The sequence below is a fragment of the Humulus lupulus genome, chromosome 8 (genome assembly GCF_963169125.1).
Source record: "Humulus lupulus chromosome 8, drHumLupu1.1, whole genome shotgun sequence".
NCBI lineage: Eukaryota > Viridiplantae > Streptophyta > Magnoliopsida > Rosales > Cannabaceae > Humulus > Humulus lupulus.
In genome coordinates, this window is record NC_084800.1 from 65,369,388 (window position 1) to 65,439,894 (window position 70,507).

General features: G+C 37.9%; 3 protein-coding genes, 1 long non-coding RNA gene and 1 other non-coding gene across 5 annotated transcripts; 2 read left to right on the top strand and 3 right to left on the bottom strand.

Annotated features, from left to right (window-relative positions):
• Positions 1-4,274: 4,274 nt before the first annotated feature.
• Positions 4,275-6,103, bottom strand: LOC133797581 (magnesium protoporphyrin IX methyltransferase, chloroplastic). Its single transcript, XM_062235529.1, has 2 exons — positions 5,478-6,103; positions 4,275-4,932 (listed from the first exon to the last, which is right to left on the bottom strand). The coding sequence occupies exons 1-2, from the start codon at positions 6,036-6,038 to the stop codon at positions 4,549-4,551; spliced, it is 945 nt and encodes a 314-aa protein (XP_062091513.1). The 5' UTR covers positions 6,039-6,103; the 3' UTR covers positions 4,275-4,548.
• A 12,349-nt stretch (positions 6,104-18,452) lies between these two features.
• On the bottom strand, positions 18,453-18,559 carry LOC133798968 (small nucleolar RNA R71). The gene has a single exon (XR_009876181.1). It is a non-coding gene; the product is annotated as a small nucleolar RNA R71 (small nucleolar RNA).
• An 11,066-nt stretch (positions 18,560-29,625) lies between these two features.
• Positions 29,626-30,438, top strand: LOC133793844 (uncharacterized). Its single transcript, XR_009874983.1, has 2 exons — positions 29,626-29,786; positions 29,878-30,438. It is a non-coding gene; the product is annotated as an uncharacterized LOC133793844 (long non-coding RNA).
• A 26,203-nt stretch (positions 30,439-56,641) lies between these two features.
• On the bottom strand, positions 56,642-57,016 carry LOC133795519 (uncharacterized). The gene has a single exon (XM_062232965.1). The coding sequence runs from the start codon at positions 57,014-57,016 to the stop codon at positions 56,642-56,644; it is 375 nt and encodes a 124-aa protein (XP_062088949.1).
• A 4,499-nt stretch (positions 57,017-61,515) lies between these two features.
• LOC133797584 (probable alpha-mannosidase At5g13980) lies at positions 61,516-68,640 on the top strand. Its single transcript, XM_062235534.1, has 28 exons — positions 61,516-61,765; positions 61,863-61,946; positions 62,062-62,150; positions 62,268-62,442; positions 62,545-62,664; positions 62,769-62,858; positions 62,937-63,008; positions 63,081-63,194; positions 63,308-63,408; positions 63,484-63,577; positions 63,661-63,828; positions 63,903-63,992; positions 64,356-64,421; positions 64,520-64,576; positions 64,821-65,040; positions 65,141-65,280; positions 65,421-65,546; positions 65,636-65,707; positions 65,832-65,879; positions 65,992-66,111; positions 66,242-66,307; positions 66,791-66,903; positions 67,240-67,324; positions 67,405-67,515; positions 67,595-67,687; positions 67,824-67,871; positions 67,976-68,044; positions 68,144-68,640. The coding sequence occupies exons 1-28, from the start codon at positions 61,568-61,570 to the stop codon at positions 68,339-68,341; spliced, it is 3,027 nt and encodes a 1,008-aa protein (XP_062091518.1). The 5' UTR covers positions 61,516-61,567; the 3' UTR covers positions 68,342-68,640.
• The last annotated feature ends 1,867 nt before the right edge of the window (positions 68,641-70,507 follow it).

Below are 70,507 nucleotides of genomic sequence, written 5' to 3' on the forward strand. Positions count from 1 at the left end.
TTGTTCAAAAGGTTAAATGATTGAGATCTCATTTCTGTGATTAAGTTCACGGAAATATCATTTATAAGGAACTTAGCGGGAGTTAAGGATAAAATACTGATTAGGGGTAAAACGGTAATTTTCACCCAGCTTGTTAGTAAGTCATCGATAGAGGATTGACTAACTGTAATGGTTATAACAATAGATAACGTATTTATGGTTTGGAAAATACGTTCTATGAATTCAAGAGTTCAATTCCAAGTCTATAGTGGAGTCACGAGGAATTAATAAGGTAGTGAAATTATTCGTAAATAAATTCACGGTAACTTATTGGAGCTTGATTTCATGGATCCATGGTCCCTGCATCACCTTTGAGTAAATCATCTAGAATGTCTCAATTAATTGATTTAATTATCAATTAGGATTTTTTTTAAAGTTGACTAGGTCAATTTTGGAAAATTTATAGAGATATGAGATTTAGAGAATAAAATAGAATCTTTGGGTAAATTTATTAATATTGATAAATTTGTGTCAATATAAATAAATAAAAATTAAATCAAGTTTCAAATTATAATTAGTTAATTTGAATAAGGATTTAGTTAATTAATTAAAATAAATAAATAAATAAAAGGTTTTGAATTTATGCCCAATTGAGATTTAAATTCAAAATAAAAGTATTGGGCCCAAGTCCATTTGTGGGAGCCCAATGCTTTTATCTTTTTGTTTATTATTTTAATTAATTCAAAATTTAAATTTAAATTTAAATTTAAATAAAGTTCATTAAGTTGTCTATATAAGGAATATGATATCTAGGGTTTTCATAGGTCAGTATCAGTTGATTCATTGGGTAAGTGAAAACCTAGACACTCTAATCCTTTCTTAGCCACTTTCTCTTCTTCTTTTCTAGATCTCTATCTCATGTGTTGAGAACCAGCCCACACTAGTTCTAGATTGATCAAAGGCTTGGTGAGGAAGACTGTATTGCTGATCTAGTTCAATCTCTTGATAATACTCTGCTACAGAAAGGAATCAAGAGTTAGAGAGATTGAAGGAAGGAGTTGTTCCAGTTCCGCTGCGTATTCGTAAGTTTCTACATCATTGTGTTTATGTTAATTTACGAATCTAATGTTCATATGTATGTCGTGTTATTCTATGTTTCTATTATGTGTTTGGAAAAATAATAGGAAGCATGCATCTAGATTTAAATTTTAAGATCCAACAATTGGAGCATGTTGGTTGATATATGTGGACGTGGATTGTATATTAAATGCTGATGTACACTGATTACCTGTTTAAGACACTGACTAGCCAGGGACCGACTCTAAAGTCGAGAATCATGCATTGAATGGCTCTATGGCATTAATGCTAGACCGACCCTAGGGTCGAAGAACTTATAAGCGCTTGCCTGGTCTACGACCAGATGTCTATAGCCAAGGTATATGACCCCGGTGACCGTTTGTCACGTGGCTAGGGGACGTTGTCCATAGTTTCGACTCTAGAGTCGTGAGGAAGGTTATGTTGGTGACCAATCACCATGCACCTGTCCTGAACAAACTTATGAAAGAATCACTTATCCGTTAAGCCCTGGTGATCCTATCGTCACATGGCTAGAGGGAGCGATGCTCATTATTGTGACTTTTGGCTATTGTCACCTATTTGTTGGACTGATAGTCCTGAATGGTTATTACGATCGTTGTTGATATTACATCATGCTTTATTATGTTTTCTTGCTGGGCCTTGGCTCATGGGTGCTATGTGGTGCAGGTAAAGGAAAGGAGAAGCTTAACCAACCCTGAGTGGAGAGCTTGGGCGATGTTGTGTACATACAGGGCCGCTTGACCGCCATGGTCAAGGAGTTCTCAGAGGGACTAGGGGTTTACCCTATTTTTGCCGCTTAGGCCGGCGGGGACTATAAATTTGAAACAGTAGTGACTCTTTTGTATTACGAACTATTTGTAAACATTTTGAAAGGCTCATGAGCAGTTTATTTACTTAATGAAATGTACCCTTTCCTTTTTACTGGTTTTCCACCTTAACCTAATAATAACACTTAGATCACGTTTTTAACCAAAGGACTCGGGTAGCGGGTCAAATTTCCGGTTCACTGTTCACCGTAACTGTTCTGGGGTAACCAGGGCGTTACACTATGTTTTATGGGAAAGGTTTCAAGACTACGAACACCATTTATCTCATCTCTCAAAGCTTAGCAAGATGATAAAGAAAGGATGTCACACATTCTTAGCCAGCACTACGGATGTGGTACAGGAAACACCACTAAAGGTTGGAGGCGTCCGCATTATAAAGGAGTTTCCATAAGTATTTCCCGACGACTTACCAGGGTTGCCGCCTACTTGGGAAATTGACTTCACAATCGAACTAGTACTGGCACCTACCAAACTCAAGGAGTTAAAGACGCAGCTACAAGAACTCCTAGGCTTGGGTTTCATTAGACCAAGCCATTCGCCATGACAATGTGACATATCAACTCCATCAATGATATAACACCTAAAATTAATCATAAGATTAAAGACTTCATTATTAGAAAATAAAACAAGGATCCACCCAATTTGTAAAGTGTTGACGCGGTTCTTCGGCAACAGATAATTAATAGAATAAAGAGCGGGATTAGTGCTAAGTAATGAACCGTAATAGATGAATGATTTCAAAATAAAATGATAACACGAATACTTTTTTAGGTGGTTCAAAGGTTAAAATCCTTCTAGTCCACCAACCACTATTATTGATATCTTTATGATATTCTTTACATGGTCTTTCTTTACAGATTAGAATCCAACCATTTGCAACTCCCACGGTCTCCATATTTATAGGGAGAGGGCACCTGGGGGTTGCCAAGAGAGGTCATCCCGTGACCTTCTTACCCATCATGTCACTTCTGTGACATTCATGATTAATTCATAAAACCTGACATTGAAGTGCGGTCTAATCAATAGGTAAGGGGGATAATGGGCCGCACGGCCCAACCCAGTCGTAGGTGCCTGAACACGCACGTTTATGCTGCGTGTCCGAGAATTCAGGGATGGATCAGACACGTGATGTCTGATATATGCACGTTTACATTGCGTGGTTGACTTTACAAGGGGTCAGAGGTGTCAACCTAAGCTCACACCTCGAGCTTGATGTACTCTCAGCTCGTGGTGTCCATACTTCTAACCCGACTCCTTAGTAATCTCATTAAGCCTTTGGTTACCTCGAGCTAAAGAGGTAGGACCTGGTAACAGAAGCTCCGGGTACGTGGCATCCACGTGGCTGATATAATTATGCCATCTCTCAGCTCGCTAATAGCCCATGGATATTTAGGGCGTGCATAAAAATTGACTAAAAATGATGATGCATCACAAATCAAGGAACTAATAGCCTGCTCTTCCAGATCCAGAATAAATAGAATCCCGAACAGGTTATAACTGTCACTGAAGCCACGAACGTCACTAGTAGAGTTCGTTGACGGTAGAAATACACAAACACCAATAAATGATAGAAATTAACAAAATAAAAACTTTGCTTTGAACTCTAACTCCTGTCAATACCGGATCAAAACAGATATGGACCCCACTGCCCAACCCAAACAGAAACGAACCCCCCACCCCGAGCCCACGCAGATCCGACTACACCACCACCCTAAGCCGCCGATCCACCTAGCCTGAAGAACCCACCTCCCTGACAGCCCACTGGATCTGAAGATCTCCGACCCCCTCGGCCTCGACGAATTTGAAATCCATCTTTCCCACCTTCCTACCAGTCCACCAAGATCTCTGAACCCCCTTCCAGCAACCAAAATTGTATCTTCCCCAACCCCGAAGTTATCATCGTCTGAGAAGAAGCTCGAAAGAAGAAGGAACTCCCCTTCCTCACACTGGCAATGACAACAAGAGAAGAAAACAAAACAGAGGGAATAAACACAACCTCCCCTCTCGGCCAAAGCCAATTGGACACTACCAGGGTTGACGATGGCTCCGACCGAGAGAGAAAAAATTATGCTTAAGCCGGCGATATAACATAGAGAGAGCTTTAGGGCAGGTGCTTCCTTTCCCTTACTTTTTACTCTTCCCATTTTAGTTTTACCAAACAACTAATCCATCATCTCCTTTTTTTTTTCATATCTCATACTCGTATATAATCCATCGAAATTCTCTTCATCTTTCTCTACAACATTTCGAAGTATATTTTGGCCAACGCCACTTTTTTATTTTTATTTTTAATTATCATTGTTATAATTGACATGTGACCTCGAAAGGTTAATTAGTCCCACCAAAATTTATCAAGGCAAATGATTCAGCTTCCAGAAAACGAAATAGATTTACTCTTGGGAATTTAAAGTTCATAAAATGAATTACCCGCCTATACAATGTACAGATAGATCCACGAATACAAGCATAAAACAATAAGTTGCACAACAATTTTCAGCTTTACAAAATATCGGATCAACATTCTAACAATTCTACAAATCAGAGCACTTTTTTTTGTTTCTTTCTTTCGAAAAAGATAAATATAAGAGAGCAACTTTACTACGGCAAAACTGAATTCAAACCTCTATTTAAAATAACCTCTTTCTTATACGGGTACAGCCTCAACCAGTCTTGAAAAGTAGAATTGTGTAGTGACAAGGCCTCTTTTATTAATTTTCCACCCAACTTTTCCCAAAGCCCTCTCAACATCTGCCTCTGCATGGAGATAAGCCCTCGTTGCCTTCGAAGGCCCTGGGAACAACTCTCCAACCCTCTTCAACAGGTCATAATAGAATGTCTTTGGTGCAAAGCTCAGAATCAACCGTTTCTCAGCCAAGGAAGCCAGGTGGGCAATCATGCCGTCTGCTTTACTCTGAGGATAATGAATTAAAACATCCAAACAGACCACTGTGTTATACTTTCCATCCAAGCTCTCCAAGTCTTTCACTTCAAATTTTGGCATAACTTGCCCTGATAGCTCGTCTCTCGCCTGTATGATATTTCAAGTGTTGTTTAAGGTTCACAAGTTCTAATAAGAGCTGAGAATGAACAATCTAAACAGGTAAACACATAATAGAATGATAGACAACACACAACATTAATAGTTTCCTAATTAGATAGTTGAGAAAATAATTTCAGCTGATACATAAACAAATTTGAGTGATAAATGTTTCAGTTTCAACAATCCCATGTCGAATGAAGCATGAACTAAGCAACGTTAACACTTGGCACCAACTAGTTCATACTTTTTACCAAATTCCAACCAAAACAGAGTTATCCTAGAAAGTCCAAGTTCAAAAAGAAACGGCAATGAAATTCGTTCGTGGCTTCTTTGAATTTAAATTCAATTACATTCAGTGTTGAACTTTTCGTACTATGCTAACTTATGTTATTATAAGCTAGAAAAGCCTCGGTACTAACAACATTATATATATATGTGTGTGTTCAGAAACGACACTGAAATCCAAAAAACGACAATGTAATACTCTTCGCTTATCTTTCTCTATTTTTTTAAAAAAAAGTTTAAAAAAGAACCTTTTTCTCAGCCTCAGCAACCATGGCAGCGGAGATATCACTGGCGGAGACAATGGCACCCTCCTTTGCGAGCGGAATCGAAAGCGAGCCGGTTCCACAACCAGCATCGCAGACAGTGACTCCACTAAGCGAACCGTCATCGGCCAACATCTTCAACACATTCTCGACGGTCTTGGAATGGCCGAGTCTAATGTCCTTCTGAACTCTGTTCACATCATCGGTCTCTCCATAAATCTTCTTCCATCTCTGAAACCCCGAATTGTTGAAGTACTCCCTCACAACTTCCTTATCGCCACCCCCGACCTCCTCGGCCTGGAGCTTGCGCCGCCGCTCGGGGTCGGCCAGGGAGAGCACTGCGGCTAAAGCAGCGACCGAGCCACCGCCGATGACAGCAATGGTGCTACCGTCGACGTCGGTAGCGAGGGGAGGAATGGCGGCCGGCGGTGGGGCGAGGAGTCTGAGGGGCCTTGAGGTAGTAGTGGTGGGGAGCTTGGGAGAGAATCTAGGGTTTGAGGTGGGGTGGAAGCAAATGGAGGAAGAGAGAGAGGCGGAGAGCGCCATTGTTGAGATTCTCCGGCGATGGAGTGGGAGTTGGAAGAGTAAGAGGCATAGGAAGAATGGGGTTATTATCTGTAATTCTTATCGGATAGGATAGATAGATGGATTTCTGAGCCTCCTCGATTCTCGTGGGTCCCGCTTTTTTTTTAACCCGGGAAATGGTCTGTTACGACTCTGGTAGTTACAGAGCTCCATCTCAGCTGTCCACGTAGACAATTTGTGACCTTTTTTTTTTTAATCTAAAAAAAGTGAATTATGAAAACATATTTTGGTAAATGTAAATATGGGTGCTTCTCCGGTCTTCCTCATTTTTTTTTTGGCACAATTTCTTTCTATAAGTGTGCATGTTGAATTTATTCAGAGCATCCGAAATTTTTTAGAAAATTATCAATAATTTAAATTAACAAAAATAAAGCTTAAATATGTTATTTTCAGGTATATAAAAAAATAGTCATGTAATAAACTATTTAAATTATGTTTTTAACACAATAGATTATTTAAGATTTTTTGAAAATCTACAAATACTCTAAATAAGTTACAATATACACGATCATAAAAAAATATACTGAAAATTATCTAGTTACTGAAAACAAAAAAAAGTATATTAGTACAACCAAAAATAGGGTGTGTATTATAGAATTTCCAAATGTAAATTACACTTAAATTTTTGTCAATAAAAAATTACATGTAAATTAAATTATTAAAAATATATTATATGAGAATTCTATGTTGTACTCCAAAAAGAGCACAATGGTGCATCCCTTTGTGTTTTCAACTCGTGAATAATTTTCAGTACAATTTTTTTTATGAGTTATTTTGATTATCTTGTAATTTTTTAGAAAATTTTGAATATTTTGTAGTAAAAACAAGGTCCAAACAAGCTATTTTACACAAATATCTTTATATATTATAAATATGAGTTTAATGGAAATTTTTGTGTGTCCGTTAAATTTAACACTTTTTTTTATTGTTTCCTAACAACGATAGTTTTAAAGTTTTCTAAATAAGGTATATAAATTTAAAAAAAAAAGTGATAAGATAATCTAAATAAATTGAAAAAAACAATAAAAAGTAATAAATGAGTCATAATAATTTCTCATCATATATTTGAAAATTTTATATTAAAATGCTTAAATTACTCTATCAAGTATTCAAAACTATAACCTAAAAATATTTATATGATTAAATTTGTACGTCCTAAAATTCAGCACGAGTCTTTTAGATCGTTCAAATACATCTATCTAGCCCAGAACTATAATAGATGACCCACAAGTTCACCTTTCCTTTGTAAAGACGGTGCGATTCCGCAGGTAAATAGCACGAGTTGATGAGTACAAAGCAATAGGCACGAGCTAGGAACACTTATGAAGCATGGCATTTGAGACACGAGCTGATGCTATGCTCAGCTCGGGGTACGCTAATGATCTGCCATGCCCATGGATCTATATAAATTTGGATACGTTATGTAAACGTGCGTGATCAGACATCACATGTCCGTTTATCTCTGAATTCCCAGACACGTAATATAATCGTGCATGATTAGACATCACATGTCTAATTATGCCAGACGACCCATGATCAGTTTCACTTAATGATTAGACCATACCTTAATATAAATTGTAATATTCATCATTAGTGCGAGACAGATTACACGAGGAATTGATATTCACGTGATGACCCCAGCGCCTACCCAGGGATCGTTTTTCTATAAATACCAAGACCTTGGGTAGGGGGAGAGGTTGGTTTTTCTCTGTAATGTAAATACTCTGTCAAAATATAGAGAGATATACAGTAATATAGACTCGTGGACTAGGGAGATTTTAACCTCCGAACCACGTAAAAAGGAACGAGTGTTCTTGATATTTCGTTTCTAGCATTTTTAAGTATCATTTTTCTTATTACGGTTTATCATTAAGCACTAATCTATCCTAGCTATTTACATAATTCACTGTTGGCGAAAAACTGCGTCAACAAAATTTTTTTTTCTTTATTTTATTAATTATTTATTTTGTTATTTAACGCATTTTTTATCCAAATATATATATATATATGTAATAGTGAAATAATACATATTTTCTTATTTTAATGAGAAATTACTTATTTTAATTACTCTATCCATTAATTAAATAATATATATTTATATATAACTTTTTGTTGGCTTTATATTTTTTTTAATTGAATAATTAAAATTTGATAAAAAAAACTTTATAAATTCATAGTTCTAATTTATATATATTTTTTTAGAAATTCATAGGTATTTTTACCAAAGGGAAATTAGGAAAAAAAATATTTAATTTTAAAACTAGAATGCACCATATCTTTACCTTTAAAAATGTGTCTAATGGATTCTTAGTTTAATGATTTTGTTATTTTTTAAAAAACTATAGACAATGTTTTGCTTTACTTTATTTTTAACATGTTTCTGCCATTTTTTTTTATAATATATATAACATTATTTATTCATTTAAAATTTATATGATAATTAAAAAACTTAATAAAAATAATTAATACATTTTCTAAATAAAAAATAAGTAAACGTGCATTGTACATTGTTTTGACCTAGTATTTTAAAATAAAGTCACTCGTATGTAACAAACTGTTCAAACTTTAGTTTTGGCATGTTAAATTATTCAAAAAATTCAAAAATTTGTAAAGTGCTTTAAATAACTATAATATACACTGTCATAAAAAAATTATACTGAAAACTATTCACGAACCAAAAACATGAGACAGATGCACCAAAGAATTTCTCTATATTATATATTTTTTGAAGGAACAAAAAAAATTATATTTAATTTATTGAAAATTGGGAATTAAAATATCTAAAATTTTGCTAGTAGAATAATTATTTAATATATTAATGAAAATAATTAAATCATATAATAAATATATGATTTTTTAATAAGAAAAATTTATTGTTGTATTATTTTAATGAATATAATTTTAAGAGATTAGAAAAAATAAATTTAATTTTTTAGTTATATTATTTTATAATTTTTAAATTTAAATACTTAAATTAATTTATGTTTTAGTATTTTAATTCATTAATATTATTTTTATTATTGTTTGTTGTTATTATTATTATTCAAAGTTGTTGGAGTTATTTGAGATTCAAAGAAAATGATATAAAACTATGAAGAATCAATAGAGATAATTGGCAATAAATGTACTTCATAAATAAGTTTTTTGCTTTCTTGTTCATTCTAATTAATTTTTTATATTGTAGCAGTTCTTATTATTATCCATAAAATTTGAAGTCCTTAATTTTGATAGTTATAGTTGTAGGAACTTTCACTTACATATTAGATGTTTATTTTCTTTAGTTCGATATAGTTTAGTATTATTAGTGGCTAACTTTATTTCTTTCCTAGTTTTATGTCTGGGTGTATGTGTTTCATATTAAATATATTTTACATTAGATATATACTACAAATGATCTCTTGGCAAAATGACATTTGACAATTTAGACAGCTGATCAAAAAATTAAGACAGTCGGTCGAAAATTTTAGATAGTTAATTGAAAAATTTAGACAACTGATCGAATTTTTAGACATATACTATTTTGCAAAAAATTATAAAAAATAAGCCAAATTGCAAAGTCACTTAAAAAGAAAGCAACTCTCACCAATTTCTCATACTACATATTAAAACTAAAGTTATTTGATTTGGAAAAGTAACCACCTTGTATTATGATTTGTGTCGTTCATTATTCTTAGTTTTTAGTTATTTGGAGACTAAATTTAAAGAAAAATAAATTAAAATTAGGATTGTTATAAATGCTGTAACGCCCTACCGCCTTAGAGCCGTTACTATAAGTGAGTTTAAAACATGTAATTAACTCACTAATCGAAGTTTTAAGGCAAAAGTGTAATTAAACTAAAAAATAGAGTCATAAACCTTAAAAATTAATTCCATTTATTGAAAATCACAAAACGTTACACATTTGAGATTCCAAAATACTGTTTAGAAATATTTACAACTTAAAACACAATCAGAGTCGGCTAAGCGACAACATTTAGGTTTAGTACAATCATCTCCCAAAACTACCCCTAGCCGTGGCAGCCAGGCACGCCAAACATGTACGCGCTGCTTCACGCTGGCCGTACTCATGGTTGGTCGACTTTCCCCTTGCCTTTACCTGCACCACAGAGCACTCGTGAGCCAAAGCCCAGCAAGAAAACCCTCACAAGCAGATAACATATGCATATCCAACACTTAGCATATAAATAAACCATCATCAGGCTAACCACATACGACCATGTTGTCCCAGGCACTTTACCAGGCCCTGGGTTCGTGGTCCACACCGTGAGGATATCCCAGGTATCCTTTAGGGTCTCGTCTTGGCAACTCGCACTCCGCGTGCTAAACGATGCTCTCGTCCCCTTGCCGCACTCGGCCTTGCACTCCACGTGCTTAATGTCGTTCCCGACCCCATGCTGTTCTCGGCCTTGCCGATCTCGGTCTTCACCGTTCCCGGCCCTCGTCGTTCTCAGCTCTTGCCGATCATTCACACATATGCACACATAGCATAGTAAAGCAAATACTTAAACATGAATAAACTCAATTAGAGGGCTAAGCCCTGCAACACAATCATATAGGGTCGTGCCCTGCAACACAAGCTCTACGGGTATAGCGGTTTTCTTACCTGTGTCCCGAGCTTTCTAAGCACCGATGTCCCGAGCACAGTCCTCTAGTCCAAGCCTCGCTGAAACCCTAGTCACAACGCATTAATAATATTCATCCATCAAGTTCTAATCCATTAAATAACTTCGAGCCATCATTCTAATCTCCGGGACCTTGAATTCTATCAATCCGGGTGATAAAATCCATCCCGAGCCTTAACCTTTGAGTTCCCAAGCCTAAACACACTTTAAAGCCCAAAATTGCACTAAGAGCTGCGGCCCCATGAGGCCATGCCGCGGCCCGCACCCAAACCTGAGAGCCACTCCAAAACAGGGCAGGCACGCCGCGACCCTAGCTAGGGCATGCCGCGGCCCGCCCTTCTTCCAGGCCACCAAAATGCTTCGGAGGGCCGCGACTCAGCAAGAACAATGTCGCGGCCCGACCCTTCGAACCCAGAAAAATCCTCCATTTTTGCCACAGAAACCCATCCAATTAACCCCAAAATCAACCCAACAACTCAAGCTAATCATCACAAAGGTTATACTATGGATTCAACAACAAAACCCAACAAGAATTCAAGTTCAAAGCCTCATCAAACTCAAAGGCAATTCCTCACTCATCCACATGCAATATTACTCTAGAATTTCAGCTTAAAACCAGTATGATTCACCAAGATCAAAGCTTACCTTGAGCTGAGTTGAGTCTCTGAATTAGGTCCTTAAGCTTCAAGCTTCTAGCTCCCAAGATTTTCCAGCCCAATTCCTTAGTTTTGATTAGCTTCCACCAAAATTTCCCTTGCTAAGACTTAGAGAAAATAAAGAGAGAGAAGAGGAAATGCTTGGGTCGGTTTCTCCAAGTTTCTAAGTGTTTCCTGAATTCTGTTTTATTTAACTTAAGCTTCTAAGGTTACCTCAAAGCTCGGGGTGCCAAAAAACATCCCCGAGAGCAAAATGGTAAATTTCCCCCATATCCCCTCCTAAACATTCTAACCTCAAATATATCTCAAAGTATTTATTTCCATAACCCGAAAACCCCATAAAACATCTAATACCCGAGATACCCCTTGACTCGTCCCGAGTCAAATATTCAACCCCGTTGTGACTTTCTGGCTAACAGCTCCCAGGGAATGTCTCGGATCGTGCTACACAGATATATCACAATTATAACAATTATTACATTTATGCCCTCATCGGGCTAAAATTACAAACATGCCCCTAATATCCAAACGGGGCCCACATGCATATTTAATTAAGCTAAACATACATCTCTAATCACGTATTCACATATTATAGCAATAATTCACTTATTGCCCTCCAGGCACACTAATCAATGCCCTAAGCGTTATTAACAAATTTGGGTCGTTACACGTGCTCTTTTCAAAGTTTCTTAAGTGCGATGTTCTCGTAGTACGTGATCATTTTGTTGACATATGTGTTACTATATGAACCTTAGAGTACTCTTGATGGAGGATGTAAAATATCTTATTCTTTATAATATAGAGAAAAAATGGTTAAATAGTCTACCAATGGGTGATGTAAATTTATATTTTTTTTACCTAAATGAATAGAATTTTTTATATGTAGTGAAACATTATTCATCAAGCTATAAATATTTTATTATTTTTTTATAAACTTTTGTATATATATGAGTGTGATACTATTATATTTAATGATTTTATTTCTTAAAATGAATAAAATATTTAAAAAATATATAATATTTAAATGATGTAGAGAAAAAATAAAGAAGCTGATATATGGTATAATGTAAAAGTTTGAGGTAAATTATAAAAAAATATATTTTGGTGATATATTTTATAATATAGAGTAGAACACTCATAGAGTGCTCTTAAGCGAGCAACGTGAGTTTAGTGACTTGAATCTCATCGAGTAGCCTGTGACGATAATGATTAGCAACGAGAGATGCCCTACGACGATGTCTGATGGGGATGATCAACATAGATGACAGAGTGAGCAAGACATAGATGACAGAGCGAGCAAGGGCTGAAGAGATTGAGTTCTTGAGTTATATGGAAATGAGTATCGAGGTGAAATACTCGAGAGAACAAATACCAATTAGTCCAAGGATTAATAGGGATTATTTGTACAACAAAAAGTGAGAGTATTTAGGTCAATTATTACTTCAGTCAAATTTTAACACCAAATGTGGGTTTGGGATTATTATTTATCCCAAAGTCAGCCTTTATCCAACGTAACAAACGGGACCTTATAATTCAAATAATTGACTCTCTCTGCCTTTACACATTGGTTTATACCATTCTTCCAATTTGTTTCCTAGGAGCAAAATTTTCTTTTACACCAACAAATTTTAATTGAAAATTTAGTGGGCTTGGATTATTTGTCCCAATTCTATCCAACTTAACAAACGGGGTCTTATAATCCAAATAATTGGCTGTCTCTCTTTATCTATACACCTTGGTCTATCCCATTCTTCCCATTTGTTTCCTAGAAGTTGCAAATTTTCTCATTCAACCACTTCATACATGGTATACATAATTATAAGGATATTTAAGATTTTTTCCCATGAATTATGATCAATAAAATATTGTACTCTTTAATTTTTTTGGCCCTTTCGGTAAATTTTTTTTAAATAGTTTTCTTATTAAATAATAAAAAATTTAATAAAAATACCGAAAAACATGCTCGGTGAGTTAAAAAAATTTCAAACATATTTTTAATTTTTTTTAAATTTTAATTAAAATTTACCAAATTTTGAAAACACCATTTTCATACTTTTAATTTTTTTTTAAACCAATTTTTTTCTACCCTCTCAAGCTCGTGCACAGAGAGCTTTCTCAAGCTTCAATGGCTTCTTATAGGTCTCTCCAAATTTTCTTCAGGTACACCATCTCTTTCATGTCTCTCCCTCATATGATTTATTCTTCTTCTTCTTCTCAATCTCTTTTTCTGATTTTGTTTGGGATTAGGGTTTGTGATTTTCCTCCATTTTCTCTCTTGTCCAATATACTTGACACAAGGCTTGATTGTCATACCTTCTCTTTGCTCATTGCTCTCTGTGATTTGGCTCTCAACTCTCAGGTTTTGGCTGTTGTTGTCAAGGAACTCCGATCCGAGGTACTATATTCATTGATCCTTAGCTTTTTGAGTAGGCTTAAGTCTTCAAGAATTGATCCTTACCCCACTTCATGCCTTAACTTAATTACATCATAATCGCTTGTTTGGTCTATGGAATGCTAGTACTAGTATCGTGTAAAGTGGTAATTTGATTTCTCATTATAATCGAAACCCAAATTAGGAAAGGTGATGAACAAAGGTTAGGCTTAGGCTTTTACCCAGTTTAGCTAAGCTCAGTGTATTCTTTATTCACAGGTATATATTTCTTCTTTCTTTCTAGTTTGAACCTCTTTTGGATTCTTGATTTATGTTTTTTTTAATATTGTGTGGCATTTTATGAACTGGGTTTTCAGCTTGGTACATTTTCGTCTTCTTTTGAATTATTGAATCATGCTTTCTTTTCCTTTTTGGGACTTTCTTTTTCAAATTGTAATTCATTTGTGAATTGGGTTTTGAACTTTATGCATTTTTGTTGAGTTTTTGTTTTTAACTTGTTTAATTGATGAGAAAAGATGGGAAAAAAGGAAAGTGATGATCTTTAGGAGCCGTATTTGTCTTGGTGTTTTCTCTGCTTCCCATTGTCTCCCAAGTCCTTTGCATCTCAAGTTTAAGAGATGAACGTTTGAGATGAACTTGGTTTTGTAAATGGTTGGTTTTTCTGCATTTTCTTTTGGGAGTCTAAGACCATGATTGTATAAGCAAGTTTGTCTTTTAAATATGATTAATTTGACTTTCAAAACAATTACTGTTCTGCTTAACCAGCTTGATCTTTTAGTTCAACTTTCATTCTAGCTTTAGTGTAAAGTCTCTTCTCTTTTCAGTCCAATGTAATAATCATACTGTAAAAATTGCTCTATTCTTACTACTGAAATGAGATCTAACTTTGACACGAAGAGAAATTAGATCTTATGTTTTTCTTGACTTTGATTGACAGCACGAGCTCCTTGAAATTTTGTATTATATTTAGATTAGACAAGGGAAGATCAAATCTGAACCTTTAATAACTAAAGAAAAATATTATGTCTTTAGCCAAAAATGAAAGATACTGTGCTGCTGGAATTTCTACACGGTGATTTTGGAATTAATTAGAATAAGTTTGGAATTTATGATGTGGATTTATGAATGTGGAGTTGTTCTAAAACTTTTGCTGCATGTACTTTATCTTTTGGTGGATGCATACAAGATAAATTTTATTTGACTGGACGACTTGTTTTGCTTATTTTGTTTTATGGTTTGACTTTGACTTTGAGTGTTTATATATTTTTATATATTGAATGTAAAATTTAAAAGTTTTTTCTATTATCAGGATAAAATGTCTTTAAACGTTGCTCGGTTCAACAAGGATAATTTACTGGACGATTCAGATGATGAGTTTGGAGAGATTTTGCTATATTTTGCTTGCGAGGAATATAATCAATTATATCTATCTAAGCAACCTTTGATTAGTGCTCAAAAGATGTCATTTTATCAAGTTTAAGTTCAAATTAAATTAAGTTTTAAATAATATTTTCTTGACTTTATTATGATATATTCTTTAAATGGAAAATATTAGTTTTAATTTAATTTAAAAATATTTTATATGAATTATAATGCATTTGAGTCTAATTAAAAGAAAAAATATAGAAAAGAATTAAACTTGAAAAATGAGTGCTAAAAATTATATTATTGTAGTAACTTCCTTTTCTTTGTTCCATTTGAGGCCCAATGGAGGCCCACGGTCCAGCAGCCCGCAGCCAAGCCTCAACCGAGCCGAGCCGCGCCGCCACGCCACCGAGCCGAGCCGCCTGCCGCCTGACCTCTGCGCCTGCCGTCTGACGCCTGCAGCGCCTGCCACCTGACAGCGCCGCCTGCCACGCTGCTGCGCCTGACGCGTGTGTCAGCAGCTCCCTCTCCCAACAAATTTCGGCCCAAATTCCCCCCAGCTGCTACAGTGCTCCCAGCCCAATATTCCAAGCACTTTGGGCCTCGCAAAACTCCTATTTTGAGCTTAAAACTCATCTTTTTGTGGTATTTTAGAAAAAGAACATTTTGACCATACACCAATATAGCTAGGGTAATGTTAATAATAAGATTTGATTTTTCAAAATCATATTTTATTATTAATATTGCAGATTTATTTTGTAAACCCCATTTTGTTGTTTAATTTCTTTTTAGTCCTTTTCCCCATCTATAAATAGGGACACTTTCTTCACATTTGGTATGTAATTTTGAGAGTAGTGAAACTATAGCAAAATTTCCTCTCACTTTCTTCTCATATTTTCTTCTTAGAATTTTGTGAGAATCATGAGCATAATGGCCTAATCTTCCTAGGAAGGTTAGGGATGATTCCATATGCAAGTGATATTATTTTGCTACTTTGATTTACTATGTTCTTAATGTAATATATTTGAGTTATTTATGTTCTTTCATCTCTATCTTTATTTACTTATGCTAATAGTATATAGGATTAGTCATGCTCTTTCTATGTGCTTCTAATTAGTAAAAGTAATATTGATACATAATTTTTTGTCTAATCTTCTATTACATTATTGCCCTTGGGTATTTTGTCATTTTTAGATTTTTCATAAGATTAACATTGTGCTTTTAAAGTAAAGAACTTTATAACTCAAATGAACTTTTGTTAGAAAAAACTATGGACTTTAATGTTAGATTTTCCAAGTAAATGTTGGGATATGAACTATTTACTTGTGTATTTTTAAATCAAGTAACCAAGTAACTAAGCAAGCATATGGATGATTCTTGAAACCCTTCCATTTCTCAAACTCTTGATTACATCTTACATTTATCTCACCTATCTCACTTTATCATTTCATCAAAAAATACAATATCAAAATCTCAAACCTCTTTCCATTTACAATTTTATTTATTTCTTGTTACTAACTTTTTGTGTTATTTTCTACTAATCTTTTGATTTAGGTTACCTCCTTGTGGATCGACCGCCTGATTATACTACAACCACCGCTTAGTGGTTGTCACATTTTGGGCGTTAAACAAATTTTGGCGCCGTTGCTGGGGAGGTAATTTTCAAAATTTTAGTGAAATTTTTACAAAAATATTAGTAACTTTATTTGTGTTTTTGTTAGAATAAATATTGTGTTAGTATAGTTTTTATTATTTACTAATTTTTAATTAATTATTATTATAACAAAAATAAAAAGAAAAAAAAACAATCATAAAAAAAAAATTTCCTTTAGTTATATATATATATATATCTTTTCTTTTCTTTTCTTTTTTTTTTCTATCCTTTTTTTTTTCGGTAAAAATATATATATATTTATACATATCTATATAAAAAAAAAAAAAAAGCAACAACGGAAAAAACAGAAAAAAAAAAAAAAAAAAATATATTCTTATTTTTATTTCCTTGTTTCCTTTTCCATTTTTCTTCTTTTTTTCCATATATACTTATATAATTTTTTTTTCTTACTCAATTTTTCTTTTTTTATTTCTATTCTATTTTTTTTGTTTAATACATATTTGAAAAAAAAAATAGATTAAACTTGCTATTTTCTCTTCACTTTAATTTTATTTTCTTTATTTTATTGTGTTTTGTGTTTTTTTTTATTATTTTGTTACTTAGTTTAGGTTTCTCTTCTCCTTTGCCATAGTTTTCCTTAGAATTTAGGTTTTTTTTAAAAAAAAAAAACATAAAATTGCATAAAATTGTTCATAAAATTTCGATCATAAAACTCTTAGTATTAGAAACAATTGTGTAATATTACAAATGGTAGAAACCGATATTGTTCTGTCTAGAAAGATTGGTTGTTAAATAAGGTTTGTGATAGCGTTACCCTCCACACTTACCTGGGAACCTCGGGGAGTTCTGTCTAGGCAAGTGTGGGCCTAAAGCGGTACCTTGGCAACCTTCCCAATCGGCCTGGGAACATTTCGAGCATCTATCTTTGCACTATTACATTGTTGAACTTATTACTATAAGAAAACCAAGCTTGTTTTGTCAAAATAAGCAATTTCACTTTGCTTAAAGGTTGTTTGGTCGAAAAGGTTGGCTTGTGATCCACCATACTTACTTAGTAACCTCGGGGAGTTCTAGTAAGGCGTTGGAGATCATCTGAAAACCTCCAATTCTACCTGGGAACAAGTTTAACAAAAAAAAAAAAAAAAAAAAATCAATAAAAAAAAATCAAAAAAAAAAAAGGGGAAAAGATAAACATAAAATACATCTAATTTTGATTTCCGAGAGTGGATGAATCATCACGAAACTTCCAGTGACACTTCTTCCAATTCATCTGCCACTCCTACCGGAACTCCTTCCACCAATCCTGCTTCTCCACAAACTTTCGCTGATAATAATCCATTCGCAATGGCTCGCAATGATGACATCCAACCAATAACTCTCAATGACTACCTCCACCCTACTCGCACTTCCACGCCTTCATGCATTATCTTCCCTCCTAATATGCCTGCATTAGACTTTAAACCTGGCATGATTCAACTCTTGCCTACATTTCATGGAATGGAAAACGAAAGCCCATACGTGCATATCAGAGAATTCGAGGAGGTGGTAGCCACGTTCTATAACCGAGCCGACAATGCCGATGCTGTGCGACTGAAGTTCTTCCCTTTCTCCTTGAAGGACAAAGCCAAAAGCTGGTTGTACTCTTTGAGACCTAGGTCGATTGGAACATGGGAGGAGATGACTAAATCTTTCTTTCTGAAACACTTCCCTAGCCATAAGACCAACAGTCTGAAACGACAGATTTCCACATTTTCCCAAAAAGACAATGAAACGTTCTATCAAGTCTGGGAAAGATTCAAAGATCTGTTAAATCAGTGCCCGCACCATGGCTATGAGAACTGGCGCTTGGTCAGTTACTTCTATGAAGGCCTCATGAGTCGTGAGCGCCAGTTTGTAGAGATGCTATGCAATGGTGAATTCCTCGAAAAAGAGCCAGACGATGCTCTTGAATATCTCGAAGAAACTGCAAAAAAGTCTCACACCTGGACTGGTCCAAGTGCTACTGACAGCACCAACCGACACAAACCATCTGGGATCTATCAACTTCGAGAAGAGGATAGTATTAAGGCCCAACTCGAAGCTTTGAAAAAGCAGTTTGAGGTCTTAATGACGAAAAATGGGCAAAAGTCACACATGGTCGCTCAAGCGGAACCGCAAGAACCTTGCTTTGTTTGTGGAGGGACGGAGCACTTAGCTAAGGACTACTTAGCTTTGAATGAAATGAGGGGGGTTTATGAGGAGCAATGCAATGCCTTAGGGGCATATAACAAGCCATTCTCCCATACGTACAACCCTGGTTGGAGAAACCACCCAAATTTCAGTTGGAGAGATTCCAACCAAGCTCAATCGTCTGGAGGCCAATGGAGAAATGAGCAACAAGTTCAACCATCAAAGGCGTATTCTGCACCTCATTACAATGCTCATCCACAACGAAATTCTCTCGAGAATACTCTTCAAGCATTCATGGAGGAACAATCCAAACTGAATCGCCAAATGATGGAAGAAATCAAGGAAATGAAATGTCAATTCTCAAAATTGACTGAATCCTTGGCCATTCCTGAAAAAGGCAAACTTCCTTCCCAACCGAAATTCAATGTTCAAGGCCAACACATGGCCCAATCTTCAAATTCAAATGATCAAAACGTCAAGGAAGTGAATGCCATCACAACGAGAAGCGGTAAAACCTTGTCAGACCCACCCCTTAAATCCAACTCTCCCAGTATTCCAAAAGTCATTTCCGAAAATCCACCAGTCAATGCCACCCCAAAGGTACCATTCCCCCAGGCTTTGAAACCTGTTGGGAAACTTCCTGATAACCGAGCTGAACTCCTTGAGCACTTGACACAAGTGAAGATTAATCTTCCTTTGCTTCACATCATTAAACAAGTGCCCGCTTATGCCAAAATCATCAAGGATCTTTGTACTGCAAAAAGGAAGCACCATGTCAAGAAGACTGCGTTCTTGACCGAGCAAGTGAGTGCGGTGATTGAACAAAAGACACCGCCAAAATACAAAGATCCCGGTTGTCCCACCATTTCTTGCCAAATTGGGACCCATGAAGTCAGCCAAGCCTTACTTGATCTTGGCGCGAGTGTCAATCTCATGCCTTATTCTGTATACTCGCAACTCGGTCTTGGAGAAATGAAGCCAACATCTGTTGTACTACAGCTTGCTGATCGTTCCACCAAAAAGCCTAGGGGTATCGTTAAGGATGTATTGGTTCAAATTGAAAAATTCTATTACCCCGTGGATTTTCTTATTCTTGATACCCAATCTGTGGTAAACATGGAGTCTAAAATTCCTATTATCCTCGGAAGACCATTCCTTGCTACAGCAAATGCTTTGATCAATTGTCAGAATGGTCTAATGAAGATATCGTTTGGAAACATGACTCTTGAAGTCAATATTTTCCACATCGGGAAACAACCCCGAGAAGATGATGAATGCTACCAAACATTCATGATTGACTCTTTAATTCCTGAGGAGGTTCAATTGCGCAACAACTTTGATAATCTTGATGAACTCCTCCTTCTGTCCGACAACGAAAGTCCGAGCTCTATTGAGTCTACTCTTGCAATATCAGATCGCATAGACTCACGCAATAGAAGGACTCATTTTTGGCAACCTCGCTTTGAAGAGCTACCTCGCGAGAGGGCACAGCCGAAAACTTCAGCCGAAGAGGTTCCAACTGTTCAATTGACCCAACTTCCCGAAGGTTTGAAACATGCCTTCTTGGGAGACGGTGAAACCTTTCCAGTTATCATCTCATCCAACCTTCAAAATTCTCAAGAATTGCAGTTACTCGAGCTACTGCGAACGCATAAATCTGCAATAGGTTGGACGCTTGTTGACATCAAAGGTATTAGCCCTTTAATTTGTTCCCATCGAATCAATCTAGAGGACGAAGCCATCCCTCGAAGAGACCCTCAGCGGCGACTGAACCCCACGATGAAGGAAGTTGTAAAAAATGAAGTTTTGAAATTGCTAGACGCTGGTATTATTTACCCGGTAGCCGATAGCAAATGGGTCAGTCCTACTCAAGTCGTGCCCAAGAAATCTGGTGTCACCGTTATCCAAAACGAAAAAGGGGTCCTTGTCCCCACAAGAATGGTGATGGGGTGGCGCATGTGCATTGATTATAGAAAATTGAATGCCGCCTCCCGCAAAGATCATTTTCCACTCCCATTCATTGATCAAATTCTTGAACGTGTAGCTGGTCATCCTTTCTATTGCTTTCTTGATGGCTATTCTGGCTATTATCAAATTGAGATTGCATTGGAGGATCAAGATAAGACCACTTTCACTTGTCCCTTTGGCACATTTGCTTTTCGGCGTATGCCATTTGGCTTGTGTAATGCACCAGCTACTTTCCAAAGATGCATGATGAACATCTTTAGTGACATGATTGAAAAATCAATGGAAGTATTCATGGATGACCTAACCGTTTTTGGAAACTCCTTTGAGACATGTCTTCTTCATCTTGAAGCTGTTTTAAAACGATGCATCGAGAAGGGACTTGTCCTCAATTGGGAGAAATGCCACTTCATGGTATCTTCTGGCATAGTCTTAGGTCACATTGTTTCTGAAAAAGGTATTGAGGTTGATCAATCCAAAGTCGACCTTATCTCCAACCTGCCGACTCCTAAGACTGTCAAAGACGTTAGGTCATTTCTTGGTCATGCTGGTTTCTATAGGAGGTTCATACACAATTTTTCAATGATTGCTCGTCCGCTGAGCAACCTCCTAGCCAAAGATGTCACCTTTGAGTGGACACCTAAGTGTGAGGAATCATTCCGAGCACTTGTCAATTCGCTCACTTCCGCTCCCATCATTCAGTCACCCGATTGGAGTCTTCCTTTTGAGATCATGTGTGACGCCAGCAACTTTGCTGTGGGAGCTGTGCTAGGACAACGAAGGGAAGGGAAACCCTTTGTTGTCTATTATGCAAGCCGAACTCTCAATAGTGCTCAAATGAACTATTCCACTACTGAAAAAGAGTTGCTTGCCGTTGTCTTTGCCCTTGACAAATTCCGATCTTATTTGATTGGATCGCCTATTACGATCTTCACAGATCATTCCGCCCTTAAGTATCTCCTTTCCAAAAAGGATGCTAAGGCGCGATTAATACGGTAGATCCTTCTCCTGCAAGAATTTGACATAACGATCAAAGACAAGAAAGGTGTTGAAAATGTCGTCGCGGACCATTTGTCCCGACTTGAATTCAGCGATCCCGCTGACGGTCCACCTATTCATGATGATTTCCCCGATGAACAATTGCTTTCTGTTGCTAAGTTGCCGTGGTACGCTCACATTGTAAACTACTTAGTAACAGGTGAACTCCCATCTGAATGGAGTTCACAAGACAAACGCAAATTTCTGGTCGAGGTGCGCAATTTCTTTTGGGATGATCCCTACTTATTCAAGTATTGCCCTGACCAAATCATGCGAAGATGCATCCATGATGATGAGGTGTCTAGTGTGCTGAATTTTTGCCACAATGATGCTTGTGGTGGTCACTTCTCTGTGAAGAAAACCGCTGCAAAAATCTTACAATGCGGCCTTTACTGGCCCACCTTGTTCAAAGACACCAATGATTTTTGTCGTTCTTGTGTAAGGTGCCAAAAGTTAGGATCCTTATCCCGTCGGCACATGATGCCCTTGAACCCAATTCTTGTCATCGAAATATTTGATTGTTGGGGGATAGACTTTATGGGACCGTTTCCACCTTCTTTTGGCTACCTTTACATTCTTCTCGCTGTGGATTATGTTTCCAAATGGGTCGAGGCTGTACCATGTCGAACCAATGATAACGCTACAGTTGTCAAATTCTTGAAAGAAAATGTGTTATCAAGGTTCGGTACCCCTCGCGCTATCATCAGTGATCAAGGCACTCATTTTTGCAACCGATCCTTTGAGGCTCTTATGCGCAAGTACGGTGTACTTCATAAAGTTGCAAATGCCTATCATCCACAAACCAATGGTCAAGCCGAGTTAGCCAATAGGGAGATAAAACACATTCTGGAAAAGACGGTAAATCCCGACCGCAAAGATTGGTCTACACGACTTCTAGACGCTCTTTGGGCATACCGCACTGCTTTCAAGTCCCCTCTTGGGATGTCTCCCTATCGGCTTGTCTTTGGAAAAGCCTGTCATTTACCTGTCGAGCTCGAGCATAAAGCATACTGGGCTATCAAAGCCCTAAAATTTGATCTAAATGCCGCAGGTATCAATCGCAAACTCCAGTTGTCCGAAATTGAGGAGTTGAGAAACGATGCATATGACAATTCCAGGATTTATAAGGAAAAATTGAAAATCGCTCACGACAAACAAATCCTGCGAAAACACTTTGAGCCAAATCAAAAAGTGCATCTGTACGACTCTCGCTTGCACTTGCATCCCGGTAAACTGCGATCGCGATGGACTGGTCCATTTGTAGTGAAGCAAGTATTTCCCAATGGTTCGGTGGAGGTCGAGGACCCAACCGATGGGAGAATTTTTCGCGTCAATGGCCAAAGACTGAAGCATTACATTGAGAGTGTGAGTCGTGTTGAAGAGGTCCTTCTTAAGGACCCAATCTATACACTCTGACGTTCTGAATGGTTTGTTGTTGTTCTTTTTATTTTTATTTTTCCCTAGCTTTATTTTCTGTCTTTCTTTTATTTTTGTATGCTTTTCGTTCTTGTATTTTGTTTTGGGGTTTTGTTACCAGGCTATTTTCGCTCTCACCTCATGGACATGGTCATCATCCAGGTGTTCTCTTTCTTTATCTTTTTCATTGCTTATTCATTTTGACATTGAGGACACTGTCTGATTTTTGGTTGGGGGTGGTGAACATGCATTGGCTTTCATTTGTAAAATCTTATTGTTACGTCATTAGCAGTCATTTGGGAAACATTATTGTCTTGTTGAATTTTTAAGTCAAATTTTCTCAAAATTATCCAAGCATGAGTATAATTTGTTGGTTTGAGTCAGTTTTTACTATGTTTAGCTATTAAGAAGTGATTTTCAGAGTTATTTTGTGCACTTTCCAAACATATGATAAATAAATTGGTTGTTAACATAAATAGTTGAGAGAAATTTCAAGTTTAAAGTTTTTCATTTCTTGGTGAGTTGTGAGAGTTGAGAAAACAACTTTTTGAACTTTTATTGATCATTTGAGTTGGTAAAGTCACATATTTGGAATTTAAGACATGACATTTACTAGAGGGATATCTTTCATTTAAGAAAAGTCTTTGTAATAAATTTGTGTTTATTTATTGTATTGTATTTGTAATTTCCTTTTTATTTTTGTGTTGTCTCTTGTCAAAAAAAAAAAAAAACAAAACAAAAAAAACAAAACAAAAAAAATAATGGAAAAAAAAATTAAAAAAAAAAAAAAATAGAAAAAGAAAAAAAAAATGAAAAAAAAAAGAGAACAAGAGCAACACTTCTTTCTATTACTTTGTAGTTGTTGAAAAAAAAAAAATAATAATAATAAAAATAAATAAATAAAAAAAAAAATTATTATCATTATAGTTCACTTTCTTATTTATCATTGTTAGTTAGTTGTCATTTTACTCTTAGAGCCTTCTCATGTAAATCCCAAAGGTTGTTTGTCATTTGAATTCCAATAAGTTGATTTGCCTATCTTGTGATCGATATTTGTTCAAATTGCTTGTCCTAAAAAGTTTATCTTTTCTCATTTGAGCGTAAACTGTTACATTTCCAACTCCAAGAGTGTAATCCTTCCCATACAATACTTTCAATGCCCGTGAGGAATTTGGAGTTGAGATCTTTATACTTTTGAGATTTTTCGATACTATTTGTGTTATGACTTGTGAGAAAAAGAATATGGTTTGGTGCACACACACACAACTCTGAAATCGCAACTATAGTAGCTTAGATAGTAATTTCTGACTTCTTGCTGATAATTTGAAAATGCTTAGATGATTTTGCTTGGTTTGACTTGATTATTCAACTTGACAATTTTCTTTTTTGCTTGAACTGCTAGGGACTAGCAATAAGCTGGTTGGGGGTTGTGATTAGTGCTCAAAAGATGTCATTTTATCAAGTTTAAGTTCAAATTAAATTAAGTTTTAAATAATATTTTCTTGAATTTATTATGATATATTCTTTAAATGGAAAATATTAGTTTTAATTTAATTTAAAAATATTTTATATGAATTATAATGCATTTGAGTCTAATTAAAAGAAAAAATATAGAAAAGAATTAAACTTGAAAAATGAGTGCTAAAAATTATATTATTGTAGTAACTTCCTTTTCTTTGTTCCATTTGAGGCCCAATGGAGGCCCACGGTCCAGCAGCCCGCAGCCAAGCCTCAACCGAGCCGAGCCGCGCCGCCACGCCACCGAGCCGAGCCGCCTGCCGCCTGACCTCTGCGCCTGCCGTCTGACGCCTGCAGCGCCTGCCACCTGACAGCGCCGCCTGCCACGCTGCTGCGCCTGATGCGTGTGTCAGCAGCTCCCTCTCCCAACAAATTTCGGCCCAAATTCCCCCCAGCTGCTACGGTGCTCCCAGCCCAATATTTCAAGCACTTTGGGCCTCGCAAAACTCCTATTTTGAGCTTAAAACTCATCTTTTTGTGGTATTTTAGAAAAAGAACATTTTGACCATACACCAAAATAGCTAGGGTAATGTTAATAATAAGATTTGATTTTTCAAAATCATATTTTATTATTAATATTGCAGATTTATTTTGTAAACCCCATTTTGTTGTTTAATTTCTTTTTAGTCCTTTTCCCCATCTATAAATAGGGACACTTTCTTCACATTTGGTATGTAATTTTGAGAGTAGTGAAACTATAGCAAAATTTCCTCTCACTTTCTTCTCATATTTTCTTCTTAGAATTTTGTGAGAATCATGAGCATAATGGCCTAATCTTCCTAGGAAGGTTAGGGATGATTCCATATGCAAGTGATGTTATTTTGCTACTTTGATTTACTATGTTCTTAATGTAATATATTTGAGTTATTTATGTTCTTTCATCTCTATCTTTATTTACTTATGCTAATAGTATATAGGATTAGTCATGCTCTTTCTATGTGCTTCTAATTAGTAAAAGTAATATTGATACATAATTTTATGTCTAATCTTCTATTACATTATTGCCCTTGGGTATTTTGTCATTTTTAGATTTTTCATAAGATTAACATTGTGCTTTTAAAGTAAAGAACTTTATAACTCAAATGAACTTTTGTTAGAAAAAACTATGGACTTTAATGTTAGATTTTCCAAGTAAATGTTGGGATATGAACTATTTACTTGTGTATTTTTAAATCAAGTAACCAAGTAACTAAGCAAGCATATGGATGATTCTTGAAACCCTTCCATTTCTCAAACTCTTGATTACATCTTACATTTATCTCACCTATCTCACTTTATCATTTCATCAAAAAATACAATATCAAAATCTCAAACCTCTTTCCATTTACAATTTTATTTATTTCTTGTTACTAACTTTTTGTGTTATTTTCTACTAATCTTTTGATTTAGGTTACCTCCTTGTGGATCGACCGCCTGATTATACTACAACCACCGCTTAGTGGTTGTCACATTTTGGGCGTTAAACAACCTTGTAGAAATTCAGCTCTTTCAGGCCATGAATACGTTATGGAAGTATTGCACGGGCATTGGAGTAGGTGTTATGATTTGTTCAACATGAACAAAGATGTTTTTAAACTATTTTGTGGTGTTCTAAAAGAAATTTTTTTATTGAAGAACTCACAAAATCTGTCTGTTGAAGAACAAGTGGCTATGTTCTTATTTGTGATTAGACATAATGAACGACATTGTGTGGTTGCTGAACGATTTCAGCACTCCATCTCAACCATATCTCATTATTTTAGGAAGGTTTTGAAGGCAATATGTCGTCTATCCAAATAACTAATTACTCCACCTTCATTTGATGTAACTTCTCCACAAATTCGATTCGATCCAAGATACTATCCATTTTTTAAGGTACAAAAATTTGAATTATTTTTTTTCCTTTATTTCAATATTCAATAAAAAAATCTAATAATTTATTTTGTATTTTAGAATTGTGTTGGAGCTATAGATGGGACTCATATTTCTGCGCATGTTCCAATTGATGAACAAATACCATATCTGTAACGCCCCAACTCCAGGGACCGCTACAGTGCACATTGCAAACAGTGCTAAACTCGCTAATCGAGTCGTTTGGCCATAAACGTGTGACTAAGTATGATTAGCGGTTTAAGGTTTAAAAACTTGGGTTAAGATAAAACGTTTTACTAGAACGTTTACTGTATACATTGGGATCCCAAAAACATAATTTCAGAGTTTATTACAAGAAAGTGTTTACAACAGGCCGTTCTAAGCGGCAAAACAGGGTTCATCCCTAGTTCCACTTTCAAACCTCGCCCAAGTATTGGTCGAGCAGCTGCATATGTACACGTCATCACCTAAGCTCTCCAACTCAAGGATGGTCCAGCTTCCTTTTGCCTTTACCTGCACCACAAAGCACCCGTGAGCCGAAGCCCAGCAAGAAAACTCATATGCTCATAAACAGTCATATCATGATTTCAAGTCATATCTGGCATGCCTACATTCATAGCTCTATTCAGCATGCAAATGTATTCAAACAGATGCTGGGGTATCCAGGATAAGAAATCCTGGCCTTCTGATTGGAGGACTATCAAGTCAATCCTAATCAGATGAGTGACTGCCAAAAAAGTCACTAACCAAATGGAAGAGTGGCTGCTAGGTTAGCCACTAGCCTTCAAGCGCTTATGATATTCATCAAATGAGTGTCGCAACACTTGAGGTTCTGATAAACCACGCTGAGTGACCGACAAGCGAGTCACTAATTCAAATGGAAGGGTGGCTGTTGGGTAAGCCTCTAACCTTCAATAGGTTCTGGTAACCATACTGAGTGACTGCCATGCAAGTCACTAATTCAAATGGAAGGGTGGATGTTGGGTAAGCCTCTAACCTTCAATAGGTTCTGGTAAACCTTACTGAGTGACTGCCATGCAAGTCACTAATTCAAATGGAAGGGTGGCTGTTGGGTAAGCCTCTAACCTTCAATAGGTTCTGGTAAACCTTACTGAGTGACTGACAAGCACGTCACTAATTCAAATGGGAGAGTGGCTGCTGAGTAAGCCACTAGCCTCCAAGCGCTTATTTCATTCATCGACCCTCGGGGTCGGTCTGGCATTAATGCTCTTTGAGTCATTCAATGCTGATAGTCAAATAGACCTCATCTTTGATGGCTTGCGTGATACACGCTAAGACCATTCTGACTAATTAGTCAGTACCGTGCACAGGTAAGCAATGCTATCAGTGTGTATCATATGCCAATTATCCAAGAATAGGGCATTAAGCATGCTTACTAAACAGTTGCTAGCATAATTATGATCATGCACAAACTCAGAGACTCAAGCTCTGACCAATCTCATACTCATCATTCATGGCATGCCCTAATCACATGTTTCTCGTGCATCACATTTAATCATCCTGCATGCCTCAACAATAATCATATGCAAATGGGCAAGATTGCCAAGCATTCGTTAGGCCATCAATGTTTACATTTAAACATTCAACATGCATCAATCATAACCATGCATGTCACATATGGGGTGCAGTTTTCTTACCTTTGGTCCAAGCACAGGTTACCAACAAATGAGCCACAAGCACGATCCTGATCCAAGCCTCTAGTGTTAACCTAGTCACAACCACAAATGGTGACCCAATGAGTTCAAGTTCTAAAACCAACCCTTGAACTAAAACTTAGCCTCCAAGACATCAATCCTCACTAATCCGGGTAGTAGGAATGATCCCGAGGCCCAAAACCATGTTTCCGAGGTCAAAACGAGCAAACGGGGTGAAAACAGGGCAAGGGCTGCGGCCCTAGCACCTTGGGCCGCGGCCCCCAGGGTTCTCTGAGGCTAGGGCCGCGGCGCCCTCCATCAAGGCCAAATCCTGACACCTGCTTCTTCGAGCAAGGGCCGCGGCGCCCAAGAACAGGGCCGCGGCCCAACTTCGGGGCAGCCATTTTTCCTTCGTTTTAACCTTTTAAAACCTCCCAAAAACATGTCTAAACATTCCCAAATCATCAAATCAAAGTTCCCAAACTCCCCAATGGTCCAAAACCACCAAAACCCGAGGTTCAAACAAACTAAAAACTCAACGATTCACAAAGTCCAATTCAAGCTTAAAAACTTTTAAAAACTTAAAACTTAAACTTGAATTACCTCCGATTGAGTTGTTTCCAACTAAATCCTTCGACTAATAAGCTTCTAATCTTCCTTAGTATTGCTATGCCTCTATCCTCGCTTGATTCCGAGTCCTAGAACTCAAGTTATCTTCGAAAATGCGATCGGGAACGAAAAGGGAACTTTAGGGAGAGAGAACGTACAGAACGTTTCTTTTCTTCTTAAAAGGTTACTTCAAGCTTAAGTAGCTTCCAATAAAACCTAATGCTCGGGGTCCCGAAAACACCCCCGGGGACATTATAGTCAAAACTTCCAGAATTTCCCCCTGGTCTTACTAACTCTCAATTTATCACCAAATGTTAATTCCCATTACCCAATAACCCGGTAATGCTCTAAATACCCCTTGACTTACTCCAAGTCAAGCTTAAATCCCGTTGTGACTTTCCCACTAGCTTACCTCCTAGGATCGTCTTGTGCTGGGTAACCCTGGCATAACCAGATAACAACAAAGCACCACGCCCATTTCACATATATGCCAAAAATGCCCGAAATGGCCAAAATATGAAAATCACCCAATTAATCACAAATGGGTTCACATGCATATTTAATACACCCAAACATGCATATTATCATTAAATAGCATAGTACAGCAATTATGGCCCTCCCGGCCTCCTAATCAAGGTCCTAGACCTTATTAGGAAATTTGGGGCATTACAATATCGAGGTCGAAAAGTGGATACAACTCATAACGTTATGTGTGTATGTTCATTTGACATGAAGTTCACATACGTTGTCCCTGGATGGGAAGGATCAGCTAATGATGCATAGATTCTTCTAGAATGTGCCACATACCCAGATTATGGATTTCCAATGCCGCCCCAAGGTAAGTATTTATCAAACTTATTATGTTGATTGACATTATTTTATATTAAATATCTATAAGTAAAAACTAACATGAATTATCATTGGATCAGGAAAATATTATCTTGTTGATTCTGGCTATACAAACATGCCTGGTTTTCTTTCGCCATACCGAGGGGAAATGTATCATTTGGGCCAGTACACAGATCTTAATCCCATAGGAAAAAAAGAGCTTTTCAATTATTGACACTCTTCCTTGAGAAATGTCATTGAGCGGTGTTTCAGCGTGTTGAAGGCCCATTTTCCAATCCTAAAGCAAATGCCTTCATATGACCTAAGAATACAAAAGTACATTGTCATTGCTTGCTGTGGGATTCACAATTTTATAAGGACAAATGCAGAAGCAGATGTATATTTTGATGGAGGTGAAGGAAATTCTGAAGTACAGGCCACTACTTTACAAAGCACGAATGGAACTTTGACTGATAGTGTAGGGTTCAGTATTTCTAGAACTCATATACATGAAATGACTCATATTCGTGATGAAATTATTGACCATATATGGAGATCTAGTTGACGATAGTGAGATTGAGTAAATACATTAGTTGATTGTTATGACTCGTTTAATGCTTTACTTTAAGTTTGGACAATTATCAGTTCATACGTTTTTATTTTACTATGTAGACTTTATTAATTTTGTGTTATCTCATGGATAGATATTAAGTTTTGAAATTTGAGATTATTTGGATATTATTAATTTGATCTTTTTTTTTTCTATAATTTCCTTATTTTTTATTTTAAAATAATAAATAGTGGTCATAAAAAAATATTTTTATTTTTTAGTTTAGAAAATGAAAATAAAAAATAAAAAATAAAATTTCAAAAAAAAAATGTTTACCAAACATGTTTTTTATTTTTTAAACAAAAACTAAAAATAAAAGTTACCAAACACATTTTTATTTTTATTTTAAAAAAATAGAAAACAAAAATGGTTACCAAACGCATTTTTATTTTATAAAAATAAAAAAACATAAAACAAAAATATATTTTTATTTTTGAGTTTAAAAATTTTAAAATAAAATTTTTATCAAATGCAACCTTTAAGTAGTTAAAAATTACTTCCAAACTATTTAAAGTGTTGTGAACTCTTTAATTTTTTTAAGTAGTTAAAAATTACTCTCAAACTATTTAAAGTGTTGTGAAGTGTGACTCCTACTAAGTTTTATCATAATAGATTGCTCACTTATTATTGCTTATTTTAATAAATTCTTAAATAATTAATTAAATAAAGTTTTTAAATATTTAAAAAATAAACTAAAACTCATCTAAATTTTTTGTTTAGAAATATTAAATTATTTATTTTTAATAATGATGGAATTAATAAAGTTTAAATTAGATTAGTTTAAGTTTTTTTTTTTAAATTGATAATTTTTTCTCACTCAACCCCCTCATACATAATATACATAATTACAAATAACAAGCTGTAAGTGTTATTTTTGTCATGCATTATTTTTCATGTTCAGACATTGTTTTCATGTTATAACACTGAAAGTCTAGTAGCACGTGATTTCTATTTTCAGCACATGACTTGCTTAGTTGGTTTTCTATTTTTAGCCCTGGTATATATATTCGTTCTTTCCGTGTTTCCCTCACTTTTTTTAGCAGCTAAAAAGTGTCTTCTCCAAGAAACACTCTCTGTAAAAGGTCTGAAGCTCTTGATGCTTAATTGTTCATTGCCCATGGCATTTTGGTGATTCCTCACCATTTATCTCAAGTTTTCTGGTGTAAACCTTGAAGGTGTAAGCTCTACATCACTATGGCTGCTTCTTGGAATGACGACTGGCTCTACAAACCAACACGAGTCTTTCCAGCATGCTTTGTCCTCACTCGCACGCTTCCTGGGAAAATTTCCCAGGAGATCACCCATCTTGAGATTACTCCAGGTCAAGCACGCTTAACTTTGGAGTTCCCAAGTGATGGGCTACTAAAAAGAAGATGCATCTTGTTGATATAGATAGTACCCATCAATCCATTTAAGCCCTCTTCAACTATGTAGTCCCATACCTACACAGTCTTAGAATCATCACACTTGACCTTCCCGAGGCGGTGTGGGATTGCACAGCTTTACCCGGTCTTTCCCCTTACGGATCACGGGATTCTGACTGTCACAATTACCCCCCTTACGGGTCCGACGTCCCTGTCGGCCACACTTCCAGCTGGGTCAAGGCTCTGATACCATTTCCTATAGACTACCAGTTCTCCTGTTGGCAACAAAGTCTAAAATCCCCTAGCATACACACCAATAGGTCTACAAAGCTAGTCTATCACTCTAGCAGATACAAATGAATGGGTAGCCCCTGAATCAAACAATGCAGTATACAAAGAACCAGCACTAGAGATCTGACCTGTCACAACTGAGGGACTAGCCTCCGCTTCAGTCTGAGTCAAGGTAAATACCCTGGCAGGAGCAAGACTGTCACTCTGCTTCTGCTCCTCCTTCCTGACTTAAGGGCAATCCCTCTTCAAATGACTGGCACTCCCACAGACAAAGCAGCCCCTGATCCTGCACTCCCCCTGATGTCGATGTCTGCACTGCGGACACACTGGAAAACTCCTCCAGTTGTCACTTTCACCTGGCGGCCAGTAGAAGCACCTCATACCCTTCTATCTGAACTGGGAGGAACAAGAGAATCTGGGGCCTTCCTCTTCTGCTCACTAGAGCCACCACCCCGACTGGATCCAACAAAATGAGGCACTGCCCTCCTAGCATCGCGCCTAACAGCGCTTTCCTTCCAGATATGATCCTCGACCCTCTCAGCTGTAAGGGCCTTATCCACTACCTGAGCATAAGTCGTAGTCTTTGGATCCAAAGTAATGTTCACATCACGGGCGATCATAACATTCAACCCCTGCACAAACCTGTCTCTTCTTACCGCATCAGTCGGCCCTAAATCTGGCACAAACTTCGCCAACTGATCAAATTTCAGAGCATACTCTGTCAGTGTCAATCGGTTCTGGGTCAGGTTGATGAACTCGTCAACCTTCGCAACTCGAACTGCCACACTGTAATACTTTTCATTAAATAAGTTTCTGAACTCTTCCCAAGTCATAGCTGTTACGTTCCTTCTCTGAACTACCACGTCCCACCAGATGCGGGCATCCTCTCTGAACATATAACTGGCACAGGCAACTCTCTCATTCCCCTCAACCCTCATGAAATCCAGGATAGAAGAAACCATATTCATCCACTGCTCCGCCCGCAGTGGGTCTGATCCACCCTCGAAGGTGGGAGGATGTTGTTTCCTAAACCTCTCATACAAAGGTTCCCACTTATTCTCCATAGCAGATTGAATCGGCACTGGCGCCACAACCTGCTGAAATGGCAGTCCAGTGACCTGAGGTGAGGCCTGCTGCCTCAACTGTCGAAGCTCTTCCTCTGTTCACTGCAGTCTCGCTTCTATCTTGGCAAACATCTCTTGCCAATTCTGTGGGGCAGGTGGAGGGTCCTGACCCTGGTTGTCATCCTCGGCCCTACTGCTGCAGAGTCTAGATAATTGTTGAGGCATCTTAACAAATATGCCTGCAACCAACAACGCCACTCATCAGGCATGATAACAACATCCAAAACCACCTCCCAAACACATTAGCCATCCACAAACAATAATTCACATAACATACAAATAACATATAACACACAACGGGCCATGCCCTAGCATCATGCATATGTTAACTCATTCGTCATGTTCTATATGAAATAAGCAGGCAGACAAGGCATTCAAGCACATATTCAAGCATATTAGTCAATCATACCAACCAACCCTGAGTCGAGCTTGTCACTGACAGCGAGCGTACATGTTCGGTCAATCTCCAGAACCATAAACCTTGGCTCGCTCTGATACCAAGTTGTAACGCTCTACTTCCTTAGAGCCGTTACTAAGTGAGTTTAAAATGTGCATTCAACTCGCTAATCGAGATTTTAGGTCAAAAAGTGTAATTAAATCATAAGCAGGGTTATAAACTTTGAAAATAATTCCATTTACTGAAAATCATAAAGTATTTGACATTTGGGATCCCAAAATACTGTTTGGAAATATTTACCACATATGAGTACAAACCATGTCGACTAAACGACAAAATCTAGGTTTTAATACAATCATCTCTCAAAACCACTAGCTGTGGCAGCCAGGCAGGCCAAACATGTACGCGTCGCTTCACGCTCTCCGTACTCATGGTTGGTTGACTTTTCCTTGCCCTTACCTGCACCACAGAGCACCCGTGAGCCGAAGCCCAATAAGAAAACCCTCACAAGCAGAAAACATATGCATAACAAACACATAACATATATATAACAGGCCATCAATAGGCTAAACACATATGACCAAGCCGTCCCAGGCGCTTTACCAGGCCCTGGGTTTGCAGTCCACACCGTGAGGATATCCCAGGTATCATTTAGAGTCTCGCCCTTGCAACTCACACTCCACGTGCTCAACGCTGCTCCCGGCCCCTTGCCGCACTCGGCCTTGCACTCAACGTTCTTAACGCCATTCTTGACCCTTTGCCGTTTCCGACCCCTGCCGACCTCGGCCTGCGCCGTTCCCGGCTCTTGCCGAACATTTACACAATTTCATTCATAGCATAATAAACATATACTGATCATTAACAAAATCAATCAAAGGGCTATGCCCTACAGCTCAAACATATTGGGCTCTGCCCTGCATACAAGCTCTATGGGAACAGTGGTTTTCTTACCTGCATCCCGAGCTTTCCGAGCACCGATATCCCGAGTACAGTCCCCTAACTTGAGCCGCGCTGAAACCCTAGTCACAACGCATTAACAATATTCATCCATCAAGTTCTAATCCATTAAATAACTTTGAGCCACAACTCTAATCTCCGGGATCTTGAATTCTATCAATCCGGGTGATAAAATCCATCCCGAGCCTTAACCTTTGAGTTCCCAAGCCTAAACACACTCTGGGTAAAGCTGTGCAATCCCATACCGCCTGGGGAAGGTCAAGTGTGATGATTGTAAGACTGTGTAGGTATGAGACTACATAGTTGAAGATGGCTTAAATGGAGAGAAAGAAAGGAAGACAACTTCAAGAGAGAGAGAAGGAGAGAGTAAGTTTTTGAATATTCTAAACAATTCCAAGTTTTGTTTTATTTAACTTAAGTCTATAGGGTTACCTCAAGGCTCAGGGTACCAAAACGTCCCCGAGGGCAAAATGGTAAAATTTTCCAATATTCCCTCCTAGACATTCTAACCTCAAATATATCTCCGAATATTTATTTCCATAACCCGATAACCCCATAACACATCTAATACCCAAAATACCCCTCGACTCACCCTGAGTCGGATTCTCAACCCCATTGTGACTTTCTGGCTAACCACTCCCCAAGACTGTCTCAGATCGTGCTGCACAGATAAATCACATACATATCGCATTTATCACATTTATACCCTCAACGGGCTAAAATCACAAACACACCCCTAATATCCAAGCGGGGCCCACATGCATATTTAATTCAACTAAACATGCATTTCTATCACATATTCACATAAATTCACATGTTAACATATTAAAGCATCTATTGCCCTCTAGGCACGCTAATCAAGGCCCTAAGCCTTATTAGCAAATTTGGGTCGTTACAGAAGAGATTTCAAGATAAGTTTCAAGGGGAGCTTGAGCAGTAGCTAGAGGGAGTCTAGCAGCTGGAGGGATTCCAGCAACGTTCAAAACCAGTGGGAGGCTGGTTGCTTGAAGACTTTCACAAAATAGGGAGTTGTTTGTTGATTGTAAACCAAATTAGAAGGGAGTTTTAATTTTTGTTTTTTGGTTGTTGTTTGTATTTGTAATAACTCTGATTATTTTAGTGAATTTGCTTCACCTCTGGACTAGGTCCCATGGAATAGGTTGTGAGAAATCATGGCTGAACCATGTAAAAATAATTGTGTCATTTTCATTATTCTTGCACTTGATTATGATTCAAATCTAGTTTTTATTTGATTAATTGTTTGAAAAATTTACTGAGTAGTTGAGTAGCAGTAGTTAACTAACTTTCATTTGGTACCAGAGTTGGTGTATTGATCCTTGCTTGTCTTTAGTTAGTTTATTTGCTTATACTCTAGTTATCGTGTGAGTTGGTTCCTTAAGGGCTGTGTGAGTGTGTTATTTTTGCTGCTGTGTTTGTATTGATGGATTGCTTCAAAGAAGGCAGGTCTACTACTAGACCCCCCATGCTTGATGGAACCAACTATGCTTGTTGGAAAGCTCGAATGAGAGCTTTTCTCAAAGCTATGGATGAGCATGTTTGGAGTGACGTGGTTGACAGCTGGACTCCACCTACCATCAAGGATGGGGAGGACACTAAACAAAAGCCCATGTCGGAATGGACTACGGCTGAGATTGAAAAGGCTAATTGGAACTCTAAAGGAGTTCATGCTATATTTAATGCAGTTTCCGTGAGTCAAATGAAGGCTATAGCAAATTGTGAAATAGCCAAGGATGTGTGGGATAAGCTGCAAACTAAAAATGAAGGAGCAAAAAATGTAAAAAAAATTAGATTGAGATCTCTCACTACTGAATTTGAAAAGTTAACTATGAGAGATGATGAGTCTATCACTGAATTTCATGCTAGATTATGTGATATTACTAATGAATCTTTTGCTTTAGGTGAAACTTATTCAGACTCCAAGCTTGTAAGGAAGGTGCTCGGAGCTCTCCCTAGGAAGTTCAAGTCAAAAGTTACTTCCATTGAGGAATGCCATGATGTTGATACCCTTGATTTGGATGAGTTGATTGGATCATTGCAGAACTATGAACTCACTATGAAAAGGTGGTCTAAAGAAAAGAAAGAAAAAAGAGTTTCTAGTGGAGTTGCTTTATCTCACAAAGTTGCCGAAAATATTTTTGTGGGAGATTTTCTTGAGAATTTAGATGAGGGGAAGGTTGCACTGCTCACTAAAAGTTATGCTAAGTTTCAGAGGAACAATATGAAAAAAGACAGCAATGATTTCAAAGGACAAAACTCAAGAAAACCACCAAATTTTCCTCGAAAAACTACTCATATGGGAGAAAAGAGAAATCCAAAGGGTATTCAATTTCGTGAGTGTGAAGGCTTCAAGCATATACAGGTCAAGTGTGCAAACACTTCAAAGAAAAAAGGGAGAGCTCTGGCAGCAACCTGGAGTGACAGTGAAGAGGATCATAAGGCTGCATAAGAGGATAATTCAGATTTGGAAGAAAACTTTGTTGCTTTCACTGTTAAGACATCAGAAACACCATGTTCAGACACTGACTCAGATGGAGTGTGTAGTGATGAGGATGACTTGGACCAGCAAACTGCCTATGAACAAATGTATAATCAGTGGGTTAGCGTGATAAAGAAGGCTAAAAGTCTGGAGATTAAAGTGGGAGAACTTGAAGAAGAAAGGAGAAACTTGTTAGGAAAAGTTGATTTTCTCACTTTAGACATTGAAGAGAAGAGGGTTGCTCTAGAAGAAATGCAGGAGAAGCTGGACTATGCTAATAAAACCATTGAGACATACACTGTTGGTCAAGATTTATTTAACAACATGATGGGAATCGGTCAGTTTGCTAGAGAGAAACATGGAGTTGGTTTCAATCAACCATTGGCTATCAAAAAGAAAGATCTTCCAAGTTCATCTCAAAAAGTGCCTCCCATTCGCCCTTCACTTCTTGCTACTCCTAAAAATTCTCCAGCCACAGCAAAATTTATTCCTATATGCCATTTCTGTGGAAAAAGGGTCATATTCGTCCAAGATGTTACAAGTTGAATTTCTACTTGTCTCGTCTTATAAACATCTTTAAAGATAAGCCTCAAGTCTACCTTGTTGGAAGAAAACAATGGAGATCGAAGAATGCTCATACTAAGGCTCTTGTGGTTCATACTTCTCTACTGTCTTGTAACAGTGACCAGTGGTACTTTGACAGCGGGTGTTCTCGCCACATGACTGGAAACAAGCATCTTCTCACTAATCTTTTGTCTTATGTTGAGGGATATGTCACCTTTGGTGATCGGAGCAAAGATCGGATCATGGGAATAGGGAAGTTGCATTTACATGATTTACCTCCTCTGGAAAATGCACTCTATGTTGAAGGTTTGAAGGCTAACTTGATAAGTGTTAGTCAAATTTGTGATGAAGGGTGCACGGTTCTTTTCTCCAAGACTGACTGCACTGTTGTTTCAACATCTGGAATCCATGTCTTAACAGGGATCTGATCTAATGACAATTGTTATCTCTTGAGCACTAACTTAGTGTGCAATGCGGCAAAGACGGATGAAATTGAATTGTGGCACTACAAGTTAGGTCATCTGAATTATAGAGATCTCAGCAAACATGTGAAATTAAAAGCGGTTAGAGGTGTTCCTAACTTGGCTCCATTGAAAGACAAAGTGTGTGGTCCTTGTCAATTCGGTAAACAATTCAAAAGTAGTCATCCTCCCTTGCAATTTCTGGTTACTTCCCAAGCTTTAGCGCTGCTTCATGTTGATTTGATGGGTCCTATGCAAACATAAAGTTTGAGTGGAAAAAGATATGTTATGGTGTGCGTGGATGATTACACTAGATTCTCTTGGGTTAGATTTCTTAGAGAAAAATCTGACTCTTTTGAAAATTTCAAGGGACTGTGCCTCTCTTTGCAAGCTGACAAGGGTGAAAAGGTTAAGAAAGTGATTCGTCTTAGAAGTGACCATGGCAAGGAATTTGAGAACAACATCTTTGCTGATTTTTGTAACCAAGAAGGGATAGCCTATGAGTTCTCAGCACCGAAAACTTCTCAGCAAAATGGGGTTGTGGAAAGGAAAAATCGAACTCTTCAAGAGATGGCTCGGGTTATGTTAAATGCCAAGAAATTATCCAAGAGACTTTAGGCTGAAGCGGTGAATACAGCTTGCCACATTAGCAATAGAGTGCATCTTCGTCCTGGTACTAAACAAACCTCTTATGAGTTGTGGAAAGGCAGAACACCAAACTTGGCTTATCTTCATGTGTTTGGTTGCAAGTGCTTCATTCTCAATGATAGAGAAAAGCTTGGTAAGTTTGATGCCAAAAGTGATGAAGGAGTGTTTTTGGGGTACTCTACCAACAGTCGCGCCTATAGAATATACAACATGAGAACTCAGGCTATCATGGAATCGATCAATGTTGTGTTTAGTGACTTAGAAAACTTTGCTAGTTACTCAGAAGAAGAAGAAATCCACACTCTTGTTGACACATCCATTCTGCCGGTTGCATCACGAACTGCTGATGAGCCAAGTGGATCTAAAATTGAGGAGATTTATGCTACCACTGAAACTTCTGAGGCTTCCGATGTGTCTTCCATTCTAGAAAATATTTTTTCCTCTGACTTGGGAATTCATCAGAAAAAAGGACCACCCACATGGATACCCAAAGTTCATCCTCTATCCTCCATTGTAGGAAATCCAAATGAGGTGATGGTGACTAGAAAGAAACTAGCAAACAAAATTGCTAATGCTTGTTATCTTTCTTCAGTGGAGCCTAAATCAGTCAAGGACGCCCTTAAAGATGAGAACTGGATTTCTGCCATGCAAGATGAACTTCAACAATTTGAGAGAAATGAAGTATGGACTCTTGTTCCTCATCCTTTGGGTGCTAACATAATTGGCACTAAGTGGATATTCAGAAATAAGACTGATGAAGAGGGAAATGTGGTGCGCAACAATGCCAGATTAGTTGCTCAAGGGTACACTCAGATTGAGGGAGTAGACTTTGAGGAAACATTTGCTCCGGTGGCTAGATTGGAATTCGTAAGACTCTTGTTGGCTGTGGCGTGTTACATGAAGTTCAAGTTGTATCAAATGGATATCAAGAATGCTTTCTTGAATGGCATCCTTGTGGAAGAGGCTTATGTGACGCAACCTCCTGGATTTGAGGATCCTCATCATGGAGATCATGTCTACAAACTAAACAAGGCATTGTACGGGCTTAAGCAAGCCCCTCGGGCATGGTATGATTGTCTTACATCTTATTTGCTTGATAATGGGTATACTAGAGGTAATGCTGATCAAACTTTGTTTATTAAACCTCTGAATCCCGGTATTGTTTGTGCCCAAATCTATGCAGATGACATAGTTTTTGGATCCACTTGTGAGGCACACACTCACTCCTTTGCTCAACTAATGACAAAGGAATTTGAAATGAGCATGGTTGGTGAACTAAGTTACTTTCTTGGTTTACAAATCAAACAACTAGATAATGACATTTTCTTGTCTCAACCAAAATATGCCAAAAATATGCTCAAAAAATTTGGTTCAGAAAATGCAAAACATGCTCGCACTCCTATGGGCACCACTGCCAAATTGCTCAGAGATGAAACAGGTAAAAAGGTTTATGCAACACTGTATAGAAGTATGATAGGCAGTCTACTTTACATTACTGCTAGTCGTCCTGATATTTGTTTTAGTGTTGGGATTTGTGCTAGATATCAATCTGCCCCCACTGAACTGCATCTTACTGCTGTAAAAAGAATTCTAAAATACCTGGCTAGTACCACTGACTTTGGTCTTTGGTACTCATGTGATACTAATCTTTCTTTGGTTGGATTTAGTGACTCAGATTGGGTAGGTAACCTTGATGATCAGAAGAGCACTTCAGGTGGCTGTTTTTATGTGGAGAACAACCTGGTCTCTTGGCATAGCAAAAAGCAAAACTCCATCTCGCTTTCCACTGTTGAAGCGGAGTACATTGTGGCAGGAAGTTGTTGCACTCAACTTCTTTGGATGAAACAAATGTTGCGCGATTATGACCTCTGTCTTGACACCCTGACCATTTATTGCGACAATATCAATGCCATCAATCTCTCCAAAAACCCTGTCCAACATTCTTGTTCTAAGCACATTGATATTCGCCACCACTTTCTTCGTGAGTTAGTCGAGTCTAAACTTATTGTCTTATCTCATGTTGCATCTGAAAGTCAACTTGCTTATTTGTTTACAAAAGGCTTTGAGTTCCCAAAATTTTGTTCACTTGAGAAATTCAATATGAGTTTGTATGTTTGAGTGATCACATGTGGCATTTGAAAATAAGCAATATAGGTTGAGATTTCATCTTCTAACTTGACTATCTGCATGTGTGAGTCTTTCTTCTACTTGCTTTTCACAGTCAGATGTCTTGAAGTGATGTAGGCTTGCTTATGCTCAGTAGTAGTCTTACTTGATGCTTGTCTTCTCAGTCTTGGTTATTGCATTGAATTGTCTCCCCTATTAGAGTTGCCTTATGTTTTAGTGTGAAAGCTTCCATTGGGTCACTTTGCTTTGTGTAGTTTTCTCCTTCACTTAGGATTGTGTGCCCATGGAGAGGGCTACCTATGTGCTTGGCTCTCTAATTGGTAATTGTTGAGGGGATTTCTACAAAAAAAATTAATTAAAAAATCTATAAAAAAAGAAAAAAAAAAGAAATGGAAATCAAACAAAAATTAATAATAATCTTGAGGGAGAGTTTGCCTGGTACTTCTACAGCAGGCAACTCATGAGGACACATCACACACAAATGGAGATTGATTTTCTGTGCATCTGTCTTGCTGAGATTGATACTGTGTCTTATTAAGACTAACTTTTGCATTTGTCAGGTGTAACGCCCTAAACTCCAGGGACCGTTACGGTGTGCCTTATAAACAGTGCTAAACTCGCTAATCGAGTCATTTGGCCAAAATCGTGTAACTAAGTATGATTAGTGGTTTAGGGATTAAAATTTTTGATTAAGATATAACGTTTCATTAGAACGTTTACTGTATACATTGGGATCCCAAAAATATAATTTAAAGATCTATTACAAGAAAATACTTACAACCAGCTGATTTAAGCGGCAAAACAGGGTTTAACCCTAGTTCCTCTTTCAACCCTCGGCCGTGGCGGTCGAGCAGCTGCATATGTACACATCGTCATCTAAACTCTCCAACTCAAGGATGGTCCAACTTTCTTTTGCCTTTACCTGCACCACATAGCACCCGTGAGCCGAAGCCCAGCAAGAAAACTTAATATGCTCATGATCAGTAATAACATGTCATCAAATCATAAGGCACACGCCTAGCAAATATAGCCCTATTCAAGCAGGCAAATAAGTTCACATAATGATGGGTATCCAGGATAAGAAATCCTGCCCTCCTAAGTGGATGAATATCAAGTCAATCCTAATCAGATAAGTGATTTAACACTGGTGGTTTCGGTAACCATACTGGGCATATAGCCCTAAATAGAAGAGTGACAGTTGTAAAAGTCACTAAGGTGGGTTCTGTTCCCTTTATAAATAAGTGATCATTTCACTGGCTTAAACAAGATAGATATCTGGTGAAACAGTCACTAGCATAAACCTACCGAGTGACCACAGGGTCACTAACATGGGATTCCGCTCCCTTAGCCATGTGACGATAGGGTCACCGGGGCTTTGTAGATAAGTGATCATTTCACTAGCTTAAAAAAGATAGGTGTTCGATGAACTAGTCACCAATATAACATATGGCATGACCATAGAGTCACAACCATGGGATTCCGCTCCCTAGCCACATGACAAACTGTCACCTAGGCCTTTGGCCCTGGCTCTGAGTAACTAGTCCTAGACTAGTCAAGCGCTTACAATTTTCATCGACCTTAGGGTTGTTCCAACATCAATGCTCCTAGAGTCATTCCACACTGATATCGATTAGATCTAATCTTTTATCGGCCCTGCGTTCATGACGCTTATGTCGTTTCTGACTCTCAGGTCAGTAATACGCGACCAGTGCCGACCCTGATTATTCAGTGCCATACACAAGTAAGCAATGCTACCAAACATATATCATATGACAAATATCCGAATACAGGGCATTCAACATGCTTACTCAATAATTGCTAGCATAATTAGGAACATGCATAAACACAGAGGCTCAAGCTCTGAACAATCTCATATTCAATATTCATGGCATGTCCTAATCACATGTTTCTCGTGCCTCACATGCATCACATTTAAACATCCAACATGCATTAAGAATAACCATGCATGTCACATATACACAGGGTGCAGTTTTCTTACCTCTGGTTCAAGCGAGAATTAGAACAAGAACGACCCTTGAGAACGATCGACCTTTTAATCCTTTAGCGATCACCTAGTCATAACCAAATACAATCTTCAATTAATGAAAATCAACAATAATAGGGTCTTGATCTAAACCCCACTCTCGGGACCCCGAAATGTACGCACACGGTGAGTAGATTCGATCCCGGGCCTTAAGGATTGAAACCCCGAGCCAAAAACCCTTAAAAACACTCAAAGTGGGCAGCCACATCAGGTAGCGCTGTAGCGCCCCCTTGTGGGAGCTGTAGCACTACCTCCAGCCTGAAGTTGCCCAGAAACTTCTCCCTTCGACTCCACCATTTCTAACCCAAATCAAAAGCTTCCAAATATAAAATTAAGTCTCAAATGAACCCAAAAACCATCTCCACATGTCCTAGGCACCACAACCCCAAGAACCCTAGCCAAAAACATCCATTGAAACTCAACTTTCCAACTCACAAACCCAATTGAAACTCAAATGAAAACAGAGCAAGACCAAGAGTTTTAATGGCTAAAAACTCACCTTAATCTCATAATCACACCCTCTTCAATGGTAGAGCATAACCCTAGATCATCAAGACTTGATTCCTTGGCTTGGTTCCTCAAAAAGAGCTTGAAAATTCAAAGAGAAATGGAAAGGAAAAACTATCGAGAGAGAAGAGAAGGAGACTCTGTTTTTCTACAGCTTTCTAAACTTAAAGGGCTGATATAAATCCTTAAGGGTGAAAAGACCTAAATGCCCTCATGCCTAAAATAAAACCTTAACAGCCACCAAGGGCAAAATCGTCCTTTCACACCTATTTTGTTATTCATAATTAACACCATCCAATTCCCGTTATTCTCAATATTCTCAAATACCAATAATTCATATCCCGTTACCCTATAATTCCCAGCAACGCTTTGATGACCAAATTACCTCGAGACTCCCCCCAAGCTCCGAAACTAGCCCCGTTATGACTAGAACGATAACTTGCATTTTATGATCGTCTCATGCCGAAAGGCTCGAAAAAATCCACATATAATGTGGTACCATTCATAACTCACCCATATGCACGAAAATACACAATTATGCCCTCAACGGCCAAATTACCAAAATGCCCTTATAATTAAAAATAAACCCATATGCATGCATTTATCATCATATTATAATATAATTCACATAAACATGCATATAATCATCTAATATCATAATAAATCAATTATGGCCCTCCCGACCTCCTAATCAAGGTCCTAAACCTTATTAGGAAATTTGGGTTATTACAACTATCCCCTCCTTACAGAAATTTCATCCTCGAAATTTATCAGAACAACCCAGAATAAGAATTCCGCACAATTGATTCCAGTTTCCCAGGTCGCTCCCTCGACCTCACTGTTTCTGCAACATACCTTAATCCAAGGTACACTTTGTTTCTCATAACCTTATTTCTTCTATTACAATCTGAACTGGCTATTCCTTACCAGAATACCTAACCTCAACCTTCAGATTCTTATGATTCAACTCATGAGTTCCTTTTTAACCCATGTCCACTGCATGGAAACACATAACACACTGTATACAACTGACAGTGCCAAAGACAAAGCCGATCCAAAGTTAACCTGATCAGTCCTATTCAGGATTCAAGCTGTTAAAATAATCTAGGGCTCAGCTTGCCCTTAACTCCTCACCCATTTCCATGGTGATACTTTAAGGAAGATACAATCTTCTACTTGGAACTCCATGTTTCTGCTTTTCAATTCAGTAAAACTTTTCCATTTACTCTGAGAAGTGAGCATTCACGCTCTAACCTCTAATAACCTCAATGGTCCCCTGAACTACCTCAGGATCCAGAATCAACACCTCACCCATCTCATTCCAATGAACTGGTGCTAAGCATTCTCAACATACCTCATCTCATAAGGTACCTTTCCAATACTGGATAACTCTCTTTTTCTCTCTGACTTACCATCAGTCCGAGAAAAATGAACTGTAGCACCCTACCACCTTAGAGCCGTTACTAAGTGAGTTTAAAATGTGCATTCAACTTGCTAACCAAGCATTTAGCTCAAAAGTGTAACTAAACTGTGTTAAAATCACATAATTTGAAAATGTAATCATTCATTGAAAATTATAAGTGTTTTACATTAGGGGTCCCAAAAAGAAAATACTGTTTATAAATATTTACAACTCAAAATGTGTTTAAAGTTGACTAAACGACAAAACGAGATTTAGTACAAAGTAACTCCCAAAAATACCCCTGGCTGTGGCGGCCAGGCAGACCAGACATGTACGTGTTGCCCCACGCTCTCCGTACTCATGGTTGGCTGACTTTCCCCTTGCCTTTACATGCACCACAGAGCACCCGTGAGCTGAAGCCCAGCAAGAAAACCCTACATAAATAGATAACATATGCATATAAATCACTCAGCATATAAACATGCCATCAATAGGCTATACACATACGACCATGCCGTCCCAGGTTGTAATGCCCCGAATTCTCCGATGATATTTAATGGCAGGATTAGTAGGCCGAGAGGGCCATACTTGTTTAATTATGCCATTAAATGATATTATGCATGTATATGTGAATTATATTATAATATGATGTTTAGTGCGTGCATGTGGGTCCACATTTTAATTACAGGGGTGTGATGGTAACTTGGCCCGTTGAGGGTATAATTGTATAACTGTATGCATGTCGATGATATGTGTTGAGGCCACATTATAATGTGGGTTCGTTCGAGCTATTCGGCATGAGACGATCTTTGAATATTGATTAGCGGTTTAGTCACAACAGGTTTAAGACCGGGCTTGGGTTGAGTCTCGGGGTGATTTTAATGATTAGAGCATTACCGGGTATTAAAGGGTAACGGGATGTGAATTATTGGTATTTGAGATTATTGAGAATAGCGGGAATTGGAGAGCGTTAATTATGATTAACGGGATAGGAGGAAAGTACCAAATATGCCCTTGGGAGTCTTTAGAAACTATTAATTGACCTAGGGGTAAAATGGACATTTCACCCCTAGGATAGATATACCTGGTGTTGGTTGAAAGAAGATAGTGAAAAACAGAGCATGTTTAAGAGTTCTCCCGTACCTTCTTCTCTCCACCTTTCTTTGTGATTTTTGAACCAATTTTGAGGATTCAAGCTTGGGAAGCAAGCCTTGGAAGTTTGGGAGTGTGTTCCACCATTGAAGAGCATCATAAGCTGAGCCTTGGGTAAGTTTCTAACCATAGATTTCTCTGGTTTGCCCTGTTTTGGTTTGGTTTTGCAGCTGAGATTTCTAGGGTGAATTATTGGTTTTGTTGGGAGTTTTGGCTAGGGTTCCTATGCTTGTGATGTTTGGGATGTGTTAGGATGGTTTTTGGGTTCATTTGGCATTAAGAATGGGATTTGGAAGCTTGGGAATCAGGTTAGAATCAAAGGAGTTGAAGAAGGTCGATTCAGGGGAGTGCTGGTCTGGAGGTAGCGCTATAGCGCCCACCCTAGGGCGTTACAGCGCTCCTTAGGAGGCTTTTTGGCATATTGGTGGTTTTGAGTATAGTGCTGGGGCGCTAGGGGTTGAGCGCTGTAGCGCTACCCTGTTCCTTCTAAGTCCCGTTTTGAGTGTTTTTAAGGGTTTTTGACTTGGGGTTTCACTCCTTAAGGCCCGGGATCGAATCTACTCACCGTGTAGGCATGTTTCGAGGTCCCGAGAGTGGTGCTTAGGTTAAGACCCTATTTATGTGGATTCTCATTAATGAAGGTTATAATTGGTTGTGACTAGGTAACCGCTAAGGAACTAAAAGATCGATCGTTCTCAGGGGTCGTCCTTATTATACTTCTCGCTCGAACCTGAGGTAAGAAAACTGCACCCTGTGTATATGTGACATGCGAGTTTGGTATTGAGGCATGTTTATTGATAAATGTGGACATGGATTGCATATTAAATGCTAGAGAATGTTAATTACCTGTATATGGCACTGACTAGTCAGGGACACTGATCTAAGAGTTAGAAACGGCATGAGCGTCCTGAACGCAGGGCCGAATGAAGATTAGATCTAATCAATATCAGTGTTGAATGGCTCTAAGGCATTAACACTGGACCGACCCTAAGGTCGATGAACTTATAAGCGCTTGTCTGGTCTAAGACCAGTTATTCAGAGCAAAGGCATATGGCCCCGGTGACTGTTTGTCACATGGCTAGGGAACGCTGTTCCAGGGTTATGACTCTATGGTCATGAGGAAGGTTATGTTGGTGACTATTCACCATACACCTATCCTGATCAAACTTATGAAAGGTTCTCTTATCAGTTAAGCCTGGTGATCCTATCGTCACATGGCTAAAGGGTGCTATCCCCATATTAGTGACTTTTGCGACTGTCACCTATTTGTTTGGGTTGTTGGTCCTGGATGATTATTATGATCATTGTTGATATTATATCATGTTTTATTATGCTTTTCTTGCTGGGCCTTGGCTCATGGGTGCTATGTGGTGCAGGTAAAGGGAAAGAAAAGCTCACCTAGCCTTGAGTGGAGAGCTTAGGTGGTGATGTGTACATATGCGGCCGCTTGACCACCACGGCCAAGGCGTTCTCAGAGGAACTAGGGGGTTTACCCTATTTTGTCGCTTAGGTCGGCGGGATTGTAAATTTGAAACTGTAATGACTATTTTGTACTGAGAACAACTTATAAATTTTTTATTAGCTCTGCAGAGCAGTTTGTAATAAAAATATCCATTTCCTTTTTATTAGTTTTTCACCTTAACCTGTTAATTACACTTAGAGCACGTTTTTGACCAAAGGACTCGGGTAGCGGGTCAAATTTCCGGTCCACCGTTCACCGTAACTGTTCTGGGGTAACCAGGGCGTTACACAAGTGCTTTACCAGGCCCTAGGTTCGCGGTCCACACCGTAAGGATATCCCAGGTATCCTTTAGGGTCTTACCCTGGCAGCTCGCACTCCGCGTGCTAAACGCTGCTCCCGGCCCCTTGCCGCTCTCGGCCCTTGTCGTTCTCGGCCTTCACCGTTCCCGGCTCTTGCCGATCATTCACATATTTGCATACATGGCATAATTAATCAAACACTTAAACATGCATTAACATAATCAATGGGCTATGCCCTGCACATAGTCATATAGGGCCATGCCCCGCAACACAACTGTAACGACCTAAATTTGCTAATAAGGCTTAGGGCCTTGATTAGTGTGTCTGGAGGGCAATAAGTGAATTATTGTTATAATATGTGAATTTATGTGAATATGTGATAGAGATGCATGTTTAGTTGAATTAAATATGCATGTGGGCCCCGTTTGGATATTAGGGGTATGTTGTGATTTTAGCCCGTTGACGGCATAATTGCGATAAATGTGATATGTTTGTGATATATCTGTTTAGCACGATCCGAGACAGTTCTAGGGAGCCGTTAGTCAGGAAGTCACAACGGGGTTGAGAATCCGACCCGGGGCGAATCGAGGGGTATACCGGGTATGTGATATTTTTCGGGGTTATCGGGTTACGGAAATAAATATTTGGAGATATATTTGAGGTTAGAATGTCTAGAAGGGAATATTGGTAAAATTTACCATTTTGCCCTCGGGGACGTTTTTGGTACCCCGAGCCTTGAGGTAACCACATAGATTTAAGTTAAATAAAACAAAATAAAGGAAACCCCTAAACTTCCTCTAAACCGACCCACTCCCTCTCATTTGCTCTGATTTTCCTATACTCTTGAAGGTCTAGTAACATCTTGGAGAAAAACCAGCCAAAGCTAAGGAATTGAAGTTAGGAATCAAGCTAGAGTCTTGGAAGCTTGGAGCTTAGGGAAACTGAGTTGTGGATTTAATTCTGTGCAGGTAAGCTTCCTAACATGTTGAGTTGTGTTAATTTGCAGCTGGTTTTAGGTTAAGTTTTAGAGTTTTTCATGTTGGAGGGATGAAGATTTAACCTTGATCTTTCTAAGGGTTTTGGCATGAGTTTCTGTTGGGTTTGGCTGTTGAATCAATAATATAATCTTTGTGATAACCAGTTTGGAATGTTGGCTTAATTATGGGGATAATTGGATTGGTTTTGAGGTGAAAATAGTGTGTTTTTCTGGGCTCGAGGGGTCGGGCCGCGGTGTTGTTCTTGCTAAGCCGCAACCCCATAGAACTTTGGGCGCCTGGAAATGAAGGCGCGCCGCAGCGCCCTTTAGGAAGGGCCGCGGCGCATATGGGCTATTTTGAGGCAAGGCCTCGAGTTGAGCTGGGGGCCGCGGCATGAGTCCCTAGGGCCGCGGCGCTTAAGGTACTTTTGGATTTTTACGAGGTTTTAGGCTCGGGGATTCACTAGTTAAGGCTCGAGATGGATTTTATCACCCGGATTGATAGAATTCAATGCCTCAGAGATTAGAATTATGGCTGGGAGTTATTTAATGGATTAGAGCTTGATGGGTGGATATTGTTAATGTGTTGTGACTAGGGTTTCGGCAAGGCTTGGACTAGGAAACTGTGCTCGGGACATCGGTGCTTAGAAAGCTCGGGACACAGGTAAGAAAACTATTGTTCCCATAGAGCTTGTGTTACCGGGCTCGGCCCTATTTGATTGTGTTGCGGGGCATGGCCCTTTTATTGAATTTATGTATGTTATGATACTTGTTTAGTATATTATATGTATGGGAGAGGGAAGAGGGAAGAGGAAACCGCATGGGAGAGAGAGAGAGAGCTGAGAAGTTCTGTTTTTTTTTTCTCTTTCCTTTGCCTTTCTAAAACGTTCTAAAATTTCCCAGTCCTTATCTCATCATAACCAGCTGCCAAAAAGACCCAATTGCTCCTTAAGTTACCCCAAGTCCTCATATGCCACCAAGGGCGATTTAGTCTTTTAACACATCCCGCTAAATCCTCGAGTATGTCTAAAAATCCTGTTTTAATCCCAACATGTCTAAACTATTACTATCACTAACCGCTACTCAATAATTCTCAAACACCTTATAATATTCCTAAAATACCCCTAAGCTCCTCCCGAGCCGGGTATTTGACCCCGTTGTGACTTTTAGCAAAACAACTCCCTAGGACCGTCTTGGAATGTGCATCACAAATATATCAGCATTATATCACATATATCACAGTTATGCCCTCAACGGGCTAAAATTACAAATATACCCCTAACAACCAAACAGGGCCCACATGCATATTTAATCGCCTAAACATGCACTTCTAATCACATATTCCTTAAATTCACATATATTAATACAATATAACAATTATTGCCCTCCATGCACGCTAATCAAGGCCCCAAGCCTTATTAGCAAATTTGGGTCGCTACATGAACTGTACTAAATTCCATCTATATACTCATCGCCTTCCTCAACCCTTCCATGACCTGGATAGACCTTGAATTTCATGAAGGCGCACTATCTCTCGCTCACATAGAGATCTGAATACTGATCAGCTACGTTACTTACTCTTACTGATAAAAATGAACTCACTTGGAAAACTGGTCCATAATGACCCAATCCAAATCACGCCGATCCACTATCCTGGGCAGCTCCACCGCGAAACCCATCGCGATGATTTCTTATTTCCATTATAAAATATTCAAAGGCTACGATGGCCTTGCTGATTCCTAATTCTCTGTCTTGACCTGCTAACAAGTTAAGAACTTTATCACACATCCCATTATGCCCCTCTCCATCTCAGGCCATCACATAAAAGCTTTCAAACTCCGATACACTGACAGGATGCCTGAATGAAGAGAATAGGAGAGTAACATGAGATTCATCCAGAATCTCCCATTTAATCCCAGTGTCCATCGGATTCCAAATCCGATCTCTATACTACAATAAACTCATATCTGACACTGTATATGTAACGACCCAAATTCGCTAATAAGGCTTAAGAGCCTTGATTAGTGTGCATGGAGGGCAAAATGGGAATTATGTGTGACTTTAATGAGTAAAATGCATGATTATGATTTAAAGCATGTTATATGACTATGTGAATATCTGAGATGCATGACTGTGTATTAGTATGCATGTAGGCCCTGATTAGGTTAGAAGGGCGTAATCGTAATTTTGGCCGTTGTGGGCATAACGGTATTGATATATGTGATAATTGTCGAGACCACATTATTATGTGGATATATCTGTGATCTGTGACTCGAGACGATCCTAGTGAGCAGATTAGCGAAAAAGTCATGGCGGGGATTTATACCCGGCTTAGGGTGAGTCTGGGGGTATAAATGGGAATTTGGTGAGTAAAGTGGGGTCTATTTTGATACCGAGGAATATAATTGGTGATTAATTAGGTATTAAGAAGTAAGCGGAAAATATTAGAGACACTTGAGGAACTAGTGGAAATAAGGTGAAATGACCAAAATGCCCTTAAGTGGATTAAAGGACTTGAGATTAAAGGGGAGGGTAGTAAGGTCATTTGGCTTGCAAGGGATAGATATGCTGAGGTTTTATACTTATTGGGAATTGTAGAAAAGGGTAGAAGGCTGAGGAAAGAAAGAAAAGAAGGAAAAGTAAGAAAAAGGAAAGGGAGAAAACAGAGAGTTTCCTAAGGTCGGTTTATGCTTTCTTCATTAGTTTCTTGAGTATTTTTGGGGCAAAGCTCAGGGAGGAGCTAAGTTGGGCTGAGCATCAAGAATCCTAAGTTAGGCTTGGAGAATTGACAGAGGTTTAGCAAGAACACCCTAACACTTGAGGTAAGGCTTTGTAGTTTCTTCAGTTGCTGGTTTTGGTTTTTGAAACTATGTGTATGAGCTGAGTTTGATGGGAATTCAGGCCAAAGGGTGAGGAAGAGCAAGCTAAGGAGGTGTAGAGGTTATCTTGAAATCGAATTCCCATTAAAGGTATGAATTCTAAGCTTCTAACTTTGATGTTTAACTGGTTTCTGCTGAGTTTTGATGTCTAGAAGTGGCTATGGTGAATTTTGAGATTAGGGATGCATGTGCTTGAGTTCTGGGTATTTGGGGTGCTTGGGATGAGTGGAGTGTGTTAATAAGGTTGTTTTTGAGTTTGGTGAAGGTTTGGAGAAGTTTTGGTTGAGTTTGATTCGAGGAAATTGTAGGAGGGAAGATTTGGAGGTTGCCTGTCTGTGACTAGCGCTACAGCGCTAGCCTTTGGGCGCTGTAGCGCTAGGCCAAGCTTCCTGGGGGATTTTGCTTCTGTTTGTAGCACTGTAGCGCCCTCCCAAGAGCGTTGTAGCGCTACCCTGTCTTCAGAAAGGGATTTTAGGGTTATTTGCAAGGGTTTTTTACCAAGGGTTTGGGGTTTGGTTCCACCACCTTGTTTGGTGGAACTAGGATTTCTCGGGGGGCTCAGGATTGGTCCCGAGGCTAGGTTTTGGACTTGAGGTTTGGTGATGACTTTAACCTATGGTTGTGTTTAGGTGAGCGCTAGGGCTCGAGAGGGATCGTGCTCAAGGAGTCAAGTGATCAAGGCTTGCGAATTGAAAGGTAAGAAAATTGCACCCGGTTATATGTTTGTGATGGGACTAAGTGCTCCCGATATTTGTATTATGTCAATGATGGTATTATGCCATGGGACATGTGATAGCGGCCTAAGGGTGCCGTACACAATATTTGCGCACAGGGCGCGGCTTGGCCACTGGTAGCCGAGGACAGCTTAATATTCACTGAGCTCGATTTAAGCGGGCCAGAGTCAGTGGGATAACGGAGGGAGCGGCCTGAGGGCGCTAGCCCTAGTTATCATTTGTGAACTGATATATGATATGAGTTGATATGTTTAGTATGTGGAATACTTGATTATACTGAATACTTATATGGTTGAGAATATGTGATGCAATATGAGTTATTGATTTGTTTGTTGATTGCTTATGCTCTGCTGTTGTGTTTTCTTGCTGGGCCTTGGCTCACGGGTGCTACATGGTGCAGGTAAAGGCAAAGGAAAGTTGGACCAATCCTGAGATGGAGAGCTGTGGGGTTGAATGTACATAGCCAGCTGTTCGATCGCCATGGTCGAGGAGTGGATCAGGACAGGGATTGCCTTAATATGGCTTGATATAGTATTTAAACCTTATGACTTTTGTAAACGGTCTTTAAACTTAATATTTTTGGGATCCCGTGTAGTCAGGAAACGTCTCTTAATGAAAAATGTGACTTTTGAGACCAAAACACTTTTAACCCTAGTTCCATTATAGTTTCAATAGCACGTTTTAAATTAAACGACTTGATTAGCAAGTCTAGCACTTTATAAACACACAGTGTAACAGTCTTGGCTATCCAGGGCGTTACACTATAACCCTTAGCTAATCCAGCTAAGACTTTCCACTCAATCTTTCCTATCTGTGGTTCACTTAATTGTTTTCCTTTTGATCCTTTCTGAGCTAGTAATCTCAAGCACAAATCTGGCCACCTAGCCCACCAGAAACTCTACTCTAGTTCTGGTCAAATCCTTTAACCAACACGTTACATAGGCATTAACTTTTCTCTGCCACTGAGGTGTCATAACAACCTCCAAACTAATCCTGATCTGCAAGAAGACTCAGATCTCTTTCCCAAGACACATGTAATATCCTGCCCATCCAAGGAAACTTCTGCCTACCGAGGCGTTCCTTGACCTTGGAGAATATCCGCAGAGAAAACATCACGACACCATCGTCCAAGACGATCACAAATCCCATTCAAATAAACCTTTGAATGCTCTGTTCATCTAATTCATCAAAACACTCAACATTGATCAAACTCTCAAATCATAACTCAGCACTTTCAGTGCCCTTATCCAATATAATAGTCTTCTAATCAACCTTCTCCCAGGTCTCTAATTGGCACTAACAAGATCCAAGATCCATCTTGGAGAATGCCATATTACTCACTAACTGAGCCTTTATTTCTTACAACTTTGTTGTGCCATTCAATACAGTGCCCTAAAACCTGTTTCCATTCCTGGCACCAATCCATTTACCATTTTATTCTTTTCACATAAAGGAACCCTGGCAAATCCCCTGGAAATATATCCAGAAACTCACAGACTACTCCAGTCTATCCTATTCCCGTTGGCATAATCTAAGTGGTCTCCACCACGCTAGCTAAGAGTTCTATGCATCACCCTGCAATAAAACTATAGCTCTCAATACATGTGTCATAAGCATACAGAATCCATACACCGTGCCAACTATCACAAGGCTTTCCGCTCTCAAGCCCAAGAGATACTATTCTTTCCTTGCCATTTAGCATTGCCCCATAATTACTTAACCAATCCATACCCTGGATCATACCAAATCCAGTCAGTCATAACCAACTCATCAAAACCACTGATAAGTCCTTTCCACAATAATTCACCTCATCTCTTAAATCACCAATACTATATTACATTCCCATCACAACATAACCATGTGATCTGTATAACAACTTTATGCCTCTCTATATGCAACAAATAAAGAACAGCATGGCACCAAAACCAATCAGCATAACTCAAAAATCAGAACTAGAAAACTGACCTGCCACCCTTGAGGAACTAGTCTCAGTCTCAATCTCTGACTGCCTCAGAATAAACACTTGAGCAGGAATCGAGTTGTCCATCCCCTTTTTCTCATCCTTTCTTAGCATTGGGCAATCCTTCTTACGATGTACAAACATTTTACATGAGAAACATGCCCTTGCTCGGCATTCTCCCAGATGATGCCTCTTGCACCGAGCACAAACTGGATAAGTCTTCCGGCTTTCATTCTTGCTTGCTCCAATGAGTGGAGGTACCACTACCTGAGCTCCGTGCTCTCCAGCACTCTTCTGCCCAATCTGATGTCCTGCGCTCTCAACAGCAAGAGTCTTCTCTACCACCTGAGCATAGGTAGAGATTTCATACATTGGGGCAACTCTAATCCCCCGAGCTATTCCAGGATTCAATCCTTGAACAAACTTTTTCTTCCGAGCTACATTTGTGGGTACCATGTCAAAAGCAAACTTTGCCAACCCATCAAACCTATTAACATACTCAGTTACTGTTGCCTTTCCCTGAACGAGATTCACAAACTCATTCACCTTAGCAGTCTTGGCTACATCACAGTAATATCTTTCATTGAACAACTGCCTAAACTCTTTCCAGTCCATCGCAACTGTATCTCGTGTTTGGGACACCACTTCCCACCACGTCCGGGCATCATCCCGCAATACAAATGTCACACAAACCACCTTATCGTGACCCGCCAGCCCCATACTGTCAAGAATGGAACTGATCATGCCCATCCAATGCTCAGCTCCGAATGGATCTAGGCCTCCCTCGAAGACTGGAGGGTAATACTCCTGGAATCTTGCACAGAGAAATTCCCATCTGTTCTCAACCCTAGGCTGAGCCAAAGCTGGTGCCACTCGTGGCACAACAAAGGAATAGGTGCTCCCAAACAGATTCTGCTGTTGCTTTAAACACCTAATCTCTTCCTCATGCCTCTGCAATCTTGATTGCAAATCTGTGAACATCTGCTGAAAATTCATAGGAGCAGATGAAGAACTGAAACCCTGGCTGTAATTTCCAGCCTCTGTATAACCACCACCAGGCCTCATTATTTGCCTTGGCTATAAACCTGTTGTTTGAATCTGCAATCAATAACTCGACCCATTAATCATGATGAACATATCAAGAACTTTCCCCACGGGATCAATCTTACCATACCACATTCACAAACCACTGCAGTGCTATAAACATGCCCATGGCATTCATACATCAATCATAATCCCTGCTCTTCCAACATTCACACCATGCCTCCAACTCCAGCATGAAAATATTACAATTATATATTCATGGAGCAAGTAATCATATGATCACATTCATATAAATATTCACGGAGCATATAATCATATAGTCAAGAGCCAGGCTATATCAAAATCTCATGCTCCCTAATACAATGTGCATGTAAAGCATTTACATTCTATTTAAGCAGTTAAGCACATAACTACAGAAATAGTTACCATTCCCTGAGTGAAGCTATCTTCAATGACGAGTATACATGCCTGGCTTGTCTTCAGGAACCATAAACCTTGGCTCGCTATGATACCATTTGTAACGCCCTACGTCACTATGGCTGCTTCCTGGAATGACGACTGGCCCTACAAACCAACACGAGTCTTTCCAGCGTGCTTTGTCCTCACTCACACGCTTCTTGGGAAAACTTCCCAGGAGGTCACCCATCTTGAGAACTCCAAAGTTAAGCGTGCTTGACCTCGAGTAATCTCAAGATGGGTGACCTCCTAGGAAGTTTTCCCAGGAAGCGTGCGAGTGAGGGCAAAGCACGCTGGAAAGACTCGTGTTGGTTTGTAGGGCGAGTCGTCATTTCAGGAAGCAACCATAGTGACGTGGGGCGTTACATCAGGTTTATGTTACAACATGCTATATGTCTGTTTCATCAATGTGTAGAAAGACTTTCATTTTGCTTTGTGTCTTTTTAGTTGATGTTTATCTCTGTCTATACTGTGTCTAGTTTCATGTTACTTGTTCTCTCTCAAATATTTCAAATTCCGTGTGTTCTCTTGTGTCCCAGCAGTGTTTGTTTTTAATCAAATATATATATATAAAATATATATGTATATATATAGATAATATTAAAATAACTAATCAAATATGTGTCTTGTGAGTCCTTGGTCCTGTCGTTCTTGCCCCTTCTCTGTCGTTTTTTTTTAAATCAAACAAAAAAAAAAACACAAACGCATTTCAAATTTTTTTTTTGGGTATCATTTTTTTCCCTCTCCCCAAGCCCGTACTCTTCCCTTTCTTCTTCTTTGATGCCGATTCCCAATGCCAACCGCCTCTATGCCCTTCCCCGTCGCAATCACCTCCCCACCCCGTCCCCTAAAACCTCTGACTCCTCCGCCCCTCTCTCTCCTGACCACCCCGCCCTCCCTAACCTAGACCTCACCCTCCCCGAGACCCAACTCCCTTCACCCCAAACCCCGACCCCAACCTCTCTGCCATACTCCCCGACCCCACCAACCCCTCTTCCTCCCCACTTTCAGCTGTCCCTTCACCACCACGTGAACCCTCCCCTCCATCCCATCGACCCTCCCCACCACTTCGTGCTCCCTCTTCACCAACCCATGCCCCCTCCCCTCCTCCACCACCTAAACCCACTGGCATAGCCTCTCGCACCCGTACCCGCCAACAAATCCCTCCTCTCCCCTCTGCTCCACCCAGCCTCTTAGTCGGGTCAAGACATTGGCTCGCTAATGAAAGCCCTCTCATGTTGTTGTACCAGAGTCCCCCCCCCCCCCTCGGACTCTCCACCTCCATCGCGTCCTGCCAAGACACCCAAGGTCGTGCCCCCACCTGCACCAAAGGCCCCGTCTTCCTCTCGGTTCTCCAAAGGCAAGGCGTCTACCTCCTCATCCTCTAGAGGTAACATCTTTCTGAACGCAACCTAAAAAACTCGGTTCACTGAGACTATTTCTTTGCGCAAATTACTGCCTGAGCGCTTGATAACTCTACAAAATAGAGTTATTTTACCACTTTTTATGTGCGAATTGTTGCTTAATTCTTGAGTTTTTAATTGATTTATTAAGTTTTAAAGTAATTTTGAATTTATTGGGTTTATTTTGATTTTATATATTTTTGTGTGTTTTTATAGTTATTTTGTTGTAAAATGTTGTATTTAATTATTTAAATTATTGTGTCTAGTTAGAAGTGAAAGAAAATGTGTGTGTTTTATGGAAACTAAATGTTAAATTAAATTAAGTTTTAAATAATATTTTCAATGAATTAATACGACTTATTTTATACTTAAAAATATTTGATTATAACTTAATTTATGTTTATTTTGAAGGAAAATTATTGATTTTAAGATGGTTGAAGTAGAAAAATTAATGTTGTGATGACAGGAGAACTATGACATTTTTGAAGAGATTAGCAAGGAATTGAGGCATTTTTCAAGCTCATGCCCCAGCTAGCTCCATCAGCCCACCCCTTGGGCCCGCCTGAAGGCCCACGCCCCAGCCAGCTCCAGCAGCAACCTCCTGGGCCGCCTGCCATGCTCCAGGCCCACACGCCCACCTGGGCCTCCTCATCTCCCAGCTGAGACTAGCACAGCCTCCTACATCCTCACAACAGCTCCTTGCACCCAGCCAATCACGCCTGCCTGAGGCCATTGTCTCCCCAGCCACGCCAGAAATGCATCCAGCCATTTCAGTTAGTTGATGCCATCCGAAGCTGCCACCTGCCCAGGCCTACGCCTGCCTTCAGCCTCCCACACAGACCCAACAGCCACAAAGCCAATTTTTTAGCCCAACAAATACACTTTTCTACCCTTGTCCCATTGTCCAAAAATACCACATTTTTACCCCACTTTCTACACATTTTACCACAAAACATCATTATTACACTCTATAATTTATCCTTATTTACCATATTATAATTAATTAAATTAATTTAATCAATTTACTTAATTTAAATTGATTATTTTAATGCTCATTTTTTGGCTATAAATAAGAGATTTTGGGTGTCAATTTTAGAGGAGGTTACCATATCATAATTTCTACACATTCAAAACTTCTCTATTCTCTTCATCTTCTTCTTCTTTTTTGTTATTTTCTATGTATTTTTAAAAGAAAAATTTGGGGGTTTCTCCTCCAAATTTTCCTATTTATGTTTGTAATTTTTAGTGTGTATTTGTTATTCTAGTTATGAGTTTCTAATCTTTTTAATATTATTAAGGTGATGATGAAACAATTTGTAACTAGATAGTATTTATTTTGTATGTTGATTTCCCATTTTGTGCAACAAAGTTTATGGAATTTTCTTCTTCAAATATCTTCTTTCATCTTAAATATCATGTATTTTGGATTGTTAGCACATATTTACACTTTGTTCTTCATTAGTGCAAAAACATAATATTCTTTGTGTAAGATGTGTCATTAAATTGTACACATCCATGCTTAGAACAAAAATATTATGTTTTGCCTTATAAATAATGTTCATTGATTTATTTGTTATTTCATTAGATTGATTTACACTAAATGCTTTGAAATTATAATTTTGAAAAGTGAAGAAAAATCATATCTTTTTAGAAGTAATTTGTGCTTAAAATTATACATCTATTTAGAAAATGATAGTTTGATTTATTTTAACTATCACTAAAATTTGGGAATCAATGTACTTTTAAATATTATTGAACTTATATTTTGTGGATTCTATTATCTTAATAATCTTATTTTGCTATCTTGATTTCTATTATTAATTTATGTTTATATATTGTCTTTAATATCTTTATTATTATCTTTTAGTTTATTTTCTTGTCACAAATTCTCATCAATCTTTGGAGCTAGGTTAGAATTTATTAATTTTGGTTTAAAATAGTTTTCTTTTTTATTTTAGACAACTCCTTTGGGTTCGACCTCGTGTTTACACGAAAACTATTCTATAAATACGATTCGTGCGCTTGCGAGTATAAATATTTAAAACATACCCGTTTTGGGTCAATCAACGCTTGTTGGATTACTCTGAGTTTAGTTCTTTGGGCTTGTATGACCTTATTGCGTTTCATGGGTGGAAAGAGCCTGTGTCTGCTCTGCATGTGCTCTGTTCATCGTTGGTTCATGAATTTTTTTCTAACCTTTCTACTGCTATTATTGGGAAAGTCTTTTTGCATGGAAATTGGATTCCATTTACTCCATCGGTTATTGCCGAATGTTTACACTTGCCTCTACTTGATGAGCCTACATTCTCTGCTGAGTTTAATTTGGACATGGATGAGGTGGCTCGCACTCTCACTGGCAATCCTTCTTCGACTTGGCCCACTTCCAATGCGGTTCTTGCTGCTGATCTCACCCCTCTCTACCATATTTTGCACGTGGTTGCTATATTCAATTGGCAGCCCACTGCTCACAAGTCCACAGTTTGGGCTGATTTGGCTCGCTTTCTCTTTGTTGTGGGTACTCGCCAGTCTATCAGTTTACCTCACTGTCTGTTTAAGGTTATATTGGAGGCTGCCATGTGGCCTGGGGTCTCTCGGATTTTTCCACTGCCTTGTCTGATTCAACGCGCCGCTCTCTGTTTCTCTGATGTCCCTTCCAAAAGCTTGGACACCCGCATCTCTCTCAAGGCCATAAACTTGGCCTCCACTTGGTCCAAAGCTAAGAAGAAAGGTCCCTCAGTTAAGGACCCTATGGCTGCCTCTTCCTTGGGTGTCAAGCCATCCTCATGGAAGTATCCCTTGTTTGACTGGATTCATTCTCTCAGCACTGAGTTTCGGTCCTTCAAACCTGAGTTCAGATTGGCCCAAGCTTAGACTCACGCATTTCAGTCTGCTATTCTTAGTCACCTTGGTTTGCCTCCTCTCTCAGTCCTGTCCTCCACTGCTGATGATTCGTTTAAGGATGCACCACCATCTCGGGGAGGGGGGCAAGTCCTTAGTCCCACTGCCACTGGTTCCCAGCTTGCTGACACCAGCCTGTGCCTCCTGTCGTTGCCCCTCAGGGGGAGTTTGTTGTGCCGCCAGGCACCCTCAAGCGTCGTAAGAAGAAGAAGCAACCTTCTTCCTCCCAGTAGTTGTGGTTCAACTTTGGCATGCCCTCTGAACATTGAGGGGGAGTTTTTTTAGATTATCTTTAGTTAACTAACATTGTCTGGCGTCTTTTTAGTTGAGTTTGAACTATTTTTACTACTTGCTGCTTTTGATTTTTCTCTGTTGGTATCTGATTGTATTTTGAGCAAGTGGTTTTGTTATTGGTATCCTAATATGACAATTTATCTAATTTAGTTGTTGCTGTTATCAAATCTGTCTGCTGTTAGTTCTTGTCAGCTTTATGTGCTAAAAGTATAAATCAGTTCACTATTCATATGCATGCCAATGGGGAAGTTTGTAAGTGTTATTTTTGTCATGCATTGTTTTTCATGTTATAACACTAAAAGCCCAGTAGTACGTGATTTCTATTTTCAGCACATGACTTGCTTAGCTAGTTTATTTTTAGCCCTAGTATATATATTCGTTCTTTCCGTGTTTCCCTCACCTTTTTTAGCAGCTAAAAAGTATCTTCTCCAAGAAATACTCTCTGTAAAAGGTCTGAAGCTCTTGATGCTTCATTGTTTATTACCCATGGCGTTTTGGTGATTCCTCACTATTTATCTCAAGTTTTCTGGTGTAAACCTTGAAAGGATTTCAATATAAGTCTCAAGAGGAGCTTGAGCAGTAGCTGGAGGGAGTCCAACAACGTTCAAAACCAGTGGAAGGCTGGTTGCTTGAAGACTTTCACAAAATAGAGACTTGTTTGTTGATTGTAAACCAAATTAGAAGGGGGTTTTAATTTGTGTTTTTTTGTTGTTGTTTGTATTTGTAATAACTCTGATTATTTTAGTGAATTTGCTTCACCTCTGGACTAGGTCTCATAGAGTAGGTTGTGAGAAATCATGGCTGAACCATGTAAAAATATAAAAATGTTGTGTCATTTTCATTATTCTTGCACTTGATTATGATTCAAATCTAATTTTTATTTGATTAATTATTTGAAAATTTTAGTGAATAGTTGAGTAGCAGTACTTGACTAACTTTCACAAGCCAAATAGAATAGAAATAGAAATAGAAATTTGGTGCCCGAGTGCGCTATGACTTCCTGCTTTGAACAGTTTCAGTAACATGTATCGATCATGCATGACTTGTATACTTTGACTATCCTCATACTTGAATTGAACAAGCACTAGCTGGCAATATTGAAAAGAAAAATTTGGACGGTATATCGTTATCGGCATTGACTTGTATTGACTTGATACAAAGCGTGCATTAATAAGACAGTGAGTCCCCATCTAGGGTCTGATCTGAGGCTGAGCTTAGCTAGCTTGTTAACTACTACTTTCATGGCGATCAAAGCTTGGTTCCTGGTGTTCATGGCGGCTCTGCTTTCATGTGGGGACTCCAAGTATATTGCTTACAACACTACGTCCGCCATTGTTAGTGGAAAGATCAATGTTCATTTGGTTCCCCATACTCACGATGATGTTGGATGGTTGAAGACCATTGATCAGTACTATGTTGGCTCCAACAACTCCATTCAGGTCATATATTCTTTCTTCTCACGTTTTATAATTATAATTCTTTTTTATTTAAAAATATCATTTAACATTATTGATATTATTAATGGAATAATAACAGGTTGCTTGTGTTCAAAACGAGTTGGATTCAATAGTTCCCGCGTTGTTGGCCGATAAGAATCGCAAGTTCATTTACGTAGAACAGGCAAGAAAATCTACATTTGATATAATATATATACATACATATATATATATATGTGTGTATGTATGAAATGGGATTGTAGTGTTTTATTTCTAAAATGAGTTTTAGTAAATGGCAGGCATTTTTCCAGCTTTGGTGGGATGAACAGAGTGAGGTGATTAAAAGCACAGTCAAGAAACTAGTCAGCTCTGGTCAACTAGAGCTCATGTACTTACTAAACAAACTAAGATAATCAATGTATCTCTCTTCTACTTTTCAGTTATCTTTGATTTTTATTATTTGATGTGTGGATTTTGGATTGTTTTTGCTCTTGGGGATGTGCAGAAATGGGGGTATTTGCATGCACGATGAGGCCGCAACTCATTACATTGATATGATTGATCAGACTACTCTTGGGCATCGCTTTATAAAGGCAGAGTTTAATGTCACTCCTAGAATTGGTTGGCAGATTGATCCATTTGGCCATTCTGCAGTACAGGCCTACCTGTTAGGAGCTGAAGTATGGTTTTGTTTCATCTTTTGGATGTTTTTAAAGAGCCACCATAAACCAATCGGTTACAGTTAACCCCTTTTGCCTCTTTTTTGTTCTTGGGTTTCTTAGGTTGGATTTGACTCAGTTTTCTTCGGAAGAATTGACTACCAAGATAGAGCTAAGCGAAAAAATGACAAGACCCTTGAGGTTGTCTGGCGAGGATCCAAGAGTCTTGGCTCATCTGCACAGGTTATTTTCACATAATATGTTTCCTTTGAAACTGTAATTGAAGTGATCTAAGCTACATAAACCTCTTTCAACTTACTTTCTTACCATATTGTTGTTCTCTGTAGATCTTTGCTGGCGCTTTTCCTGACAATTATGGACCTCCTAGCGGATTCTTCTACGAAGTTAATAGTGATAACGATGATCCTATTGTCCAGGTGAGTCATTGGTCAATTATTGTTGAGCATTTTACATAGTTTTTCCTATAAATATTTACTTTATTCTTTCACTTGAAGGATAATCCCAATTTGTTTAGCTACAATGTGACGGAGCGTGTGAATGATTTTGTGGCTGCTGCTATATCACAAGTAAGATGCACGGAGTTACTTGTCTCATCAAAATAACAATGCAATTCTGTCAAAGTAATCGCAATTTTTCAGGCTAATATTACTCGTACAAATCATGTCATGTGGACGATGGGGTCAGATTTCAAGTACCAATATGCAACCACGTGGTTTCGGCAGATGGACAAGCTTATTCATTATGTCAATCACGTTAGTTATTGTTTAAAACTCATTCCAATACAAGCATCTTTAGCGGTTCTCAACTTTTATGTCCTTGTGTTTTCTTATAATTTTGAGACTACTTACAATGTGGATGCTTATAGGATGGGCGTGTAAATGCCCTATACTCAACCCCATCAATATACACTGATGCAAAACATGCAGCCGATGAGTCCTGGCCATTAAAGAATGAAGACTACTTCCCGTAAGTCCATATGATCAAAACTCCAAATCTTCTTCTGTCTGTGTTGCCCTGACCACTTTCATGTCAATAACTCAGCTATGCAGACCGAGTAAATGCATACTGGACTGGTTATTTTACTAGCAGACCAGCCCTTAAAGGCTACGTTAGAGTGACAAGCAGCTACTATTTGGTAAACTTTTGATCCATTTGGTTATCAATTATCACAAGATATCAAGGTTGTGATGCTCATTGCCTTGTAATATCCATTAACAGGCAGCAAGGCAACTAGAGTTTTTTAGGGGAAGGAGTAAAGCGGGGCTGAACATGGACTATCTTGCTGATGCTTTAGCAATTGCTCAACATCATGACGCAGTTAGTGGTACATCACAACAGCATGTTGCAGATGATTATGCAAAAAGAATTGCAATTGGTTACACTGAGGTAAGACTTCATGTCATTCATTCCCCTCATTGGTTTGTAATTTTGAATCTTTTTTATTTAATTTTTGGTTTCAGGCTGAGGAGGTTGTTGCAGCATCACTTTTACAGTTAACAGATTTGACATCAAAAACTGGTTACAACCACTCTTCTATTAAGTATCAACAGGCAAATGAAACTTACTTCTTGTCTTAAGTTTCTGCTATTTTCAAAAACTTCGGTTAATTGCTTGATTCACCATTACCCTGATCAGTGTTAATAGTATAGCTGGTACGTAGTACATCATCATTTTTGTATTCGCTTAAGTTGAAAATTTGAAGGTGATCTTTCAATTAGTTGTCCTCGTCAACCCATTTACTTTAGAGTCTGCTAATTAGTTTCTAGAATTGGCAGTATTAAGCTGATTGGGATATGTTTATGTATACATATATATCTTAACTGTATTATGATTATGTTTCCTGTGTTTTTATTAAGATTATTCAGCATGCAAATTCTATGTATTTATTGTCTTTCTTATCTTATTTTGTTTAGTGCCCACTTTTGAATATTAGCTATTGTCCCCCATCAGAGGTCGATCTTTCAAAGGGAAAGAATCTGGTGAGGATTAGTAATGTGGTAAAAACTAACAATTAAGATGCTAAGCCTTGAAAAGTTTAAATATTCCTAATCATTTTCTTTTGTTTCTCCTTCTGTAGGTTATTGTAGTTTATAACCCCCTGGGATGGAAAAGAGAGGATGTTGTTAAGATTCCAGTGAGTAATACCTTAACCATGCACTTTCTCTTGTTTCATTTTCTTATGAAAGAAGAAGCATCCATTAAAAAAAAATTAATTTTTGTACTCTCTTACATGTCTTGTTGCAACAAAAAATTAGCAATCTATTATTCTGTGAATATTTCATGTTTGAACATATACATAATTTAGTGTGAAAAGCACTTGCTTCAATACTTTCTTTGTTTACTTCTGCCATGATCTGACCTTATCAACCTTACTACAGATTGTGGATGAGAATGTGGTTGTTAAGGATCTTAGAGGAAAGGAAATTGAATCACAGGTCACACCTCTGTCTCATGTTTCTGTCGCCATAAGAAAATACCATGCAAAGGCCTATTTGGGAAAATATCCGAAAGTGACCCCTCGCTATTGGCTCTTATTTTCAGCCACTGTACCACCTCTTGGTTTCAGTTCTTACACTGTCTCAAGTGCCAAACGGGCAGGTATTGAACTCTTGCATCTATAACACTCATAGAGCTTATAAAAAATAGATTAGAGTTTCCATATATATTTGCTCAAGACTTTTTTGTTCCATATTTGCAGCTGGTGGTTCTGAGAAAGAATCAGTGTATGTGTCAGATAGAAATGAAGATCAGAAAATACAAGTGGGGACAGGAAACTTAAAACTTGTTTATTCTGAAAAGAATGGAGAGCTTACCAAATACATTAACAAAAGAAGCATGGTATGCTGTTATCTTTTTACTCAACTGCAGCATGCACGATTTTGATGATTGTTCAAATAAAACTGTTTGAGAAAACATGGCTTTCTTCTTTATGGTTACATCATTGAAGTACTTGGCTTGATTTTCTTGTGCAATTCAAGGTTGAAGAGTCGATACAGCAATCCTTTGGCTATTACTCTGGAGATGATGGAAGTGTGGATTTTCAGGCCTCAGGACCATACATCTTTCGTCCTAATGTCACTTATCCTATTAAATACGAAAAGAAGGTAAATAATACTATGCTTTTAAAGCAATTTGATTATATGACTTACCTGTAATCAATAGAATATCTAGAATCCATTATTGGAAATTTCAGGTTCCTCTTACTATTTACCGTGGACCAATATTGGATGAAGTACATCAGAGAATCAATTCATGGATATATCAGGTGCTTATTCCTATATTTTCTCTTCACTGATTGGATCTTTCAAAGAGTTCATTATATGGATTATCCAATATCTAGGCTTTTCATGCCATTATTGACATAGTTTATTTTTGCACTGTCTGAGCAGATCACTAGAGTGTTCAAGAGAAAAGAACATGTCGAATTTGAGTTCGCTGTAAGTTTATCGTACTTGTGGATTGTAATTTGCAAAAAGTAATTCTTGTTTCATTTGAATGTGTGACAATTTTGATGTAGTGCTTATCCCTCAACAATATTTTCACTTTCAGATAGGACCAATACCAATCCATGATGGAATTGGAAAAGAGATAGTAACTAAAATTTCAAGCAGTTTGAAAAGCAACAAAACATTCTATACAGATTCTAATGGGCGTGATTTTATCGAAAGGGTACGCTGTCATCAATTAGTTACTAAAGCTGATATTGCATTGCTTTCTTGTTTAATTTCTTTAAGTTGCTTCAAAGATGCAAATCACAAGTGTTTTCACAATTTTTTATTAATAAATTGTTACATTTTAGATTCGAGATTATAGGAAAGACTGGAAGCTGGAAGTGAATCAACCTGTTGCAGGAAACTATTGCCCAGTATGTTCATTAGATAATTTAACTAATCAACTTGTTTCTATTTGTCTTCACTTGGAGATTGTATGTACTTAAGTTTTTTTTCCTTTTTTTTTTATATCAACTTATGGTTGATTTTTGAGTCTATTATTCCATGAAGATCTGATCATAGTCTAATTTAAACTCAGGCAGCACATTTTGTTAGTCATACCAGATAATACTATTACTACTGTTTGCTTCATCTAACAATCTGGTATATGACTATGCAATCTATGTTATGATGCCTATTCCATTCCACAACAAGGAATTTATGGAGATGTAAGGATGTAGATGAGATGAGATATATTGTTGACTAGAGAATTTGAAACTATTACAATGGATTACTTTAAAATTTGAACTCAAAAGTAATCACCAACTGACAGCATGCATGACAAAGTCTGGTCTATTGTTCCTGCAGTCCACTTTTTAGAAGCACATATGATGAAGTTTGGTTTATCTTTCTTTCAGATTAATCTTGGGATCTATACAAAGGATGAGAGCTCTGAGCTCTCCCTGTTGGTAGATAGAGCAGTGGGTGGATCCAGCATTGTGGATGGGCAATTAGAACTTATGCTTCACAGGTTTAAATTTCTTCATCTTTTGTGCTTGAACTGATAAGAGATCTAAGAATGACTTGGTTTTTGTGTTATAAAGAGTGTGTTATGGTGTGAATTCAAAGGGGTTAAGATTTGGAAGATCCCAAAAAATTCAATGCTATGTTTTGAACCTGCATTAGTTTTGCATATATGGATTATCTCCACCAATGTGCATATTCTAAGCACATACCGGTACACTAGCTCAAATTCTTTTATGCATTGGTTTTCATTACAGTCTACAATATGATGTTTAAAGACAATGCCACATTTTCCAACTAGGGTAAAATCTCAAACAAATCCTGGATTTACTTCTTTGTGTAGGAGGTTGCTGGGATATGATGATCGAGGGGTTTTAGAGGCACTAAACGAAACAGTTTGCATTGCTGATAACTGCCAAGGCCTAACTGTAAGAGCATAACCAATGTTGTTCTTGGTTTTTAAGAAGATCACAATATTCAAATGTAGTTTCTTTTCTCATACTTGCAGGTAGTAGGAAAGTACTATCTCAGAATTGATCCACTGGGAGAAGGTGCTAAATGGCGTCGATCTTATGGTCAGGAATTATATTCTCCATTTCTTTTAGCATTCACTGAACAGGTGAAATGAGGACAATGAAGTATTTGGTAGACAAAGTTGTTCATTCATAACATGTATATGACAAATTATCTTTTTTCAGGATGGACACAACTGGAATTCTCATGTTCCAACCTTTTATGGCATGAGCCCCTCCTATGTTTTACCTGATAATGTTGCAATACTGACTCTTCAGGTTTATGACTCAAATAGTTAAATTTATCTCATAGTCTTACTTAATCTATAAGATCATTTTTTTTCCTTTGTATTATGAAAGCTCTTAAACCATAGTTGTATTGCTTCTCATCATGTCATGTTGTTGATCTCTGTAGGAGCTAGAAGGTGGAGAAGTCCTCCTTCGATTGGCGCACTTGTACGAGGTTTGATTTCTCTCTTATGATCAATTTCTAATTGAAGTTTCCATTTTCATCTTCAATCTTAAAAGACCTTCTAAGACTGATATTCTCATGGTGCTCTTTAAAAGGTTGGAGAGGATAAAGATCTTTCCACCATGGCAAGTGTAGAATTGAAAAAAGTGTTCAACAATAAGAAGGTAAGTCAAATAAATGGCTAATGAAAATAACTTGGTCTCCAATTGTCTATCACTTAATTATTTGTAGTGATATGATATTCTTCTTTCCTTTAAATTCAGATAAATAGGTTGGAAGAGACCAGTTTATCTGCTAACCAAAAAAGAGCAGAAATGGAGAAAAAGAGACTAGTCTGGAAAGTAGAAGGCTCTTCTGAAGAGCCAAAGGTATCAAGGGGAAGACCAATTGATCCAACAAAGCTAGTTGTAGAACTTGCTCCAATGGAAATCCGAACCTTCATTATCAGCTTCTACTCTTGATGATCAACAACTGAAAGGTTCAAGCCTCCTACAACAATGAATAAGTCAACTTTTTCAAAAAAAAACTTTCGAAATCAGGGAAGAGATTTTTATGATTGGGTTTCACTTTGCAGATTCCATACAAGAAAATTGGCATTGGAAACAAAATGCTATCATATACCATAGATTTGTTTGCAGTGAAGAAGTTTTGTTTTATAAATTGGAATGAAATTTAGCACATTTTATTTGATTTTTTAAGTGAAGAAATAAGAATTTGTGTAGTAAAGGAAAACTTGAAATCAAATAAAATTATAAATTTTTTACAAGTTAGTTTAGTGAATTATTTATTTGGATACACTCTGCCTGAAAAGACTTCATACCAATTGATATGTGTGTCTACATTTACAAATTTTATTTCTTTTCCATCTTCTCTCTAATTCTAATTAATGTTGGACTTTTTTGAATTCTCATTTCACAAGATACATAGTAATAACATTTCATTTGTGAGAAAGTAAAACTCGTAATGTTTTTTTTTGACCAAATACAAATGTTAAATAGACTTGCCTCTATAGTTTTGCTATTGGGTTGGGGTGCTATGTTGAACGGTTGATGATGGGCAAATCAATTAAATTTAAGAATAAATACGATCTTTGTCACGTGTGACGTGTCATTGTCATTTTATATCATGTCATTGCTACATATATAGTTAAAATTAAACATTAAAATAATATTACAAAAAATAATCAAAAAATTAAAAAAAAAAAAAATTTGTCTTTTTTTCTTTCTCTCCTCCATTTAAAAATTATAAATTTTTCTTAATCTTTAAAATTAAATAATAAAAAAAAGTAGAAATAGAAAAAAAAAAAGTAAAAAAATATATATTTTAATAAGAAAATATATTTAATAATATTTTAGTAAATTAAATTATTACTAAATATTATTAAATATCTTTTCTTATTAAATTTTTTAATGGTATAGTGGCTCCGTCGCTTTATTATGATGATTGGAAGTTCTTATGATCCTTGTTACTTGTTTTTCAATATTTTGATAGTATGGTGGTTCCGTCGTTTTGTCTTGATAATTGGAAGTCCTTGTGATAATTGACAAAGTGTTGACTTTGAGATGCCTTTGTACTTATAGATGTGAATTAATATTTGTAATACACATTCTCTGGTGTTTGAGGATTTGCCTCTTATTCTATGAAATCATTCATTTTTCAAAAAAAAAAATAGTCCTAATATCTTACAAAAATAGGAGACATAATAAATTAAATTAGAAATGAATTAGGGACTTATTAAAATCTATCCAATTTTTTTCTTTATTACCATAAATAGTCATACATTTTAATTTTATAATTAATACGTATAATTGAAGATGGTGTTGTGATTTATATTTTTTGTGTATGATATAAATTTTGGGTTGTGGTTTAGAATTATTAATTGTTTAAAAAACTGGGGTACAAAAATGAACATCTTCAAATATGGGCAGAAAACTAAAAATTTAAGGAACAGTAGAAATTAAATCAACTTTCTAAATTGGGATTTTTTCTCAAAAAAAAAACTTTCTAAATTGGGTATAGGATCTAATTTCAAATGTGGGAATGGTTGTTATATTTTAATTTATTGTACATTTATAAACTTTTAAACATGATCAAATCGGTTTGTCAAAAAAAAACAACATGATCAAGAACGCATTGGTTTTAGGTATGAAAAAAAAGGTTATTTGTTATTATTCCAATATTTTAGTAGGAAAAGAAGATTTTTAGGAATCTTTTGAGATAGAAATAAAGAATTGATATTTGAGAAAAAGAATTAAATACAATAATTGATCCATTCACTTGTCTTTTTTGTATAGATCAATATATATTTCCAAGAAAGTTTAAACAAGAAGATCACCGAATCAACATAATAATAACAATAATACAAAAACAACACATAAAATCATTGACTCTCTCTCTCTCTCTGTCACGTTGGCCTATCCTATTCTTCCCATTTGTTTCCAAAAAAGAACAAATTTTCAGTTGCAACATTCTATTTATTCATGCAATCCTCCTCATACATAAATATATGCATAATCATCTTAAGTCAATTGTGATTAATAACAATCGAAAGACAAATCTGGTGATGACACACGACCCCACCATTGATTATGGTATTCCTTCCTGGTTCGAACAGTTTATTGAGTGGA

Coding starts and splice junctions, on each gene's coding strand:
- LOC133797581 (XM_062235529.1), bottom strand. CDS start 6,038: ATGGCGCTCTCCGCCTCTCTCTCTTCCTCCATTTGCTTCCACCCCACC. Junction 4,933..5,477: donor TTGCTGAGGCTGAGAAAAAG/GTTCTTTTTTAA, acceptor AATATCATACAG/GCGAGAGACGAGCTATCAGG.
- LOC133795519 (XM_062232965.1), bottom strand. CDS start 57,016: ATGGAGGTGGAGAGTCCGAGGGGGGGGGGGGGACTCTGGTACAACAAC.
- LOC133797584 (XM_062235534.1), top strand. CDS start 61,568: ATGGCGATCAAAGCTTGGTTCCTGGTGTTCATGGCGGCTCTGCTTTCA. Junction 63,009..63,080: donor TGGCTGCTGCTATATCACAA/GTAAGATGCACG, acceptor GCAATTTTTCAG/GCTAATATTACTCGTACAAA. Junction 66,308..66,790: donor TTGCAGGAAACTATTGCCCA/GTATGTTCATTA, acceptor TCTTTCTTTCAG/ATTAATCTTGGGATCTATAC.